This window comes from Prionailurus viverrinus, chromosome B4, assembly GCF_022837055.1.
Source record: "Prionailurus viverrinus isolate Anna chromosome B4, UM_Priviv_1.0, whole genome shotgun sequence".
In the NCBI taxonomy this organism is placed as follows: Eukaryota; Metazoa; Chordata; class Mammalia; order Carnivora; family Felidae; genus Prionailurus; species Prionailurus viverrinus.
In genome coordinates this window covers 16,908,779-16,980,398 of record NC_062567.1, presented here as the reverse complement: position 1 = coordinate 16,980,398, position 71,620 = coordinate 16,908,779, and the positions used below count along the sequence as shown (strand labels likewise).

The following is a 71,620-nucleotide window of genomic DNA, read 5'->3' as shown; positions in this document are numbered from 1 at the left end:
TTGGACACAGGAAATATATCAGTGAGCAAGTTATATTTGTCCTTTGTGTGAGATATATACCCGTACATGCATGCACACACACACATATATACGTATACACACATACATATATATACATATGACATTGACTGAATATGCTAATTCTCATATCTTAGAATGGATAAAACTTACCAATTGCCATTATCGTTAAAGTTCAAGTAAGTTTTTAAAAATACATGGTAATGGGGAAAAAAGTCCATGGGATTTATAAAATAACTTCGTAGAGAGGACAATTTCAATCTTAATATTACTCTTTATATCTGAGTCCTCATTCTCCAAATATCCTTTGGAAAAGTATATCTAGTACCTGTAGAATAAAACAAAAGCCTGTTGTCTCCAGTATTCTTCTTCACATAACAGCAGCTAACTCAGTACTGGCTCATCTATTTCTCTGAACTAATCATCTGAGGCAAACCACAAAAAACTCAAGTAAAGTATTTTATGATGTAACCTCTAACCCTACTATAATGGGAAACTGTATTTTTTTTTCTCTATGGGTAATATATCTTCTTATAATTTTCTTTATTCCTCAACCTAGGGACCAAATTTTTGGATTTCCTTTTCCATAATCATTTACGTAAGTGGATACTATGAAAGAAATAGTTAAAACCAAATTTGGTTCATGGGTTAGTGTTGCTTATATTCATCTCCTTTTTAAATTGAAGTTTTATTTCTCTTCTGTTTGTGCACATATTTAGTCTACTATATCCATTGTTGATGTATATCCCTATAATATATGGAAAATGACATATATTTCTATAATGTTAACAGTAGATGCATTTTTCTTAACTCAGATTCTTAACTTCCGTAAAGTGTTTAAAATTCTGTATTGGCTCTGATACGAAGGTTTTAAAACAAAAGCAATTGATACTATGGTTTTAAAACAAAAGCAATTATTAGATTTCATTCATCTACTTAACCTCATCAGAAACCATACCCTTATTTCTAAATAAAGTATTTGGAGAATGCAAAAAGGCAATTTCTTATGATCTGTACAAATTTTCAGATATGTCCTCTTTTACATAAAGGAATCCCTGAGTAACATTTTTCCTTGCTCATTTGTAAAAGGTTTCCTACCTTTTAAATTAAGAGTTTATTATGAACTGTATATTTACACTAATATGATAAACATATTGAGATACTTCTGAAACTAGTTTTATTTGTCTCACAATAAGTGAGTATTGTATCTTTATACTCCATACAAACACACACATGGCACCTATATTATGGAGTACCATTAGAAATTTCATTAAAAGGTATTCATTTCAATTCCATTTTCAATTGATATTCTGTTAATGGCTTTTGGGAAATTCCATTTAATGAAGCATGTTGATCTTACTAGGTGATTTTTTTTTTATTCACCATACCACCCAGCAAGTCTCTTGCACGTAGTAGGCCCACAATAAATATTCCTTTAATGTACAATGCTAGTGTTTAAAAGCGAATTGCAATCTGAACTTTATTCTTCAGAGTAAAGCAAGACTTTATTTTGTACGTACAACTGAACTAAAATTTCTAAGTAATGATTAACAGAAATGTTCAGATAAATTGGTCTCTTTAAGGATTTTTGATTGTTGAAATTCATATTGGTGAAGAGTTTTTATTTACCAGGTAGTTTAGAATTTGTATTTTATTTAAGTAGCACTCAAATGTTAACCACCTTTTCATGTAAGAGTCATCATTTTCTTACAAAACAGACTGCAACTTAGAATCAATCACAATTAATATCATTGTGAGATACACTTAACTGTGGAAAAGTTAGGTAGGTCATCCTGAAATTTAAATTGTATGTAATCTAAATTTTAAAATATTTTTAAGAATCAAGGCCTAATATTTACTGTAAAGGGTTTGGCTTGGTTAATCTTGTGTTTGGCTTCAGAACTACTCCTTCTGTTATAAAATTGATATATATTGGTTGGATTTACATTTTTGGATCAAACACCTTGTACTTACCAGTAGAAAAATCATATCTAAAAGATGACTTTAGATTTTCTAAGCATTGCATAAACCTCAGTAACATTTCAGAGTTGGACTATTTTTTTCCATGATGCAACGATATCTAAGGGTGTTAAGTGCCTGACTTTTCCGAGTATCATCAATATAATATATAAGAAGGGTGAGGTCCATATTCCCATTATTTTAGTGATACTGAAGAGATGCATTTCTGTTATAATTAAAGTGTGATTAAAGTGACCTATTTAGGTGTCTGTTTATAGGAGACGATAACATTATGTAGGTGAAAAGATTCTGGACATAGAAAAGAGGAAAATCAGTTTTTGCACTGGAAGAGACCTTGAAGGAAATGAAACAAATCTTGGACTTAAAAAAGAAGAAGAAAATAAACTGAGTGGCTAAATACTATTTGGGCCAAAGAAGAGAACTTTTTAAGATTTAAATGTTTTCCTCTCTGAAAGGAGCCACTGCTTAGCAAATCCAGAAACAAGCCCAAGAATATGTTAATTAACTGCATTGTGTCCCAGAGAGAATGAGGTTGACAAATTCATTTTTTTTTATTCCTTCAATTAATAAACTGTTTGCCTATTGCATCTTAGATTTTTAAAAATCTATAATATGTATATTTATCTCTTGAAATTATACAGTAACAGTGCCAAGGTCCAACATGGCCCCATAGGGTGAATCTTAGGAAGCTTAACATTCTTGGCGAATTAAACACACAAGCCTCCGATCACTTATTGTCAGTCTTACTTTACTGTGGCGCTTAAGAGCCAGAATGTAAGCAATTTTTATATGGTGGCCCTTTACTCCAACTTAAAAAGCAATGATCTTTGGTACAAGCACAAGTGGAAAATATAATGACATAATATTAATGAAAGGTATTATGAAGACTGACCAGGAATGCTACATATCCCTCTCCATCCCCACCCCCATTCATGCCCTTTTTTCCACCCATTTGTTGTTTTTCTCACAAGTATATCATGACTTGTAACACATTTTTTTAATTTGAAATGAAACAAAAAATGTCTCAAACACCAAAAGATGTAAAAAGATTCACCTTCTACAATCAACTACATAGCAGAAAACTTCTAAAGCTATTCTAAATATTCAAAGACTTATAAATAAAAAATGTAAATTGAATCCAAGTAGTTGGGGAGGGGGACCATGGGAGGATGAGTGTGTAAGGAATGAACAGATTGAGAATACCTCCTTTTCAACACCAATGTTTTTTTCTGCTCAAACCTTTCCATGATTACACCTCCAGTGATTTCTTCTATAAGAATTTCTCCGTATACCTCGAAATAACTGAATGATTTCCAAGAGGAAATGCAAGTTTAAGGAAGAAGATCCGTAAAATGAAAGTGTGCAAAAGCAAAACACTTTTATAGCATTTCAAATGCAAAATCACCACTACCTTTAACTGACTCTTAAGGGTTCTTTTCAAACAGATGCTATATATGAACATCATCTGTTAACTTCTTTCTTGTAATTCAAAACTCTTGTCAAATGATGTTTTCATGATGACGTGCAAATATAATATTCCATTAGAGATCAATTCTAATTGGTTTTTTAAAATCCACCTTGGGAAACAGTGCTGCATCATACACAGACCAGTAATGGGGATTTTAGAAGGAATTTCCGCAAAGTCTATTATAAATCTAAGTTTAAATTACCCTCTTGCCCTAGTAAGGTTTGGGCCAAAGGATTGAAATCATTTCTTCCTGAGTTTTCACGCACGATGACTTTGGTCTTGTCTTCGAGACTCGCGAGCACTTGTTGGAAATCTTCATTTTTTAGAACTGTGACGTTTGCCAGAAATATTTTTTCCACATGTCTCACAAAGGAAAACAGGCAGAGTTTCGTAGGTGGGTTGCAATTGTTTCCAAAACGTGCTTTAAAAGCAAATGACACGTTTTTCCCTTTTGAATTTCACTGCTATTTTGAAAACGCATTTCACGTTAAGAAATCAAGCCTGTTTTTGTTAAGAGCAGCTCAGCGCTTGCTTTTAAATTTTACTGTGTATACAACAAAGAGCTGAATAGGAACAAATAGAGACAGCGAAACATGCTTTTCCGAACTCCTTTGGACCCCGACATTCACTTTCGTATCCATACGTTAAAGATACTCAAAATGACACAATCTGCTCTAACTTTCCGGATCCTGGAAAAAAAAAAAAATGCCCACATTTGTCTCTACCTAGTTATCACTTTATAAACATATCTGGGCTGCTTTCCCTCTTCTTTTAATGTGTGAGTTGCAGGCTTGCCCAGCTTCCTCCAATTTAGCGGCACGTTGTAAAGCCTCCTTTCTACAGGCTCCTGAGTTGGGAACCCCTCGCTGGCCGAGTCTGATAATAAAACTTGCGGCGCCGACCCGGCCCGGCCCGAGCGCTGGAGTTCGGGGAGGCGGGAGTAGGGGGTCGAACTGGGCCGCAGGACCCCTCCCTCGCGAAGGACGCGCTCCGAGAACAGCGAACCGCAGCTAGAGGGACGAACAATGGGGGCGGCCGGGCGAGAGGAGCCCGGCTCCCGCTTCCTCGGCGGCGCCAGCCGCGCGCCCGGCCCCCGCCCACCGCGGCCCTCCCCGCCCGCGTTTTCGAGCTCGCACGGCCCGCCGCAGCCTTCCTCCCGAGGGCCGCAGCCCGCAGCCCGGCCGGGTACCCGCGCCCCGCGCCCCGCCGCCTCCGCGCGCCTCCTTTCCCTTCCCGGGCTGGCCCTCCTCCTCCTCCTCCTCCGTCTCCTCCTCCTCCTCCAGCCTGCGACACCGAGGCGCTCCCTTCGGCGACTTCAGCTTTCGCTGCGGCCGCCTTCCCGCTATTTCGTTAATATATTCTAAAAATTTCTCCTTTATTTTCAGAAGTGGTTGAAATGTCTCATTTCCACCTTGATTTTAATTTGCTATTTCCCTCCGGAAAATATTCCTCAGGAAATCCAAAATCTAGAAGGAAATACAGCAAATCCAATAAAACCCTGTAACTCTAAATACGTTTCGTATTTTGTTAAATTTGAACGCGTTTATGTCGTCTAAACTGGCAAAAGAACTCTCCCCTCTCTTTTTATTTCCTCCTCTAAATACTGATATTTTAAACTCTCCATCAAATGCGTTTTGACGAAGAAGGCAGAGAAATGTGTCCAGCAGCACGCAGCAAATCAGAGGTTTTATCTTACGCCTCCTGGGACGGAAAAAAAAGTGGAACGTGGACGAGGGAGCTTCTAGGGAAGAAAAGCAACCCAATTCGCTGGGGATGAAGCCGGGCCAGGCGGGGGGGAGGGGGGGAGGTCCGGCGGGGGCGTCCCGGGCCCTCGGGCTGTGAGCAGAGGAGCTGGCCAGGAGCAGAGAGGTTTTAAATAGCGGGGGCTGGGAGGGCGCTGGGCCCGCGCATGACGGTACTTTATGAGAAAGGTTGGGGCAGCGGATGAGATTACTTTGCTTTCTCATCCCCCAAGAAAAAAATAAAGTTAGAGGGAGGCGGAGAGAAGAGCCATCCTTGTTTCCTCCCCACGTTTCCGCGGAAGGGCCGGGGCTGCGGCGGACGGGGAGAGGGCGCGGGACGAGGTGGACCAATAGCAGTCAACAGGTCCAGGCCTCGGCTGGGCAGCGGGGCCGGGCCGCCGGCCGCCCCCCCACCCGCCCTCGGATCTCCTCCCCCCATCCTCCCCTTCCCTCCCCTCCCCCGCAGGCCCGGCCCGGCAGGGGAGGCCGGCTCTGCGCTCCCCGCCCCACGCGGCCTCCCTGCGGCCGGGCGGCCCGGGCTCTCGGGGTGGGGGTGGGGGTGGGGCGGGGGTTCCCAGCCGGAGAATCCTCCCCCGGGGCTGGCGGCGGGGGGGTGGGGGTGGGGGGAGGGGAGGGAAATCGGGGAATGGAGGATTAAGAAGGACTCGAGCTCGGCACGAGCGCGGCCCGCGCGAGGGATCCTGGGTAAAAAGTGGCCGCGCGGCACCGGGAGAGCGCGGAGAGGAGCCGGGGTCAGAGGTCAGGGCCCTGGAGCCCCGCGTGCAGAGCCCCCCACGTGAACGCTGCGAGCAGGAGGAACCTTTTTGTTTTCTACCGCGCCAGCATGCTCCCCTATTGACCGAGCTGCTTTTCCCGGGCCGCTGGAGAGAGTAGCTCCGTCCCGGATCTCCTAACCCCACCCCCCCCCCCGCTTCCACCACCAACACACTACCCAACTCTACCCTTCCTCTCAACTCACTTCCCAGCCCCCCGTACCGGGCTTGCAATAACGCAGTAAATTTGCTTTAACAACAAGTGGGGGTGGTTGCATTTACTCCTCCCTCTCCTCTCTCCTCCCCCTCCTCTTGCTGCGGCTCTTGACGCTACTACAAACCAGGACTATAAACATAAACATGTGTCACTGTAACTGGGCAGGTAATATACGGATTTGGGGTGGGGTGGAGGGGGGGCTTGGTCGCTGCTTGGGGGGCAGTAAAAAAATGTATGTTTCACGTGCTCGACCGCTTTGGGGGCTCCCCCCACACACCAATCCATTTATATAATGCCGTCGGCACTCGGTCACTTACTCATTCAGCCACAGAGACCCACAAAGGCGGACTTGCTGATAACCACCGTACCCCAAAGCAAATACATTTAAATACGAATCTCTCTCCTTTCCCGGCCACCGCTGCCACTCAATACTTGAATCCCGTTTCCTTTTTACAAAATTATTTTCCACATAGCAATAGCGAACAGTTTTTCGAGCAAAACAGTACACCACCCTCTTGCCATAGACAGTACTAAGGATTTTGTACGCAGAAATCCTTCCAGACAGCAAGAACGGCCATTTAAATGACTGAGTTCGAAATCTACACTGTAAAGGTTGTTTCCTGGGCTTTGCCTTCATAGATTTAGCAACTTCTCCTGTAAGTTGCTGCGACCGGCGCGGTGGAGATTCGCCACAGCACGCCTTTATTATTATTATTTAGTCTATATTTACACTGCCGCTCAACTTTTCCCCTCATTCTCAGTTCAACAAGGCTAGCAACAACTACCTAAGGTAGAGTAAAGCGAATCCCCTCGCCAGCTTTTTGGCTTGGAACGGAGGGAGACACAGAAAATATTCAGATGGAGAAGTGGTTCCCTTTGTTCTTTCATTGTTTCTCTACGAACTGGTGGATACAAGGACAAACACTTACCTTCTCTTCTTTTTGCTCCAAAAACCAGACGTTCCCATCAGCCTTAAAATACACAATCCACCTTGAAAGTAACTACGAATGTCGGGAGAGTTTGTATTCCATTCTTTTTCGCTCTCTGCCCTCTTTTAGCGTAGGATTAAGTTGCCGAGCACGTTGCTGCAAGCTGTAGCCCCCCGCCTTAGTGAATCGGTCACGTTTAGGACCCTCTAGGTCCATCCTAATTCTGCCAGTAGAATTGAGGGTATTGGAGCTCTAAACTTTCAAAAGGAAAGGGGCCTGCAACTACCCAGAAAACTTATGGATACCCTGAATTTTTTTTACCACTGTATTTTTGTACCACATCACCAAATAGAATTTGCCAAGAAACATTAGATATTTCTTCAAAGTTTTTTTTTTCAGTTTATACCTAGCAACGTGCTACTTAGACAGATGGTGTTAAAAGGCAGGTTTGTAAGGGCATGTAACTGAACCAGTGCGTTTTCCACAATGTTTGTTATGTCCTGTGTTTTTCCAAAACACAAACAAAACACCACTAGACCTGAAAAAGGAAAGAAATGGAAGTTTGAATCACAACGTTGTAGAATGACATAAAAAGAGGCGTGTATTTGAAATTTATTAGTGTAAAAATTGGCCTGAAAAGCTAAGAGTAAGCTTTTCGAAGTTCAAAGACTTAATTTTCATTCTGTGCTTCAAAACAACAACAATAACAACAACAACAACCACAACAACAAGGACAACGACAACTTTTCTGGTTAGTGGGTGATTCTTGTCAATGTTTAGTGCCCAGCCTGGTGGGTATTACTGCCCAAACCTTGTTTAAATCTGATGATGATGTGATTTGTTGGAGTCATGAATATGAAATGATCCTTGTGTATCTATAAATGCGAACTTGGGATTTTTTGATCTCCCGCTTTTTTTGTGTGCGCCCAGTAGCTGCAGCAGTGGAAGACAGTGATTGGCTCCAGTGCTCCTAGAAGGATTTGGGCTGAAGCCAGGGGAACAGAACCAGAGGATTCCCTTTCCAGAGACCATCAGGCCCCACATGTCTTATGTTTCCCTTCTCCCCTCTTGGGTGCTCAGAATTTCTCCATGGCTTCAGCAGCCTGTAGGTAGGCCTCAACACTCAGTGTCATCACTGCGGTTTCTACACATTTGACCCTTGTGCAAAATAAACACAAATTTGGGCAACACAAATAAATTGTAGGTTTTGATATTTGTGTATTATCTAATATATCAACACTGAACTCTACTTTCTCAGATTTTTTTTTTTTCAACATTCAGGATCAATTGTGAGAAGCCCTGGTGTCTCGTAGGAAAATATTGCAACAAAACAAGATAATTGGGGGGAAAGGCTGTTGCAGTAGGAAAAGTGGCTTTTCGTTGATAGCATTTAATTGGAATTAAAAGATTCTTTAGCTGTAAACATTCTTTATTTATTCAGCACACATAAGCAGGCATTGTTTTTATCACCATCATAATTATGGTGTCCTTTAAACTGGCTGATAGCAGGAAAGATAAGGGAATGTGCGAGTAGATTCAGATCGCTTTTTGCTCGCTCCTCTCTTTCTTTCCCTTCCGCCCTCCCTCCCCTCTCTCTATGCCCTTCCCCCCACCCCCATTCCTTCCTTGGTCACTAGGGTCCCCCACAGCCCTTGAGATGAGGAGAGCAGGAAGATTGTGGCCTAACCATTTCTTACATCATGAAAGAGATTTGTACCACACTCTAATTTAATGCAATGTATAACCTTCTTGTCTCCCATGTTTATAACTGCTTTTTAGCTTACAATATATGTTAACCGAAGAGTTGTCTATTGCTCACCTGTATAAAATCTTGTCCACTAGGTTTTGTTGCTTTACCTTTGTCTAATTTAGAAAGTACACTCTTAGGGCTTTTTCAGAACAAAGCCTCACAAAAACCCCTTTACCTCCAAGGATTTGCAAATTTATAAAGCCTGCATTGAATTCAAGATGGGTCAGGGGGCAAAAAAAGGGTAGAAGGTCACTGCATTTTGATTATGGGTCAGTAGACAACATGGCATACACTCTGTGTCCCAAACTTCTATTAAAAACAGGATTTCAAAATGCCTAAGAACAGAAGGATGGGCCCTTTTGGAGACTTGCCTTGATTTGTGTGGATGAGACAAAAAGAAAAAAATTAAGGAAAATATACTAAGTTATAATTTAAGCTACTCCTTCATTTAGCATTTCCTCCTCCATTCTCATTTTCCCCTCCCCAAAAGTAGAAAACATGTGAAATTAGATGAATTTTGATGAGGAACTGTTGAGTATCACAAGATTTTATTGTCCTATATCCTAAATTAATTCAGCCATGTGAGGCTTTGTATTATTATTATTTTAGAATGTGTTAGATGTATTATAATTACTTTTGGCTAACAGTACAAGGGGCTTCTTTTATTCTCCTAACCAGTATACTTACATTGTTGAGGCCTTTGTGATGTCCTTAGTCTTTTCTGTCTGAATTCACTTGGAACAAAATGTGCCCAGTAATCAGTAAAACAAATGTATATGGTGAAGAGTTAGGTGGTGGTGATGGTGATGTGGGGGGATGATCCTCATTTAAATTATATGTGTATGGGTGAAAGCTTGGAAGGAAAAGGATTATTTTAATGCTCTTCAATACTTTAATTATATGACAGTGGTAGTGTAGAAATGCAAAAGTACTCTTAGGTTTTCCTTCAGGTTTTCAAAAGAACTTTCCCCATTAGTAAACTACTCCTGCAAATTGCTACTGCATTTCCCAGCTAACCATTTAAAAGACTGTAAATGCCGTGTGCATTACTTCGCTCCAGAGGAAAGAGGTCAGACTGAATTGCAATGGTATTTAAACATAAAATACAGTGAAAATAAATCAAAATAGAACATCCGAAGGTAAATTTACCACATTCATACAGGGTAAGTAAAGACAAATATGTACATATCTTCATAACCCATCACTTTAAAAACTGAAAGTACTGTGTTTTTTTTTTTTACAACAAATGCAGAAGTAAGAGGACATTAAGAATATACTTCTATCTGTATTTGCCACAGAGGATTTTCCTTTAGCCAGCAGCTTTGTTTCCAAAGCTAAAATACTTTTTATGATAGTGAGTAGATTGTGCATTCCTCACTGAGAAAATAATTACATGTAATTAACAAACTCCATGCTTATCATATATATTCCTAAATTCTCAATAAGGTACTTCTCTGTACTCTTAGAGATGGATACACACATAAATGTTAATTTGGGCGTATCTGCCCACATATGTGTATGCATTTGAGAAACAGAAGTTGATATATCTTTTCTTAAAAAAGAATTTGAATACAGTCCATCATCTGAATTGGGTTCATCTTTGATTGTTGAGGCGGCTGACATGGTCAACAAATTTATCAAAGAAACCCCCTGGCTTTTGAAGAATAGTACTTTATACATCTGGATCTGCACATCCAGGCAAAGTAAGTAAATTATTGCATAACTTTAAGCATAATTGATAACAGACACCTTTAATTTTTCATCCCCATTCTTTTGGCCAGCTTTCACATTAATAATCTAAGCCATAAATGTTGGTAGCTATTGATCGAAATCCCCTGTGTGCATGCAAATCCATCTTAAAGTCCCCTGCCTTTCATGTGTGAGCGCTCAGGGGCCTCTGCTAGATCTTTTTATCGGGATCGACCCCCAATGTGCCTGGAGAAGACCCCGGATATGCAACGTGTGCTGATGGCCACAAGAAAGCTGTCTGTCACATTCTATGTATGTGTGTGTGTGTGTGTGTGTGTGCGTGCGCGTGCATGTGAATGCACGCACTCACGCCTTAACACACACACATACACACACACACACACAATAATGGGGAAGTTAAAGGAACAAAAGAATGTATTAGACAAGAAGAAAGATATGTAATAAGAGTATTAAAAATGTATAAGTGTAAAGGTGCCTGAGTGTACATACAAAGATACCTGCATAAATTGTATATATAGACACATCTCCCAAGTCATCTGGCCTTTATTTTTCTTTCTACTTGACCCAACAGATTGTACCTTTGGTTAAAAAAAAAAACAACCACAATATTCTACTAGTTTTAACAACCACCTATGTTGCCAGTGTTTTAAAGGTGGAAACAGAGGAAGGGAGAGAAAAAAAAAAAGGTAATTTTGAAAAGGTTACTAAATCATGTTGCCATGTGCAAGAGTAGGAGTGTGTGTGTGTGTGTGTGTGTGTGTGTGTGCGCGTGTGTAAATCTAAATAGGAATGGAGAACAACTAGAACTACCTGGCCAAAAAAAAATAAATAAATAAGGATAAGGATGTTCTAGCCAACCTTTTGTAATGTCTTCTCAAAGGCTTTTTCTGAGTTTACTATTTCTTGGCTGTTTGACTCTTCGGTCGAAATCTCAAAGCTGGAGGAGGGGAATTGGACGGGGGTGGGGTTGGAGGAAGAGAGCTGCCAGTATATAAGTGCATCAGGAGGAATTTTAAAACGACATTATTGTCGCTGGCAATGGAAAGACTCTGGTCATTAGACTTTAAAAAACAAACACCAGCATCTGCTTTTTCTGGAAACTTTGCTTTCTACTTAAACCTTTTGCATTTTGCCTCCTGTGAAAGTGAAAGAGAAAAACGCGGTGTGATAGATCCAGATGCAAAAGAAAGCCAACTCGGTGGATGGTATTAGCTGTGACGAGGCATTGTTCATTGCTGCCTCTCGGTTACGTTTAAAGCCTGAAATATCACGAGATCCATTCAATGATCCTTCTCTCATTCAAGGGACAAAAATGTAATTTGCTGTAGCTCTGATTTCTTGGATGGAAATGCTAGCCTTAGATTTCAAAGGCAAGAACTAGACATCGTGGTTTGTACACACATTGATTAAGTTGAAGAGCGGCGATTACATCTGTGCTGAGTGCAACAGTAGTCCAGGGCTGACTTTTCAAATCCCAACCTCTGAGTTACAGACTCTCTTAAATAGACTTCCTTAATTTCCGGATGCACTTCTTGAAATTCCCAATTCTCTTCAAAATTCCTGGGAAATTACTAGGGAGATGAGGGTGGGGGTGGGGAACTATGGCCGAGATTTCATGCAAACTACCTTTTTATATGTCTGATTCCTCTGTTTTTATCTTTTTTTCCCTTTTCTTTTGAGCCATACCTGCTTGTGCTAGCCAGACCAGAGCAGGGGAAACTGGAACTTTTGAATGGGAAGGAAGAAATTACTGTGCAATTCTTTTCTTGCAGGCTCAGAAATATCCGTTTATTCTTTTAACCACACGGATGTGTCTATTTTTGGAGGAACAAGGAAACATATAAATGCCTGGGTTGCATTTATGCTGTAGTTGCAAACACCGAACAGTTAAGAAGATTTTGCCGAATTTTGCAAAGGAGCCAACAAACCACCTTGGGATCCTGATAATGCAACTGGGAAGACCCTTGCTCTCATTTGGCAATATTTTGGATATCCTTGAAAAGACACCAAAATGTGCCTTAACTCGACTAAGAAGAGGTTAAACAGCATTGATATTCATCCAAAGTGATTATTTTTTTAAGCAGATGCTTGGCTTTCATGGAAAAAATGAGAGTTGTGGAAGATTCATTTAAACTCGCAACCGAAAGCATCACAGACCACTGGAATAGTCTGCATCGTACATCAGCACTTTCTTTTCATCGTTATTACGTAAAACCTCTGGAAGCACCTTGGGCGTTTTACATTTTCTATTCTTCGCTGCAGAAGCAGTCTGCTCCCTGGAATTCTGACCTGTGGTGAACAGGACCCTGGCAAAGGCTGTGCTGGGGACTCTAGGACGATCTGGCCTCTAATCCAGCCTGGTTAATCGTGAAAAGTGTACACATTTCTGGCTTATCTATGCTTTGTTATGGGTCTGACGTGCAGCTACCTCGTCCCCACCCCACCCCCCAGCAGAGAACCCAAATCCAGTTGAATTGTTACAGTGTTTCGGAGCTGGAGCCTTGAACTGCTTCCTTGGTCAAATAACTTTGTTTCTGGTTGTAAAAGGCATTTCAGAAAAAAAAAAAAAAAAAAAAAGGAAAATCGAGAGAAATTCAAAACGTAAGTCTGTACTGGGGTGGTTCACTGCGCGGGTTTAACTTTGGAGCTCCCAGCCGGTCTCCTCCACTCCCATAAGGGAAATACCAGGCTATTCTGCACATTTTCGCTTAAGCTCCATTTTCCCAAGGAAAAGGGGGTGGGGTATGTCTATTTAGGCTTGATAATGTTTTTAAAATGCTTTTCTTTGAAATGATAATAGCTGCAGCGGTAAAATGCAAATAAAGGAAAAAATAGGCAATATTCCTTTAAAGGCGAATATACAGGGATTTTTTTTTTTTTTTTTTTTTTTTTTTTTTTTTTTTTAAGCGTACACACACTGGTTCAGATGAAGTCTGTGAGTCAGGCTGTTTCTGAGCTCCGATAGTTTAATGGAAAGATTTATATACCGACTGTATTATTTACTTTGGGAGGGGAGGTGGCAGTATAAGGGTATGCTAATTAGTGGGAGATTTTGGGGGGAAGGGGTGGAATATCAATTTTTATTGCATCACCTGTCAGGAGTGTCCAATCAGCGCTGGCTTTAGGGGAATTAATTGATGAAGGTGTCTCCGGACGAGCTCACTTCACTCTGTCATTTTATTTGTAGCTAAAGCAGCGGCGGGAATAGCAGCTGCATTTCTTTTCTCTTTCTCCCTTCACATTCCATTATCATAGTGCTCCAATGGAGAAGGAAGGAATAGAGGGGCCCAGGTACTGATCTGCATCGGGGACTTAGACCAACACACTGGCAGATCAGAAACCGGATGGTTTTTTCCCTCTTTTTAAAAAAATACGAAAACCAAAAAAAAAAGCAAGAATCAAGTCAGTGTAATTTCATGTTTTGTTTTGTTTTGTTTTGTTTTTTTTCCAATAATTTTGCCTAGAGTTTGGCACTCCCTTCGCCGGGAATAACAGTCTTTGTTATTTTATTAGCAGGATGCCTTGAGACACACGCAGCATCTGGTGGAGGATTAACATACATACATGTGTATGTATGCGTCACGTATATATTTACTGCAAATGGTGGGGATCATTTAGTGCCCGAGATGGGAGACCTGAAGTCAGGTTTTGAAGAGGTGGATGGCGTGAGGCTCGGCTACCTCATCATTAAAGGAAAGCAAATGTTTGCCCTCTCCCAAGTCTTCACGGATCTGCTGAAGAACATCCCGAGGACGACCGTGCACAAGCGCATGGATCATTTGAAAGTGAAAAAGCACCACTGCGATCTGGAGGAGTTGCGGAAACTCAAGGCAATCAACAGCATCGCATTCCACGCCGCCAAATGCACTCTCATCTCCCGGGAAGACGTGGAAGCACTCTACACCTCCTGCAAAACCGAGCGTGTCCTCAAGACCAAGCGCAGGAGGGTCGGCCGGGCCCTGGCCACAAAGGCGCCGCCGCCAGAGCGCGCCGCCGCCGCCGCCAGCCCCCGCCCGGGTTTTTGGAAGGACAAGCACCAACTTTGGCGGGGCCTGAGCGGATCCGCGCGGCCCCTGCCAATCAGCGCGCAGTCCCCGCGCCCGGGCGCCGCCGCCGCGCGCCCCGCCGCCCATCTACCTCAGATTTTTAGCAAATACCCGGGCTCGCACTACCCGGAAATCGTGCGCTCGCCTTGCAAACCCCCTCTAAACTATGAAACTGCCCCGCTCCAGGGAAACTACGTTGCTTTTCACTCGGACCCTGCTTATTTTCGGAGCCTGCTGTGCAGCAAGCACCCGGCCGCCGCCGCCGCCGCCGCCGCCGCTGCCGCCGCCGCCGCCGCCGCCGCCGCCGCCTACTACCAGGCTTCGGCGGCCGGGCCCCAGCCCAAGGCGGCGGCGGCGGCGGCGGCGGCGGCGGGCGCGGGAGGCCCGGTGAGCCTGACCTACCGGTGCAAGCGCAAGCGCGGGGGCGCCAAGGACTGCCTGCTCGCGCCCCACGCCGGCGCCCGCCGCCTGCTGCTGCTGCCCAGGTCCTACAAAGCCAAGGCGGCGGCGGCGGCGGCGGCAGCGGCGGCGGCGGCGGCCGCCGGGGCCACTTGCCTGGAGAGGTTTCATCTGGTTAACAGCTTCTGCCCGCCTCCCCACCACCACCACCACCACCATCACCACCACCACCACCACCACCACCGGGCCCAACAGCCGCAGCAGAATCACCACCCCCCTCATCACCACCGGCCGCAGCCCCATCTCGGCAGCTTTCCCGAGAGTTGTAGCAGCGACTCGGAGTCCAGCTCCTACTCGGACCATGCAGCCAACGACTCCGATTTTGGCTCCAGTTTGTCCAGTTCCAGCAACTCCGTGTCCTCGGAGGAAGAGGAGGAGGAGGGAGAGGAGGAGGAGGAAGAGGAGGAGGAGGAGGAGGAGGAGGGGGGCAGTGGGGCCTCGGATTCCAGCGAAGTCAGCTCGGAGGAGGAGGACTCGTCCACGGAGTCGGACTCCAGCTCCGGCTCCAGCCAAGTGTCGGTGCAGAGCATCCGTTTCAGACGCACCAGCTTCGGCAAGCCTCCCAGCGTGCAGGCGCAGGCCAACTTCTTGTACCATCTGGCCTCCGCCGCCGCTGCAACCAAACCCGCTGCTTTCGAGGATGCCGGCAGACTTCCCGACCTCAAGAGTAGTGTCAAAGCCGAGTCGCCGGAGGAGTGGAATCTGCAGAGCTGGGCCCCCAAAGCGTCTCCGGTGTACTGCCCGGCCAGCCTGGGGAGTTGTTTCACAGAGATAAGGAACGATAGGGTATCTGAGATTACATTCCCACACTCTGAAATTTCCAGTACTGTAAAGAGAACTGACCTGACAATTAACTGCTCGGCGGAGGGGGCCTCTTCACCTAGCCCAAAGACAAACAATGCATTTCCACAACAAAGAATACTCCGAGAGGCTAGGAAATGCCTACAAGCAACTCCTACTACGCACTGTGCTGATAACAACACAATAGCTGCTAGGTTCTTCGATAATGATTCTTCAGGAGCAGCCGCAAATTCAGAGAAAGACTCCAAAATCCCTCATTGTGCTGAATTTGCTACGGATTTGTCCTCTTCCCAAGCCGCTTCTGAGGTGGATGGAGCAGCACCGGCAGCAGCCACGAAAGCTGAGAATCCGTGCACTAACGCGGGCGACAAGACCTTGCCATTTCTGCACAATATTAAAATCAAAGTAGAAGACAGTAGTGCTAATGAAGAATATGAACCTGACCTTATTACAAATAAGCTTAAGTGCGAGTGCAATGATACAGAGGGTGAGTTTTACAGTGTGACTGAAAGTAAAGAGGAGGACGCCTTGTTAACCACAGCCAAGGAAGAAGGTTTTGCATGCCCTGAAAAAGAAACGCTTTCCTTAAACCCACCGGCTCAGAGTCAGGGCCTCTCATGCACTTTAGGTTCTCCAAAACCCGAGGATGGGGAATATAAATTTGGTGCCAGGGTGAGAAAAAATTACCGGACACTAGTACTGGGAAAACGACCCGTACTTCAGACACCTCCAGTCAAACCAAATTTGAAATCAGCTAGAAGCCCTCGTCCTACAGGTAAAACCGAAACACATGAAGGAACACTGGATGATTTTACAGTTATAAACAGACGCAAAAAGGTAGCCAGCAATGTAGCATCAGCAGTGAAAAGGCCATTTAATTTCATGGCAAATTTTCCTTGTCCACCATCACTCATTATTGGGAAGGATGGGGATTTGTGGCCGGCGTATTCCTTAAACACCACTAAGGATTCCCAACCTCCTCACAAAGCCCATCCTATATGGAAATGGCAGCTGGGCGGTTCTGCAATACCTCTTCCACCGAGTCACAAATTCAGGAAATTTAATTCATAAAAGTGTTTTGGAAGATATTTTCTTGAACCATATTACCTTCCTTTTGTTGTATAACTGCACAGGATGGTTTGTACAAGTCCATTAATGTGTTACACCCCTTTTGGAGCCCTGGTTTATCGCATTTTGAAGACAGAAATCGGATTACTTTTTTTCCATTGCGGGTTTTTTTTTTTTTTTTTTTTTTTTTTTTCCTGGAGGAGGGTGGGGGCGGGGTGGGAGAAGGGTTGGTTTACATTCCACAGACTACTTCAGGCTAAAGACTCAAGTAAAACTCAGTTATTAAGGTAGAGCTGGAACACTTTACTGTTTCAATGCTAATAATGCACCCGGTACCTCAATTCAACTGCTACAAATAAATGTCAAAAGGTTGAATAATAAATATTACAATGAGCCATTAAGTTTATGCACTAGATTTCAGACCTGAAAGTGTAACTGTTAATTCAGTGAAAGTTTGTTAGGTTACGTGGTTACACAGTGAGGTAGAAAGAAGTTTCTGTGAGCCCAAAATGTTCTTTTCTGGAGCTCTTTTTTGTGGGGCATCTTTTTCTTTTGTTCCCCTCATTCCTTCTCCAAGAGTAGTTAGCACTTAATTTTCTTTCTTTCTTTCTTTCTTTCTTTCTTTCTTTCTTTCTTTCTTTCCCTCTATCTCTTTCTTTCTTTTTTTGAGTGGAAAGATTGGGGAGTCCTGCTTGAATGCTGGTAAAAGCTGCCTCATATATACTGAGTAAAAGGAATATGAGATTGCTTTTTTTTTTTTCTTGTAAAGGATGGGATTTTACTCCTTGCAATTGGAAAAAGTCCTTTTTGTGTTCTCACCCAAAGGTTATAAATAAGGTGACTCTTATTCACTATTGTCCTGCTTACCTTGTGGTCTGACTCCTCAAGTTTGACTCCTCAAACTTGCAAAACAATTAAATAGTTCCCTTAATAGCAGGATATTTTATGGTCTGACTCTTCATAATGACAGAGCAGTAAATACAACCGAGAAAAGTACAATGGGTCAGAGTTCTAAGCATATCCCCAATGAAAAATAACAGTTATTTTAGGGCTCTTTGGTATCAGAACTCAGGCACTTGGGTTTTATTACCTTTTACTTTTTCCGCATCTCTCGAAACTTCTGTTTTCAGACCATCCTGTGATAAAGCAGGAGAGTTTCTACTGCAAGTGACAATCAGAGGTGACTATCTATATTTGCACTTAAAATCAAAGTAGTTCAACATGCAAATGGCTAGGGTCTAGCCCTTGGTAAGGGCCATGCTGGTGTGCTATCTTGTGATGATGGAAGCAGCAAATCAAAATTATGGAAATTTGCACTGTTGAAAAGCATGCTTTAGCTTTATTTTCAATTAAAAACACTGTTTAAAATTCCTGGTTCCATACATTTCTACTTATTCCAGATTGAAGAACGGTTAACAGGAATGAATGGTTTTGTTGGCATTTTCATTTGTCATGTTTTTGCCTGAAAGAAATGCATTTGTTGGGTGTAGTGTTTTGTTGTAACACCATGTGATGAGGCCAGGCAGGTTCTGTGCAAAACACTGGATTTCTTTCTAAATAACAACAGAACTTTGCAAACTTGTTCCAAATCAAGCGCAAAAAGTTTCAGGTTTAAGACAGTGAAGCAGAGATCAAGTGCTATTTTAATGAATGTTAAATCTGGCAATTTTTGGTCCACCCCCCTTAGTCTGACAAATTAATTATGGATCTCAGATTTTTGCCATCATACTCCTAAGAAGTTGCATCTATAGGTCATCAATCGTAAAACAAAACAAAACATCAATGAGATGTTTACTGTGTGAATTTAAGTCACTATTTCTCATGGAAATGGACTCTTTTTTTTATTCCTTGCCCTTCACCTTCTAATTCCTACTCCCTTTGAAATTTGTCTTTTGTCTATAAATGTTTCAGTTAGATCTGGATGGTCTCAGCTCTAATTGCTGTATATGATCTGTGGTTTTACTCTTACTGTAAAGGACAGAGGCTGAGAATACCTGCATCCAAATACATTTGGATGGAGTAAACACATGCTTTGAACTGCCTCCCTTCCTTTCCTTCTTGAATGGTGCCAGATGTAGGTTCACTGGATCCTTTTTTTTTTATTGGGATGATAGATATGGTCAAAGCAAAATTTGGGGGATGTCCTCCTTGAATTCATGTTTGTGTATCATTCCAAAGACCAGTACAAGTTACAGTTAAAGCCCCTAGAAAGCTGAACAATCAGCTTCACAGCCTGAGTTCTTTCCTCTTTGGAAGGCCATACAGAATTTGGGTGCAGTGATTTGTCCTGCAAAATCAGTCTGTAAAAAGTGTGATATACACACACTGGAAGTCTGTAATTTCTATTCTTTAATTACTGCTAAGTCAAGGGAGTTCAAAGTATGATGACTTCTAAGACTAGTACTTTTCTTGTTGGCTATGGAATCATTGTTCCCATATTATAAATTGAGAATATATTTGAAGTCTACAGATCTTGGGGTGTGAGAGGACCGCTAGGTAGAATAAGCACAATTTAAAACAAATATACCCAATGGAATTTCTGACATAAAATATCGGCTTCCAGCTTTGACACTTGGTCTCCAGCCCTCAGAGAATCAATAGTTTCAGTTTATAGGAGCTGGAGAATGAGCAGCATGGAGGCCGAGGCATTCCAGAGTGATACCATCAAAAGGAAAGAAATTAAATAGTCAACACAGATTTCACCCCACAGTACTACAACAAGCCAGCCAACCACAGCAAAATCTGAGTTGGGGCTTCTGTTAGGAGAGTGTACCAAATAGTATTCAGTAACTTGCAAATACAAGGTATTCTTTAGTCCCTCAGCTGTTTTCCCATTCTGCTGTGGGAATTATTCTCGGTACAGTTTATTTCATTTTGGTTGTTTTATGATTAATGTTTTCTAAGATGCTATAAGTGTCCCAGTTGTTCAAAAAGTTAAGCCTTATTGAGAGAAAAACAAAGTTACCTCCATTGATAGATTGCATTTTTACCTTTCGATGTTTTCAGGTGATAGCATTTTTTTAAAGGCACTCTATGGTCCCAGGGTCACTTAGTCCTATGTCTAAAGCTCACCACCTACAAACATAAAGAAAATGAAGGAATCTATGACTGTTTGGGGAAACAAGCTTATTTTGGGTCTCCTGTAAAAATAGTTTCCTGATAAGATTCTGAAATGAAGACTTAATTATTTTTTTAAGAGATGTGTGCACTTTGTCTTCCAGTCAGGTTATCTGCTTTCTGAGAAAATGGAGCTTGCTCTTTTTCAACTATTTACTCTTTAAAGTGGGTGTTCTTTTCTACTGGCTTACTTGATTACAGTGCAGTAATCTCAATAATGGTTGTTTATTTTTAAATCAACAACAAGGAGCCACCACTAAACGGCAATAACACAAACTAGATGGGCTTGGTGTGTGGATTTTTACCTTACCCGTGTCTGGGTGACTTTCAATGGTCTACAAAATTTTCAAAGTTCTGGTCACAAGAATTGAAGTGTCTTCTTGATAGGAGAATGATAGTTTTGTTTGAATGCAGGAAAAGATAGAGACTCATGCCTCAAAAGCATTTTTTTTTTCTTTCAAAGAAAGCAAAAACAAAAATCCTACATGGTAAAAAAACAAAAACAGAACCCTCACATTAAAAAAATAATAATAATAAAGCTTTAGTATCTACAAAAGCTAGAAAATGTGAGTTTTGCTTCACCTTGAAAATAACTTCCTGCTGATAAAAGATGTGAAAAAGAGTTTCTTAGAGCCAAACTGGAGGGGGGGGTGGGTGGGAATTAAAGGCTCCCCATCAACTAACTTCAGGAAATTGACAAGGAGGAACAGGCCATCCACCTTAGGGAGTCCGCCCGGTCACCCAGGTCTTCCCCAGGATTTTCCCCTTCCTGGAAGGAAGAACTATTTTTAACGCTAGCTTTGGTTTTGGTTTGCTCCCTAGGCCAAAGGGCATTTGCAAACTAGCCTGGGGGGTAGGGAGGTAGGGAAGCTCAAGGAGGTGGGGGGAAGGGCTGCATTTTACCTGTTTGGCAGGCAGTCTTTTGCAAAAAAAAAAAAAAAAAAAAAAAGGAGGGGGGCCCAGCTATCATTCTTTGCCCATGCCCTAGGCCCCCGCTCTTCTCTCGCTCCTTTTCAAACTGTGGCGGCCTCACAAGCTCCTACTTTAAAAGGCCTGAGATGTTTTGCATGAAGCCCTCACAATAGGGGTTGAGGGAATTGACAGTTTCAAAAACAAGGCGTTCAGTCCTTTCCAGCTGCCGGGCCCGCTCTCTCGCACCAACTCCTCGTTCCTCTCTGCTGGTGGCGTCCTCGGGAGAGAGCTGCCATCCTCCACCCCGCCAGCCCGCATTCCGGCCGGCCCCACCCCGCCCCCGGGCTGTGTTTGTAAACAGGGGTCAGTGTCCAGGGGCTGCTGGCGCGGGGCTTGGGACTGGCGGGCTGGTAGGGAACGCAGGGGACGGCCTAGCCGGCGAAGGGCCGACCCGGGGGACGTAGCGGCTTCGGGGTCCCTTTCCCCCCTCGCTTTCCACCTAGGTGCCAAGCTCTGGCCACCGTGCTGACCCAGGGCAGCTCTTAGCTCTCTGGCCTGGGCCACCACACCGGAAAGATGTTTAAATGCCGCCATTTTGCACGGTGGCAAACAAATTTCTTTGTGACTCCCCCCGCTCCCCCGGCCAGATCCTGCTCTCCTCTGAATTTGTCACCTACTGGCTCCCCGGGGCGGAACAGCCCCGTACCCCTGAGCGCACGACCCCCAGCTCCTTTCCACGCAGCCTCCTGTCCCAGTGGCCTCAAGGCCAGGCCCACCGGGAGCAGAGGCGACAGGGCGCGCGGCCGGTCCTCAGGGACTGGACCGCCTCCTCTCACTTTGCGCTCCTTTTGTGTGTTCTGAAGTCATCTCCCACCCCGGCACACGCACACACTGCCTAGCCATTTCTCACCTTCTCGCCCAGGCCTCATCTCTCTGTCCCAGGCAAATGGGGCCCAGCTTTTTTGCTCTGGGCGGAGGGCTGGCCCAGGTCTCCAAAATGCGTGCGTGCGACGCAAGTGGCAAAGAGATGAGGCTTCACACTGGGCCAGCCAGCACGGCTGTGAACGCCTTCTGGGAAGTGGCCCAAGACCTGCGGGCCCGGAGTCTGGGGAGGGCACGGGTGCGCAGGCGAAGGCCCAGCAGAACTCCCAAAGAGGGGGGAAGTGTGATGGGGCAAGGCTTGCTTTTCTTTGGCGCCGTGGTTCCTGTCCTTGGAACCTCTCTGAGCCTCTGCAAGTGGAATGATGACCTGGAAACGGGAAACGGGCGACAGTGACCTGGAAAACCACCCTTGGCTGGGGAGGTGGGAGTGCAGCAATGCAAACAAAGCTGCTCCCGGAGGAAGAGGGGAAACAGAGGTGCACCGCAGATAGGTCACAGGAAAGTGCAACAAGCTTGCTTTTCCCGGGTGTTTAAAATGCAGCCCCAGTTGTAAAGTGTGTGAAATTACGCACTGGTCTCTTAAAGAGTGCCTAATTTATAGTAAATAGCAAGGTCTTTGTAAATGGCTTTATTATGTTGTTTCTTGTTAATTGTTGAGAAAATCCCCATTGTTGAGTGTGAAAGGCTTTATGAGCTAACCTGGTCCTCGGCGCAATCAGAGGGCAGTAAATGGCCGCTCGGCCTCGGAGGCCCAGCGCGGAAGCGGACGCCGGGCCGAGCGCGCCCGGGCGACCTCTGGAGACGGCGACTCGGCCTGGGAAGCAAGTGGAGAGGGTTTCCAGGCTTTCATTAAGGAGAAGGCGTGTTTTGAACTCGCGGGCCCCCGAGAGCGGCTCGCTAAGTGGGCCGCGGAGAACCGGGGGCGCCGGGGCGACCCGGGCGGCTTGGGCCGCGGGGAGGCGGAGCGGGGCCCGGCGCCCCTCTCCGCTCCCAGAGCCTCGGACACAGGCCGGCCGGGCCGGGCGCCGGCTCCAGCCGCGCCGGGGTGGAACTGGTTCTCGGGCATTGTCTCCACTTCTCCAGCCGCGTGGAGCGCAGGCTCAGGCGGTTTTGGCCAGGCCTGCGGAACGCCCGAAAATGCCGGGCCGAGAGGCTGGAGGGGCTCCGGGCGGAGCAGCCCCCCGAAGGGGAGCTCCAGACCCCTGCCTGCGCCTCCTTGTCTTTTGTTTAAAAGCTGTCTCTCTCCCTCTCTCTCCCCCACTCTTTCTTCCTTTCTCTCTCACGCGCGATCTCTCTCTCTCCCTCTCTCTCTCGCAGAAACCTGAAATGGACTCCGAAGAAATGAGAGGAAAGGTTTTTGTGTGGGTGTGTGGGTGTGAGACAAGGAAAAGAATTTCTTCTTTGGTCTAGGATAAGATAGTCTTATCTCCTTTCCCCATCTTCTCCAGCTGTCCTTCCAGTGAGTTGGGACCCAGGAAGTGTATGGGCAAAACCAGGCAGGCGCTGGGGTCATTTGATGAACTTTGAGGCGAGGACCCCGCGGGGTCCTGCAGGCCTGGAGAGGGCGGACGGAGAGCGCCTCCCTGGGCTCGGCCCGCGGCCTTCCCGGGACTTGAGACCCGGTGCATCGAGGGGAAAAGCAGCAGCAGCTTCTGAGCTCTGGCAGTGGCCCAGGGAAGAGAATTTCTTCGTGAGCCTACTTGGGGGAGGGGGGGGGCGGTGGAGAGACTGGGTTAGGTGGACTGTACGTCAGGGTTTGGACATTAGCAAATGCAAATCACAAGGAAATGTTAATTCCAGTCAGAAAAACCTATATCTTCCCTATCTTCCTGGCCTTCTAAGATGGCCCTCTGCTTGCGCACACTCGCTCTCTCACCAAATTAGCTATTACGTGAAATCCCCCTGGGTTTAAAGCACTTGTTTCGCGGATTCGTGTACAACCCATATTAACTATGCACTTTCTGCTATTCCTCTTGTGACTGTCCCTGTCTCTTTCCTTCTTTGAGGAGCGTATGATGCATTTTATTTTAGCCCAATCGATGCGTGCAAATACTGGGATAACACAGCCCACACTTCTGCGAGGGAGGCTGTTTTCAAAATTGAGTTTAGGGATCAATACGAAGTCGAAAAGCTCCAAATTGCACGAATGCACCAAATTCAAGCCTTGGGGCTCCCAAGCCCCTTTCCTGAGTGATTAACGCACTGGTGGGCAGTCACCGGCGCTCCACCGGTCCTGCTTTCTCAAAACAGGATGTTTTCATCATGTGTATTTGGCTTTCCCTGAAGATCACTCCAGTTTGCTTGGAAAAACACGACCCCAAAAAGTGTGGAGTTAAACCCCAAGTCAGTGGCTTCATGCGGGGCTCCTCTCATGCTGGCACTGCTGACCTCCGTTCCTCTTTTTTTCTCTTCCTAGGACCTAACAGCAGCACCTAAAATTGCCATAGTGGGTGCCCGGAAAACGTTTGCCCAGTTGAATAAATGTTTTGCTGGCTGGAGCAGCCCTCTCCTGGACCACTATCTGACTCCCACGACTTCTTCGCCCAGAGCCAAGCTGTATGGTGCAGCAAGAGCTCTCTATTCTTCTGCGGCTGCCGCCATGGCTGCGGGGCTGACTGGTGTCTAACTGGGGGAAGGGCAGTGGTTGTCCCTTGCAAGGGACGTTAAAGCCAGAGAGGTGAAGGGACAGAGATTTTGGAAAAAGAATTAGGAGAGCGTGCTGCCCGCAGATGTGTGTGTGTGTGTGTGTGTGTGTGTGTCCCAGTAGTGTGAAGAGAACATCTACAGGAGAAATAGACCAAGTACCTAGGATGCTAGGGTATCCCTATTCCTTAGCTCCTGCTCTTGGGATCTTCCTTTCCTTGAGAGACTGGAGCAAGACAGAAGGAGGTGGAGAGAGAGTGGCAGGCAGCCTAGAGGCTCTCCAGTAAGATCCAGTCATTCATCTAATCAGTGCCATCAATATGTTTGTGTTTGACCCTTTTGGATGGAAGAGGCTTAGAATCAATAGATTTAGACCCTAAAATATTGCCAGTCCAGCAGAGAGCAACTGCTCACAGGTCTGCAAGGGCCCACCCTGGCCAGGGTGCTCCGAAGGAAACAGAGGGAAACAGGAGGGAAACTGAGTGGCTGCCTACCTTCATCTCCAAGCCATCAAAACAAACAGACAGACAGACAGACAAACTCCAGTCTCCTGGAGGCTGGGCTATTGGACAAGCACATGCTGGGCACCAAAAGGTTGGAATATAATTTCCATTGTTAGTGCTTGTCGTCTTTTAAATCAGTTTAGGTTAGCTCCAGGAACCACACAATACTTGTGATAAGTGCCCGGCAAAAGGGAGGAAAAACAGTGTAGAAGAGAGACTGCACTAAGGTTAGACAGCAGCCTTCCCTCTTTCCTGGGGAAGTTAGAAACGGACACAAACATGTAAGAGATCTTGAGGCTACAACTCGGTCAGTAGGTACGAGTTTCTGTCTCTGAAATGACTGCAAAGGACCTAGATTCTTGGATCTCCCAGGAATAAAGGCACATTTTTACATTCATTTTTCCTCATGTCTCTCTCACCCTCTCTCTTTTTCCCTCCTGTTCAAATGAATGAATACCCTGATTGTCGGTGGGGCAAATGTGGAAGATTAGTTTTTGGCCTCTGCGTTGGACCCAAATATGCAGACCAGTGGACGCTAAGCTTTCAAATGCCTGGATATTATAGCCATTCAAAGTAAAACCTGCATGACGCAGTAGAAATTGCCAGGACCAGGTTTATTCACCTTTTCCCTTTATCTTCTTCTTCTCCTCTCCCACCTTCTCAGCTTTTCCTTTTCTCCCCCTCCTCCTACCTAACCTTTGTGCCCAATAGGCAGCAATACTTTCTCCAGAGGTGGAAGGAGGGTAAGATCTGGGCGGGCTTAAACCAGTGCTGATGGAGGCAGTGTGGGAACCTGCAGTGACCCTGAGCTTCCTTGCTGGGGTGAGAGGCCAGGGCTTCCCAGCCTCTTGCCCTGCATGTGCTAAGCTATTCCTGTTAGGCTGTAAAAAATAGAGTGCATCTCAAGACCAGGAGAGTCGACTCCATAAACACATGGCTGTGGTTCTAACATGGAGTGCATTGCCCAATGCAAATGCAGAGATGCTTTTAATTTGGTTCCAAGTGTGTTAGACGTCATGTGGCAAATTGGTCTTCAGAAAGCCAATTTTGATATTTTCTGTTAATAATAAAGGCTTTTCAAACGAACAACCTTAAACATATACGATTGAGAATGAATCACACTCCTACCAGGGTGTTTCTTATCTGAATTTACAAAAGAGAGGTCGTACTTTTTACGCCCTTCTAAATAAGAAACATTTTAAAGTAGAAGAGGTTGGTTAACATTTGGATTGTTCAGTTGTTTTGTGGCTCATATGATTTTAAGAAAATAGAGTATTTAAACCTTTGTGTTTTTTTTAAACCCTTTTACATCTTTACGTATTGTAAATTTTAAAAGTAAATTAGGAAATTAGTTACACACGCCTGCCATCTTCTATAGAAAAATGACCTCAGAAACATGTTTTACCTAAAATGTCAAAATTTCATATTATCTTACACAATTTCAGCCGGCTGCTTGTAATTTAATGCTACTATCAAATTGGAGGGAAATAGAACTTGCTTTGTATTAATTAAATGGGAGGAAAATATAACTAATTTGTAGATTTAGGGAGGTTGCCAGCTCTTCTAAAACCTTGTGCTTTGTATCAATCTCTAGCTGGTTTATCTGAATCCGATCCGATCCTATGTAACATGTGGACTGCCTATCATATTCTGACACAATGCAAGATTTCTAGATGAACTGAAGGCTCCTGACTGTGAATTTCCCATCTCTTACTGTTTTGAACCAATAGTTTAGTGTATACTCCAAAGTTGGTTTTAAGTGTGATCTCCTTCAAGAAGAAAGTGCAAAAATAATTACCAAAAAAAAAAAAACAACCCACAGGAAATCTTTTACAACTAGTGTTGGGGCCATTGATCGCCCGTTACCTGCTATAATGTGAATGGAATCATTATGGCTGTTCCATTGACACACTTTCTTCATTCAGGATTCTGGCCAAAGGAATAGCATGTCAACGTGTAAAATTCTAGCCAAAGATAAGCCATTACAATGGAAATCGCGATGTGCAAAGTCTCATTGAAGCCAATGAAATTGAGTGCAATATCCATACTGCATTCTCATCGGCTTGCCCCAGGATTTAGTATGCGGCTCCGCATTGAAATGAGATTATGCATATAAAATGCCAATATAGAATACAATGCCCAATAAAACATTAGAAAAGCAACTTACAGCCCATACACATGGGCTTTACTTAAATTCGAACTTCATGTGCAAAATAAGCACACCACCGTCGGAACACTAAATCTACAAAATGTCCTCACTCTGGTTTTTCATGCTTCTTTCTGCATGATTCCCCCCCCCACACACACACACCCCCTCTTATCCAAACACAATTCTTTTAAGGGCACTCTTCAAATCAGCTAACAATTCCCAAAGGGTATTCCAGGAGTCTTTTAAAGTGTCTTTCTAAATTAAAAGGCCCCAAACAATTTAAGTGCATTTTTGAACCAAAAATATCAGAAAGCATTTGGATTTTGGCAAACCTAAGGGTTTTTGCGAGAAGAAAGGGACCGAAGAGAAAACGCCCCCACAGTGGATTACAAGGTTAGGGGACAGGTCACTAGGAAAGGGAAATAAAACTGAATGTTAGGTTGGGCTTGTAAATTATGCACCTTTCAGGGAAAGCGGTTTTAAGGTCTCTTCACTCAAGGGTTTTTTTTTTCCCCCCATCCATTTTGCTATTAATTCTTAACTCTTGGTAGGCAGCTCTTTAATGAGGCTGTTTGTGGCAGGTTAATTTTCTCCAATCTACTGAGCTCTTCGTTTTCCCTTTTAAGTGCACTGCTGCCTAGAGCTTTCTGCAGTGTCCCTACCAGAAAACAAAATACACGTGAAGTTGCCGGGCCGGGCTGAGAAATAAAGGCGTTACGAGGACAGAAAACCAGAGGGCCTGAACAGATTGGACTAGGAGGGTAGTAACCCGGCTGAGTTGAGGGCGTGAGGGAGAGGGAATTCGGTCTTAGGAGAGCAACGACCCTGGGAGTGTAATATATTAAATATTGCAGCGATCGATTTCAATACCCCCAAGTGGACACGGGAATAAAAATTCACCAACAAGCTGAAGTGATTAGGAATGCTTTGTTGCGAAGGAGGGGGAAAAAATGTGATTTTCTTCAGATCCTTTTTGTTCGGGTTAGGAGAGGCCTAGACAATCCAAGTCTAAGCCTGGACACTCAGTTTGGGATATAACTCTGAAGGTTAGTCATATCTCAGTGGTGCTTCTGCATAGTGAAAAGATGGGCCTTTGTACTAAGGAGGATTAAGCATCAACCACAATTATGGCTGGTCACTCTAGGAGCCTTCCTCCCAAGTCGGAGAGGAGTACATCTTGGAAGGGCTGCCCCTTTGCTGTGTATTAGTCTTTGTTTCAGCTCTGGGACAAAGCAGTTGCTTTTGCACAGTTCTTCTTTCATTAAAATCCAGGGGAAAATGCACAATATGGTTTACAGAAGGTTGATTCACAATAGCGGGACGTAAAACAGCCTTTGGTGCTATTGGGGGGGGGGGGAGAAACATTTTTGAAATGTCATTCCTTGGCCGAAAGTAGGCAACTGTCCTGTATATTTGCACAAATACCCACTACCACACGTGATTTTTCGTTGGCGATTTCAGCATCGGGTGGGATTTTCTGTTCTTTTTTTCTACCAAATCTAGCTCTTTGACAGTCATGCTATGAACCGTGTGTCTCTCAGTCCAGGAATCTGCTTAGGGATTTGGGGTAGCCACTGCGGAGCCTGCTTGGAGGTGGGGGGGTTGTTTTCAGTCACAGCCCTAATGGGCAAGGCCTGGGCTCTTCACACTGGGGATACCGAGTCTGCTGCTGGGGACACACTGCTGGATGCCTGCATGTAGCCGCAGCAGCCACAGCCACTGCCTGCCGCCCTCTTCCTTCGGTGTGGTCGCCACAAATCTGGGAAAGAAATGCAGCATCATACAAAGGATTTCTTTAATGAGGATGAGTTCCTCAGAGTGACTGGGGGCTGTGCCTGCTGCTCAGGCCTCTCTTTCCCTCTGCCAGATCTATCCCTCCCCATCATATCCTTCCTTATATACTAGCCTGGGGTTGGAAAGGGCATCCCCCCACCCCACGCCCACCCCCACCTCCTCTGATAAACCCAGAGGCTGATTTCTACTCTACTCTGGTGGCTGAGTGAGGATGGACTGGAAGGTCTGAGGGGGAATCTCCGAGTCTTGCAAAAGTAAACATATGTGTATATATCTCTAGTGCCCCCTCCGTTCTCTGCCATCAGTCTTGTCTTCTATCCTAGTTATCACTTATCACTTATCCAAGCTGCCACTTGGAGCACGGTCCTAGGGACTAGCTATATTTCTGCATGAAGATCCTACCAGGGGAATGTTCAAGGCAGAAGGAACCCTAAGCCTCCCCATCTCCTTTGAATCTAATTTGGGCTGACCAGGGTATAGTTAAGGCCCAGGCTGGTTGTGAAACAGAGCCCTTAGGCTCCTGCAGCTTGAAACTCCCAGGCTCTCTGTGGAATGGTGACTGGTTACAGGGAGGCCATTTCTGCCCTAGAAAGCTGTTCGTCTCCCCTAAACCTACATGGCTCCTTGCTTTCTTCAGGGTGGGGAGAGAGGTAGGTCCAGGAGCAAAAGATCACTCAAAAAAGTTACTTGGCGTTAGAGCCACTGAAACCAGTTCTCTCTCTTCTTGAGTGTGGGAAAGACTGGGTTGGGGGTTGGGATCTGGACAATAAAGGTATTGCTCTGTTTTGCTCTGGCCCCCCCTTTGGCTTTTTATTCTGCATTCTGCGTCTCTCCCTGACTTTTGTCTTCTTCTGATGCTTCTCCTTGTCTTTTCCCTCAAGTCAGGTCAGGAAGAGCAAGCAGGTTGGAAGCATCAATGGACTTATGCTGCGAGGGCCAAGCCAAAATGCAGCCTGGCCATGTCTGGGCAGGTGGTTCAGAGCTCAGAGATTCTTGTGTGACTGAGGAGTAATTTGGAGAAAAGGAATCTCCTGGGGGTGGGGGCGGGGAGGTGCAGGTGGGGGCACTCTGTCTCAGGTCACTGAGAAGCAGGTTCTGCGCCCAGAGCCCAAGCTCTGGGATCCCAGAGAGCCTGCCTTGCTGTGGAGTACCTGTTGCCTGAAGCTGCTTGGGGGAGCTTTTGGGCCTCTGCCCTATTGTGAGTCTTGGGGGTTAGGTCTGGCTTCCCCTGGGGCCGCTGGATTCACCTGTCACTACGCTCACTGCCCAGGGACCCTGACAAACCTCCACAATGTGGGCCTGAAAAAGGGCGCTTAAGGTTCACTGATCTGTGTGTAGAACTTTGCAAAACTGCAAATAAGCGAGAAAATTTGTCTATTCTTGTGGAGGGAAATACAAGTTTGCGCTTAACATGGAAGCCTGAGAAAAAGAGGGGGGGAAAACACTTCTCCTGGCCAACAGCCCCACTGTAATCTCCAGAACAATTTCATTTCCTCTGCAGCACCCTGGCTACCCTAGCCGAGGCCTCGGAAAGGTCAGGGAAGAGATGGAGCTGAAAAGCGGGGGTGGGGGTGGAAAGCGGGGGCTAGGCCCTGGGCAGGGTCGCAGGTGAGGGCCAGGCGGGGTGGCGAGGAGGAGACTGACAGGTTGCAAGGCCACAGGACGGGAGGACGGGGCAGAGCCGCGTCTTTTGGAAGGTTTGCGTGTTTCCGAGAGGGTTTTTTTTCGGAGGAATTCGCACCGCCCGCCTCCGGGGCAGCTTGCTGGCGCTCTCCCCCGCCCCTTCTTGCAGAGCAGGTCGCAGGGAGCTCGGGTTTCGGCGAGGCCCCGCGCCGCCAGGCCGCCCGCGCTCCGCCAGCCCCGGCGCGCAGGCCTTTCCCGCTTGCTGAGAAAGGGAAAAGCGCACGCCCGGGGCCCTGCGGGCGGGGAGCCTGTCGGTGCGGCGGGAGAGCCGCTCCTCCGCGGGAGCCGAGCCGCTGCGGCCCGCCAGCTCGGTCAACCCGGCCGGGCCGCGCAGGCGGCAGGGGCCGTGCCCGGGAAGGGTCTCCTGCGAAGGGCGGCCGAGCTACCCCCCGTCGTCGCGCGGCTGCTGGGAAGCCGCGCGGGCTGCAGCGAGCAGCAGGCCCCGCGAAGCTGGTCTGCTCCCCTGCAAAGGGGAGGTTGGAACTTTTGAACCCTTTGCTTAAAAGTGATTGATCGTGTCCCGCCAGAGAGCGGCCCCACCCCCTGTCCCCACCTCCGCCGCCTTCCCTGGTCACCTCGGCTCTAAGCGTGCGAGAGGAGACCGCGCGGGGCGCAAGGGCTGGTGCCTTTGGAGACGTGTGCAGCAAACGCGAGCACATCGAGCCCACAGAGCCAGAGCGGCTGTTGCGATTCTGGATGAATCCCTTGTGGGAACTCCTAACGGGAGGGTGGGTTCCTGCCTCCTTCCCCACAGCCCTCTAAGTGAAAGACGCAAACGACAGCTTTTCCCCCCTGAAACCGTCCCTGCACGCCGGCCTCTCCCTACGAGGAAGTCCTCGCAGGAGCCGGGCTCGGCTCTGGGAACCTTCAGGGAACTCTGCATGAAGGCTCGAGGCCTCCACGAGTTAAGTTGATTATTAATTTGGGCTGTTCAGGGCGAGTAACACACTTAACGCCTTTGGCTTTGGGGATTGTCCCGGAGCTGGGACCCAAGCATAGATGACCCAGGGTTGCGGATGGGAAATGCGAGTTGCCGAGACTCCCGGACGTGTCTGAGTGGTCTGGGTAGAGCTCCCGGGGCAAAGGTTGGCTCTTCCTCGCCCCCAAGTAAATTCCTGGTTAACTAGTGCAGACTAAATACCTTAGTATCACTAAATGGGGCAAAACAGACGGGGTTGAAAGTGAGGGCATGCCAACTGGACCCAGACCTGGTCATACTTCTCCACCGGTGATAAGTCAGGGTGCTTCAAACACGAAAATAGACATGTAACATTCAACTGGACGAATTAATTTTTGACGGATTTACGGTATGATTTTCTTTCGAGCGGTATTCATTGGTTCCTTCGAGCTGTAGTGCGGTCCGAAGACAGAAATATAAACAAGCACTTTCTGCTTTGCGGAAACCCCTTAACAGTATCTCCCAAAGAAAGATCAAGACACTTTGTGAATTTTCCCCAGATAATGCCTCATATTCCGAATGACTGATCAGAGAACTCCGGTATTGTTAAATAAAATGAGAGGAAGGGGAGTGACGTGGGAGTCGAACAATGGCATTTCTGAATCAGTTTGCTTGATTGACATTGGGGGCTTCATGACCCCAGGGAATAGGACTCATTACGGTGAATACACCAAAACATCAACCAAGATTAGAACTCTAGATCCTGTTTTAATCCCATTTCAGTCTAAATTATAGTGGGAAAATATAAAATCCAAGAGGAGAGAATTACTCCATCATATATTGACCTAAAGTCTTAATTGTTCAAAGGGGGAAAGAAAAGTGGGAAACCGATATACTTCTCATCACTTTAGAAGTGGCACTGACATTTAAGTCAAGTGTAAAGGTTTGGTAGGGTGGATACTAAGAATATTTCTGTGCTATAACATATACTTATTTGGGGGAGACGTACTGAAGAAACACACAGGGAGCTTTTTGCATGTATGAGAAAAGCAGAATCCTCTGCCACTGGGTGAAAAAGAGGGATCATCAGCAAATTGAGGCTGAGAAATAATTAGATACCTTAAAGGTGGAGTCTCAATTTCCACTATTATTTGGAAGACTTCTCTATTTCTTCGGAGATTTCTATTTTTAAATGACAAAAGTTGTGTAAATTTAACCCTGTAAGTTGTTGAGAGCAGATCTTCAATTCAGGTTGGAGAAACAGCATGTGTGTGAGCAAAGTCTATTTTTAACCACAGAAGAGTGTGAGATACTGTGGGCTGTGTTAGATGGGAGTATAATCTATGGCAACTTCACTACAAAATTTTTTCATTCTTCATTGGAACTTATTCTCAATTCTCAGGAACTTGAAAGACTGGCGATCTTAAGTAATATACATTAAACTGAACCCCTACCATACAGAAGGACAAAGCTGTGGCAAAAGACATTGTAGTTATATTCTATTTTTTTTAGTAGGTAAATCACAGCAAAGGGGGAACGTAACAGGAAGATATAAAAAATAGAGCATATATATGTTATAAGTAATGAAATAGAAAGGGTTGCTCCACAATACAGCTTCACATATTTTGAGGGGTGGATTTTAATGAGAAGCCTCTGTGTTGCATGGGAACTGGGAATCATAGAAATTATTTATGCAGCAAGAAGGAACGAAAATTAATTATTAGGAGCTCAGTAATCACCAAATAAACTCTGAGCTTTGAGGTTAAAAATAGACGACTATCTTCATGTTCAATTATACAGTATCACTTACTAATACAACTGATGTTTCAGCCTCTCGGTGAGACCAGATACTATCTTCTATGGAGATATCTTGGTATTAATTAATGACTGCTTTATTCTCATTATTCACAAGGAAAAATAGGGGTCGTGTCACATTAAAATTAAGATTATCTTAGTTTATCTGGGCTCTTAAACAAAGATCATTCAAAGTAATTATATTTTGAATTAACAGAGGTAGGCAATTTATCTCGTTATTTTTTTTGTTCAAAGACAGAAAATAAAGATCAGAAATAAGCAAAGTTTCATTTTGAAGATAGAAAGAACCAAACAAACATGCCTTGACTTTTGCAATATTTCCCTTGCTAAAGGGGGAATGAGGGAACTGTAAAAGACGTGACTTTGCAAAGTCAAGTCCTTTTTAAAAGACTCGGATCGAAATTCTTGCTATGCAACAAGGATTCAGGTTTGATTAATTTTCTGCAAGCGACGTGACAGCGGTGTTTTAAAAGATTAATTAAAATTGAAGTGATACGGAGCAGGAATTCAACCTGCAGAGGCGTCCCTGGCGCCTTGGGGGGCTTTGCAAGCGAGTCCCAAGTCCAAACTGCGGGCTTTCCCGAGCCTGGGACGCAACTCCCCGTCTCCTGGAGAGGAACGCGGAATTTGGCAGGGCGCCCGCCTGGCCGCCTGGCATCCCGAGCTGGCCGCCAGCTCTCGGGGGTGGGGACGGGGTGTGTCCCGGGGAACCCGCTGCCCAGAGAACTGCTGGCGCGGCGCGCGAAGAGCCAGTGAGGTCCAGGGTCACACCAGAGGCCGGAGGGGATTCCAGGAAGCCCCGAGCTGACTGCCCCAGGCCGCGTCCACTTCTCCCGGGGGGGCGGGGGGGGGGAGGGGGGGAAGCCTACTTCGCGCCCCGGCTCCTCCGGAGCCCCCTCCACGGTCGCGAGCGCGCGGAGGGCGTAGATGGCACGCTGAGAAGGCTCATTCAGAGCTGAGGGCGTGGAGGGCTCGGCTGCTGGGCTGCGGCTGCCCGGGCCGGGGCGTGGGCCTGCCCGGGTAGTCCTGCCTCAACTGCCTCGGGACTCGGGACTCCGGGAGGCCGTCCACGCCCGGGCCGCCCAGTCACGTCCTCCTACCTCTCCGTTCAGTCTCCTGCCCCAGCTTCTGTCCCCCTGCATCCCTGTCCCTTGGCTTCACTTAGCGACGCCTTCGCCTAAGTAAGAAATGAAGCTGAGCGCAATTGTAACTGTACTCAAGAAGATACAATCGCGGGAGCCCTCGGGGTCGCGCGCGGCGGCGAAGCTACGCGGGTGGCGCCCCAGAGGGTGGGTAGGGGAAGAAGGGGGCGTCCGTTTGCAATTCGCCTTCCCAGGGCACGAACTACGGTGTCCCCTTTTCTCCAACTGGGGAGAAACGGCGTCCCCTTCTCTCCAAGCGTGGGGCTCGGGTGCCGACGGGGAGGCCGCGCACGGCGGGGCCCTCACCCCAAGGCTCGGGCGGGGTTGTGCGCCCTTGGGCTCCCGGCGACGCGGAGGGGGCGTCCTCCCAGCTGGGGCTGTCCCTTCGCCCTGCGGCGGCGCCGGGAAACCCCTTCCTCTGCGGCGGGTCCCAGGGGTCGGGGCCTAAAAGGCTCCCTGGGGATTCTCCGAGCCGCGGAGGCGACGTGGTTCCTCCTCCCCCTCACGTCTGCCTCTCCCACCCTCTTCCCAGAGACCTTGGAGGTGGCCAAGTGGGAAGGGAGGCGGGCAAACAGACGGTGGAGGCCTGGGAGCGGGAGGCTCGGGAGCTGGGGGGGGGGGGGGGGAGTCCGGGGCAGGAAAGAAGCATTAGGACGCGAAGGAAAAGGGCGGTGGGGCGAGGAGGACTTAGCTGCGAAGGGCTGAGGGTGGGGGGTGAGGCGAGAATCCCTTTCTTTCCGAATGGCGCAGGGGGACCTCTTCCCCGGGGAGCCCCCACCCAGCAGCTCCCAACCTCGAGAACAAAGGGTCTGGGAAGCACGGTCGGGGTCGGGGAGCGGAGGTGGAGGGAAGCAGGAAGGCAGGCGGTGGGGGCAGGGGAGGGCGCTTCCCCACATTTCCTCTCGCGGCAGAATGACGGAAAGCTCCCTCCAGCAAACGCCTCACTGAGGCCGCTTCAAAATCCGGGAGGGCTCGGGTTCCTTACCTAACGGATGCACTCGCTCCCTTCCTCCCCCAGCGTCCCCACCCCCTCCGGGGACCGAGGCCCGCGAGCAGCGAGGCTGGCGGCGCGCCGCGACGCGGGCGGAACCGCGGGGCAGCAGCGCCTCCTGCAGGTGCCTGGCGCCTCCGCAGCCGCCGTGCCGCGCGGTCTCTTAAGGTGGAACCAGCCTGGTTCCCCCACCCGCGCTTTCGGCTCTTCCGCAACCGTGATTCCACCCGCCGCAAGTCTCCTTCGCGAAGCGGGCCTGACTGTCCAGAACGGTCGGAGTCTGTTGGTCCCTGCTGCTATTTCCTTGATGCCTTGACTCCATTACCTGCAGCACCTCGTCCGAGGAAGCCCCGGTATCGATTTGGAAAATCACAATTGATACTTCCCTGCAGGTATAAAAGGCTGCGTAAGTCACGCTTCAGGGCGGAAAGACCAAAACGGCGTTTCTTTAATCTCAAAGCAAACTTTTATTTTGGTTTATTAAAACCAGAAGCCTAGCACGAAAGGATCGCCGAGAGTAGACCTGCCCAGGGGTCTTCTGGATCTAAGAATTTAGGATAAGGTTGGCCGGTCAGAGGGTCGCATGCAGCGCCCACACCCCGCAAACTCGTGGGCAGCTGCGGGCGCAAATAGGCCCGGGAGGAGCGGCAGGACTGCGGGGAACCCCTCCTTGCGCGTCTCCCGCCACCTCCGTTTTCAGCCCACTCTTTGTTTAGTGAAAAGCGGGAACGTGGGGAGGATAGAAGAGCAGTTTTTGTTTCTTTCCTCTTTTAAACTAAATGTGCGTGTGCCTGTGAATTCATCGTCCTTGAACTAAGTGTCCTCAGCGAACTCGACATTCTTGGGGGAAACCCTGCGAGCTCTGAGCAGGACACGAACAAGCCAACTTTGGTTCCGGTGCCATGTGCAGTAAATTCTTCTCCTTTGCTCTTCCCTCTCTCCGCGTCACGGAGAGGGGGCCCCCTGGGGGCTGCCTCCGTACTCCCGCACCCCCAGGACCTGGAGCCGCGGAGAGCTCAGGTCCCAGGGCAGGGGCGCCAGGAGGTATCGGGGGAGGGGAGACTAGCGGTCCGCCTGGGGTGTGAGCCTTACCTGCACCTTGGGAACCTCCTTTCCCCTGGACGCCCGGCCTTGGCTCCGCCCTGTCCGGCCCCGCCCCAGGGAAGCTGGGCCGCGGGTGGGGCCGCCGCGGGGACAGCTCCCAGGGGCAGGTGCCGCAGGGTCACACCCGCCCCGGGGGTTGCAGACCGCAAGCGAAAGTCGAGAGGGGCTGGAGCTTTTCCTCTAATCCGTTTTACACTGTGAAAACCGCAAAGCTGTCGCCTAGGCGGCCACTTTTTAATTGGGAGGCAAACAGACGAAAAACCAAAACAAACGCGCGAGCTGACTTTTCTTTCCCTCTGTTTTCTCAACAAAAAGCTCGCTTTCTGGCGAAGAGGGAAACCAACGACCCGCGCTGACGCTTGCTCGCTTCGGGGCCTGGAGCGGGGCGCGCAGGGGGCAGCTTGCGCCGTGCCGCTGTCCCCACGCTCTGCCCGCGTGGATCTCCAGCCGCGTCCCGCCTCTCCACGGGCCACGCCTGCCGACCCCGTCGCGCGCTTTCTCGTTCGTGTGGAAGGGCAGATGTGGGGGGACCTGGGTGTTGGAGGCTCGGAGGTCGTAAAATTGGCCCCAGGTCCGGGCTCTTCCGAAGCCCGGGGCCGGAAGAGCTGGGGCTTGGGCCGCCAGTCCGGGGAGACCTCCAAGCGGAACAGAAGGAGCACCTGCAGACGCTCGAAGCTTCCCCTGGGGAAAAGCATACGTCGGTAGACACGCTGCGCGGCGCCAGAGCTAACTCTCAGTTTACCGCGCGTCCTGCCTTGGGGGGTGCTGAGGCCCTTGGGGGGAACCCTTGAGAAAAGCAGAGGACGCGGGAGACCTCTGACGCGGGGTCAGGTGGGCCGAGACCCACGAAGGTGGATGTCTGCTTCCCTACGTCCTGCGTAGAAAATGATTTTTAAAAATTTTATTTTTGAAAATGATTTTTAGTCACACTTGTCGTGGAGGTAGGAAAAGGGAGGGAAGTCAAAAGAAAGGAGGAGGCCGACCTTTATTTTACAAGAAAAACCCAGGAAAAATGGATTGGTCGAATTGTGGAGTAGGAGGGAGGGAAGGAAGGATGAAGACTTTCCTTCTTTGTTCTTAAAAGCCCGAGCACTTTGGTTTGTTTGTTTGTTTCCCCAAATCAAAATACAGAGAGGCAGTCCTTGTAGGGGCATGCTTATGCAATCGAGAGATGCTGCTCATTAATTAGTTCACTTTTAAAACATTTGCTGGGCTGAGCAAAGTTTTTAGAAGGTTCTTTCTCAGAACCCAGCCCCGATGTGAAGCTCAACTCGATTTAAGGCAGACCTAGGATCAAAATTTCAGACGAGGTCATGCGTGTATACATCTGTACAAAAATACACATGCCACAGAGTTTGTATTCCTTCCAGGCTAAGACAAGAGATTCTATAGTAAATTATACGTGATGGCTGAGTTTTTTTCTGGTAACCTCTTGTCACCAGAGAGGAGTACTGAGTTATCTTTCTCTCCATTCCCAATTAATAAATCTACTGAGAGAGAGAGAACTCTCCTTATGAGAATGTGGCTTTCCCCCCCACTCTTTCTGGTTTAAACGTTCTTTCCTACACGTGAACACACACAGAATATACATGATAAGCAGAGTTTTCCCTAATCAGCCTGTAATGTATGATCTACATAAATCCATGCCCACTGTTGAGGACTAACTTTGTTCTTCACCATGTGGGCATTTCATCAGGAATCTTTGGTAGACCAATAAAACGATCATCTTTGCTGTGAATTTCTTTGTGATTAAACGGAAAATAGCATTAATGAACAACTCGAACAGTACTTTTTAATATCAAATGTCAACCAGTAAAAAAAAGCCCCATACTTGTTCCAAATCTTCAGAATGATGGCTTCTCATTTGCAGTCATATTTTGGCAAAACTACTTCATATTAATGGAAAATTACTAAAAACAGTGCACGCATTCCAGATAGAGAGGCGTATTCACTGAGCTTTACCTCTAGCAACTTAAGCTATCTGGTTCGAATTACTTAAGTAGTTTCAACTGAAGGAAGGGCTGGAAAATTAGGAACTGTGGAATAATTTGTGTTTTGGTCTTTTCACGAAGCTTTAATCAAATCTGATTTTTGTGAAAACGAAAACAATACGATAATCCCTTCAGTGATCTTGTAGAATAGTGTGTAATTGTTATTAAAAAAGAAAAGCGTGCCCAAAGGATATTTTAATGAGATGAGATGAATACAAATACAACTATTGCTAAGTTGTTTTTCCAGTTATTTTTCTCTCACATGTAAGACATGTAGGACTCCAGAATATGCACTTTAATGTGTTGTGATAATAAGAAAACTATTGCTGGTTTTCTTAGAGGAGCACTGTTATCTAGGGGGCAATGCCAAAATCATTAGATAAGCATCATCTTTCCTGTCACATCATTGTCTACATGAAATTCCATCTTAGGAAATATGCGGGAATATTATGTTTGTTTCAAAAGCTTGAAAATACAATAGAATTTGAAATATTGAAAACATGATTCTTACTTGACAGTATCTTTGAAGTTGCAGAGGTATCTCTTTTTGAGATGACTTTAATAATGACTGACTTTAATAATGCTGGAACGTAAGGAAAGATTTCAACAGCAGGCAAGATGTGATGAACGGACACAGGAACAATGAAGCTATTGACAAAACATGCCAACTTTTAGAATTCTATTTAAATTATTATTTTTCCTTCTAGTGCAGAGGAAGACGCCCAAGTGCATCAATGTTCATCAGATGCAGGGTAATAAAAACGTGAGCGACGGGCAATGGACCGTGACTGTAATATGATTGTTAGTGTAGGTGGGCGAGTGCCTGTTTAAAGAAGGTTTGCAGTCCTCAATGGAGGTAGGGGAAGCTTGTAGAAAATTGAGATCGTGAAGAAGAGGGAAAGAAGGTTAATCAAAGAATAAAGCAAATTCAGTAATTAAAAAACTATTTTCTATTTTTGATTTGACTTTCGTCAATTGTTCCTGCCAGCTATTTAGATGAAATAAATGGAACATCATTTAATAAGCGGATCCTCTGATACATTTTCCTCTTAAAGTGTCTGATTCCTGGCCTCCGAAGGAAACTGGAATACAAGTTAGTATTAGAACTTGAATTTGTTCTGCCAGAGTGAAAATTGGTTCCATTAGGCATCAGTCACAGAACTCTTACAGACCTGGCTAGGGCCGTAGATATGATATATCCAACTAGCTGAAATAATAAAGTCTTAAGTGATGCTAGATGTGCTTTGGGAAACCATCCAGAGGGTTTTAATTTTTTTTAATGAAAGTTTCCCAATTTTACAGTCCTCATAAATCTGGAACAAGCCTAATTTAGGTCATCAGGGTGAGTGAAACCTAAATGCCTGACCCTTTGGAAATAACGTCATAAAAATAAGTTAAAACGTGAAATATTCAGTTGCGCACCATCTTTACCAAGGATTCATTCCTGGACATTTTTCTTACTCACTTGCCCATACTTCCTTCTCATTATAGATTTATAGTGCTCTGCAGAAACCCTTGGAAGAAGTGATATATCAGAGAGATACACTTTCCGGAAGCTTAAAAGTTAGTCTGGCTATATAAATAAAAATCTAAACAACAACAGCCGTACACACACACACACACACACACACACACACACACAAATCAACTGTATCTTAGATGAACAATTATATCTAATATATTGAGAAGGAAGGGGAAAACGTGCCTGTTAGCCAAAAGTTCATAGTTTGTTAAATATAGGAGGGTTTCAAATAAGTTCAATTCATAATACACATGTGGATTTATATATATAAACATAATGATCTTTCATAACTAAAATTGATTGAAACCCCTGGCATATTCCTTATATGAAAATATTTTATTGCTATCATTAGATAATTAATTATACATTATAAGAATTTAAAAGTTACTAACGAGAAATAGAATAGACAGTAGAAAATAGAATAGACAATAGAAAAATTAAAATAAATTTAAATTCTTTTATTTTTTTTTTATTTTTATTTTTATTTTTTTTTTTTTTTTAAATTTTTTTTTTCAAAGTTTATTTATTTTTGGGACAGAGAGAGACAGAGCATGAACGGGGGAGGGGCAGAGAGAGAGGGAGACACAGAATCGGAAACAGGCTCCAGGCTCTGAGCCATCAGCCCAGAGCCTGACGCGGGGCTCGAACTCCCGGACTGCGAGATCGTGACCTGGCTGAAGTCGGACGCTTAACCGACTGCGCCACCCAGGCGCCCCAAATTTAAATTCTTTTAAATGCATCACAGAAACCTGTTTTCTACTACTTTTTATTTTGGGCAGAAAATGTGTCAACTTATTATTTGGCATCAATTTCTCCTTCTATGTATTTTGCCTTATTTACTTGTGAACAGATGTTATTAGCTAAGTTAACAGTACCAAATTCAGTAATCATAAAATCTCAGAAGTAATGTTTTGACATGAATAGTAATTCAAATTTAGAAGTATTTATGGACAGCCTAGAAACCTTACTTAAGTTAATTATTTTCTTATTCTTCTCTTGCCACCGGATTAACTTCTTTTGTCTACAAATGGCAGATACCAATTTTTTTAAGACATGTGGAAACAAATGTTATCTCCAACTATTTTGGCAATTTGGGACTTGAACTGAGCTTGTCCAAGTTCTTTAACAAATGGTTAAAGTAGACGAAGTAGTTTGCATTTCTTTTGCAGATTAAGAAAAACATTGAGGAATATTCCTCCGCATAAATGTAAGTATTTTTTAGTTCTTGCAAAATATCTGTTGGCTCCGAAACCATTAAGCAACAACAAAAAAGTCCCCATTAAAAGTTAATGAGTGAGGCGCCTCTGCGGCTCAGTTGGTTAAACCTCTGACTCTTGGTTTCGGCTCAGGTAAGGATCTCACAGTTTCGTGGGTTTGAGCCCCATGTCGTGCTCTGCGCTGGGAACATGGAGTGTGCTTGGGATTCTTTTTCTCTCCCTCTCTCTCTGACCATACCCACTTGGGGATGTCTCTGTCTCAAAATAAATAAACTTAAAAAAAAAAAAGTTAATGGCCACCTGGCTGTTTAAAAGTAGTTCTGTAGACTTGGCTAGAAGCTGCATGTCGGAGCCTAGCTCTTCCTGGTTTTTCTCTCCTTCCACATTCAGAGATTGCTTTGCCCATGGCTCTTCCCAATAGTGTGGAAAAAAAAAATGCAATAGGCAGTTTCAGGAGTGTTGCCTTTAACAGCGTGTCTCAGGGGACTTAATATTGGAGGTGGCAATTGGCCAAAATAAGTAGGAAACTTGGGGGAGCTGCCAAGCTATACTGCTGATGAAAGTCCTGCCATAACTAAGGAGAATTCGGAAGGAAAGTTTTTCCATGAAAAAGAGCTAGACGCTGAATGACTAGTGGGGAGGGAGAACTGCTCCTGGTGTGTGTGTGTGTGCAGGGGGAAGGATAAACATTTGTGGATCTTTAGAATCATCTTATAAAAAAGCTATTTGGGGGGCGCCTGGGTGGCTCAGTCAGTTGGGCGACCAACTTCACTCGGGTCATGATCTCATAGATCATGGGTTCGAGCCCCACGTTGGGCTCTGTGCTGACAGCTCAGAGCCTGGAGCCTGTTTCAGATTCTGTGTCTCCCTCTTTCTCTGACTCCTCCCCTGTTCATCCTCTGTCTCTCCCTGTCTCAAAAATAAATAAACATTTAAAAAAAAGCTATTTGGGAGTAGATTTTACTTTTTTAAAAAAATGCTTATTTATTTTTGAGACAGAGAGAGAAAGAGGAGGGGAGAGAAGGGGAGGGGCAGAGGGAGAGGGAGAGAGACGATCTGAACGGGCTCTGTGCTGATAGCAGTGAACCTGATGCGGGGCTTGAGCTCACAAACCCGTGAGATGATGACCTGAGCTGAAGTCAGACACTCACCCGACTGAGCCACCCAGGCACTCCAGGAGTAGATTTTATTAAAAAAACCTTATAACAAAGCTATTGAATATTGCTTTTCTTCATGCTTTAGAAAACAGAATTTTACCATTAACAGTACTTAATAACATTGGTCAGAGCTATGAAAATAATACAATGTGGAATTACAACATTTATTTATTTATTTATTTTTACTGTTTATTTATTCCTGAGAGAGAGAGAGAGAGAGAGAGAGAGAGAGAGAGAGAGAGAGATCCAGAACATGAGCAGGGAGGGTCAGAGTGAGAGAGGGACACAGAATCTGAAGCAGGCTCCAGGCTCTGAGCTGTCAGTACAGAGCCTGATGTGGGGCTCGAACTCACGAGCTGTGAGATCATGACCTGAGCTGAAGTCAGCGCTTAACCAAGTGAGCCACCCAGGTGCCCCACAACAATTATTTTTTTAATGTTTATTTATTTTGAGAGAGAAGAGAGAGAGGGAGAGAGAGAGAATCCCAAGCAGGCTCCACTGTCAGCACAGAGCCCCAGGGTGGGGCTCAAACTCATAAACTGGGAGGCCATGACCTGAGTTGCTTGACTGTCTGAGCCACCCAGGCACCCCACAACAATTGTTTTAATGGCCACAAGTTTGGCCCATTCCAGAATGCACAGCCCTTTGTAATGTGACTTTGCTGCTCCCATCCAGAAGCAGAATCCATTTTCCAGCCCCTGTAACATAAGCTGGCCTCTGTGACTTACTTTGACAAATGTGATAGGGTGGAAGTGATGTTGTGCAAGTTCTAGAATTGAGGCCTTGTAAAGCTTTCGCAGCTTCCTCCTTTGTCGTCTTGGAACCTCATGCCCCCAAGAAGCCTGGGATTTTCATTGTGAGCAACTCCCACTGAGCCCAGCCCCCAGCACTCCGACTAGCTGGATGCAGCTATGTGAATGAGCCCAGGGAAATTCAGCAGAACCACACAGCCAACAGAATCATGAAAGACAATAAATCATTGTTGGCTTAAGCCACCAGGCTTTGAGGCGGTTCCTTACACGGCAATAGATAACCATACTTGTCTTGTTATCTGCAAAGATCACAATCATACAAAGTTGAGAGAGAATTTGTTGATATAGCAAGTATTTAAATCAAGAGCTGTTTCTTTCTTTCTTTCTTTCTTTCTCTCTTTCTTTCTCTCTTTCTTTCTTTCTTTCTTTCTTTCTTTTTAAGAGCCTGAGTTAGCATATGTGAAGCCATCACAGACCTGAGGTTCCTATCTATGTATGATTATTATGGGGACATTTGATTTTCATCCCTGAGGTTGGTGAGATTTCAGAAAGTCACATTATTATATCATCCACAGAGCCACCCAGTGAAGCAGACAATGTGTTTGCTACCTACATGTTAAGGTTGAATAAACGGGCACAGGAACACAACAGAAATCTGGAGACCAGCGTGTGGCTCGAGAAGGGGTATCCCCGAGGCGATGTCAATGAACCTCTTTTTTTCTACTTGGAAGTGAAAGAGATTGTCTTAGAGGATTTCTGAAGTTCCTTTCATCGTGGCAGAAGTCTCAGACTCGGCCACATGAATCAGAGCGAGTGGAGAGGAGGACAGAGCTGACCCCAACAGGAGCAGAAGCGGAGAGAAACCAGCTTGCGTGAGGCCGGGGCATCTGGATTTAACAGAAAGCTGTTCGTTCACTCCATTCATTGAACAAGAATTTGCGGACCGGTTTTTATCTGCCCAGCACTGTTCTAGGCACTGGAGATGCAGTGGAGGCTAAATCCCATAAAGCCTCGGCTTCTATGGGAGTTCTTCTTTTAACATTTATTTATTTTTGAGAGAGAGAGAGAGTGTGTGAGCCGAGAAGGGGCAGAGAGAGAGAGGGAGACACAGAATCTGAAGCAGACTCCAGGCTCTGAGCTGTCAGCACAGAGCCTGATGCGGGGCTCGAACTCACGAACCGTGAGATCATGACCTGAGCCTAAGTCCAGCACTTAACCGACTGAGCCACCCAGGCACCCCAGGAATGTTCCTTTTTTAAAATTTCATTTTATTTTATTTTATTTGAAGACACTTTTTAAAAGTTATTTATTTTGAGAGAGAGTGATGAGGGGAGGGGCAGAGAGAGAGAGAGAGAGAGAGAGAGAGAGAGAGTCCCAAGCGGGCTCTGCACTGTCAGTGCAGAGTCTGATGTGGGGCTTGAACTCACAAACTGTGAGATCATGATCTGAGCCAAAACCAAGAGTCAGACACTTAATCGGATGAGCCACCCAGGCGCCCTGGAATGTTCCTTAATTAAGGCCTGCACTGCAGAGTACTTGCTAATTCCCTGTTCTTTGAGGCTTTTAGTTCCACTTAGGGATCTTGGCTCTACTTTCTGAGATATCCTACTTTCCATAAAAATGGCTTGTGTTTGTAGCTGAGCAGTTTCCTCAGCCCTCTTCCTTCCCATGGAGACCTGGGGACTTAGAGGGCGACTTGCAATCTGGACAAAGCTAGCCTCTTTCAGTCCTAGCTGATACAAGTTCCTTAAAAGGTGTTGTAGGCTTTCTATGTGTGAGATTTATAGGCTACTCCATAAGAGAAAAGCCACACCCACAATTCTTTTTGATGCAGGCCTACCCCTTAGACTTCTTCATAGCTATTTTGAAATTAGGCCTCTTTGGGACCAAGATTCCTGGTAAGATTCCTGGAAGCCCTTTTGTCTATTAGGTACCGCCTTTAATGTTTCTGAAGTTTTAGCAAAGGGTCTGATCGTCCAACCCTCAAGTTCCTCTTTACCCTGAGGCTATTTCTTACTCTGAGCATCTTTTGCTGCCCGGATCAGCTAGAGATGTGAAACAGTTTTGTTTTCCAACATAAGCAAGTCCTGGACTTCCTGTGAATTCTTCTAAATTCTACTTGCAGACTCTAGTTGCTTCTTTCGCCCCCCCTCTCTCTGGAAGGACTTTTATCCTGTGCCGCCAGGATTAGTCAGCTGGGACTCCCAACATTCCACTTGGAAGTCAGTGTAGCTAGATTCAAAAGTTTATTAGCTGCCTTTTCTGTCTTCCAAGTCACCACAGGTGACGGCATTGCCAACTGTTTTTACTGCTACATAACACAGATCACCCTTCCACTTTTTCACTGCTTTTCCAATCTCTACTGATGATCCTCTCACTATTTTTCCAGGCTTTGCTAACAGTTTCCTTCTGCTTTTCCAGCCCCTACCCATTGCCTGTCCCCAAACCAAGTCTTCGTACTTTCAGGTTTGTCCTGGCCGCACTTCACTCACGGAACCAATAATTGCATCAGTGAGAGTTCAGTCAGGGAAGCAGAGGCGTCAAGAGCATCGGAAGAGAAGGCGTTAGGAATTTGAGACATGACACAAATGGAAGACGAACGAGGGAGGTAAGCGGAAGTCTGGTAGGGGAGTTGAAGGATCAGAAGAAGAGTCATTATCCAGACTGCCTGCAGTCGGGCAAGTTGGAGTTGCAGAGAAATCTGAGAGGCCAACCACCGTTCAGGCTCTGAAATGGGACCACAAAGGGAGAGCTCACAGACAGGTCTTTAGAAGCTGTTGCCTCTGTGAGTCTGTGACTGCACATCTGGTGGTTTATCTGGGGCTGCTGTTAGTCTCCGGGCCAACAGTTGGGGAGATGATCCGTGTGCAGGGGGAAGGAGAATGATGACAAGCTGGGGCCTGCCCAACCGCCCCCTCCGCCGCCCCCCGCCCCAGTCTGTCTTTTACCTTGTCTGGCTGGACAACCTCCTGAAGATAATGGCTGTGTTTTCACTCCTGCCTTTCCACTCAAGTTCCTCTTCTGACCCGTTCTAACTTGGAACCCACAGGAAAGGGGATTCTGGGAACTATAGTTAACAAGTGGGTAATAGCCCAGTCCAGTGCACCCCGCATGCATTTTTCCATGCCTCTTGGGGGAATGGTACCACTTTACTGAGGTCTATTGTGAGAGGCAGAGAAGTCCAGACATCCGGGCATTTATGTGTGTGTGGGTAAGTGGAACAAAGAGAGTGACGGATAGTGCCATCATGATTTTGAGTGACTGGCCTGACTCTATTTTCTGTTGGGAAACAGAATCCAGCCTGTTCTTAGTGTCTAAGAATTATCTACAGCTGTGGTTTCCAACACTTGATTCACGTTAACCTCTAGGCCCACTGTCATCTGTCTCCATTAAAACCGATCTTATAGAGAATACTAATGACCTCCTTGATGCTAAACCCAATGGATGCTTTTCGGTTTTTATCATATTTCATTTTGGGGGGGAGAGTATGAGCTGTCAGCCATTCCCTCCTTGGTGTTCTTTCTTTCTTGGTTCTTAGGATGGCTTATTCTTTTGGGATTTCTTTTGTTCTGTCCATCCCTTGAATTCTTTCTTGTGTGAAGGTTCCATGCAGGGCTCTCTTCTACTCAGGGCTGAGCCGGAGCTGGCCTGCAGCAGCTTTCAAAAACCGATCGGGTGCATCTCGTCCCAGTTCCGTGTTCAGTGATGACAAGTTGGTAGTTTGAAAGTGACCACAGTGGGAGTATTTACACCACAGACATCAGCAAATGCTGCAATCAGGGCTCCTTTTGCTGGAGAGCGGATCGTGACACACTTAAGCAGCACATCGATGCTTCTATTCTGGCTCTTCACACGCGCTCCCTGGATAATCCACCGTTTTAGTTTCAAGGACCATCTCTGAATTGATGGCTATCACATCTTTCATCTCCAGTTGAGATCTGTCTTGAGGCCCAGCTTTTCAAATGCCTTCCGGCTTCCCCCGGCTGTCCCACAAGCATATCATATTTCCCCTTAAAATAGCTCTCTCTCTCTCTCTCTCTTTTTTTTTTTAATTATCTGTTTCAGTGAATGGCACCATCCGTGCCCTTTTCTCCCCCCCTCATCTCCCTTCTCCTTATTCAAACAATCATCAAATATTCATCAAATATGCTCAATCACTACTCTGATTCTTCCTGGAATCCAGCCGTTCTTCCTCATACCCATTGCAACAGCCCTGATTCAGTGTTTCTGTCCCAGATTACCGCAACAACTTCCAAACTGACTTTCCTTGTGGTCTTACCTCCTCCCAGTGTGTTCTCTGTGCTGCAGCCAGAATGATCTTTCAGGAGCACAAATATGATCATGCGACTGCCTTGTTTAAACCCCTTCAGCGGCTTCCTGCTGCTGTCAGCCTAGAAGTCGACTTTAGTTTACATGGTGCACAAATTCTTTTTTTTTTCTTTAATGTTTATTTATTTTTGAGAGAGTACAAGCGGGGGAGGGGCAGAAAGCGAGAGGGACAGAGGATCTGAAGCGAGCTCTGTGCTGACGGGCAGAGAGCCCCATGGGGGGCTCGACCTCACAAACCATGAGATCACGACCTGAGCCCAAGTCCGCCTCTCACCCGACTGAGCCGCCCAGGCGCCCCTTGGTGCACAAATTCTTTGTAATGAGACCTTGCTTACCTTTTCAACCTCATAGCTTATTACAACTTCCCCAGACAGTTTTCATTTCTGGGTTTTTGTTGTTGTTGTTCTTTCTTTTAAGTGTTTATTTATCGAGAGAGAGAGAGAGAGAGAGAGAGAGGGAGAAGGAAAGAGAATCCCAGGCAGGCTCCATGCTTAGCACGGAGGCCCACGTGGGGCTCAATCTCACGACCATGAGATCACGATCTGGGGCAAAATCAAGAGTCAGATGCCCAATCGACTGAGCCCCCCAGGCACCCCACCTCTGGGGTTTTTAACACGCAGTGCTCTCTACCTGAACCACACCGCCTCTCTGCTCTCAGTTTTTCCGTTCACTCCCCTCATCCTTTAACTCAGAAAGCGCCTCTTCTGTGTGGCAGAGACAATGCTGTGGGCTCACCGAGGCATTTCATTTTCTTTCTTGGGCCCAGGAAACCTGCGTGATCCGTATCTCTTGCATCGAGGTGGGGCCATGCGGCTGGTCCTGGTTAATGGAATGTAAGTGAAAACTATGTGTGCTTTCCAGATGCAAGTTGTTAAGTATCTGATGTGCCTTTCCACCACCATCCCCATCCCACCTCACCCCTGCCCTATGCTGGACGACTCAGGGGCAGCCTTGAAGTTCTAAGTTTGTGTGGTCCCAACATGGAAGCTGCCTGGGGCCCCCGAGACACTTTTGGAGGAGACCGCCAAGGAATCTGCCCAGGCTGAACAAAAAATATTTATTGTATTAAAATCACTGATATTTGGGGGTTGTTTTACCAGGTAGCGAGCAAGTGTCCTGATTAATGCAGTTTGGGAATCTGTTCCTACAAGCCCTTTGAGGTTTGGTCGAGTACTCGCCTACGTATTCCTGTACCTCTGTGTCCTTATCCCTCACAGAGACCTTCTCTCTATGTCCCATAAATGCCTGTGCTGTGGTTTCTCTCTGGCAGCTGTAAGCTCTTGGAGGCCAGGGATTGTGTCTTGCTCATGATTGCCTAGCCCAGCACCCAGCAACTGATTTGCCATCTGCAACTGGTTTCCCATCTGCTACGCTAGTCCTTTCCTACCCTCTTCATTAACCAGTTGAGGCCTCCCATTTATATAAGTGCAGCATCTCTTGAAGCCGTCCCCTCCCTCACCCAGTCATCCAACAATACTAGGGGCTTATTCAGTCCAGAGGGATGAGTGCTGCTCTCAAACATCAGGCAGAGAAAGAGCTGGAGAGTTGAGTCAGTTCACCTCTGGGCTCCCGGTTAGGACTGCTATTCCTTAGATCATTGCTCTGTGATATCACTCTAGTCAAGGCCTGGCCCCCACTGCTATTCCTCCTCTGTGGCCTTCTAGGCCTGGATATGGGACCTGGATCACCTGTGCAGAATTCTCCTTCATGGTGAGTTCCCCTTTGAAGCCTCCCATGTGCTTTGTTCCTACCCCGTCTCAAGCCTTTGGAGCGGTTGCCAGGACATTGAATCTCACAGGGAAGGGGTCAGGGTTTCATCACTTTCCTCCCAGGATGCTTCTTGGTCCCCATGCAAATTTACAGGGACCGCCTCCGTATACCAAGCTTTGATCAAGAGGCAACTTTTTCAGGCCACAAAAGGTCCTCTTATCCTTTCTCCCAGAGCAGCAAGTGCCTGTTCAGCACGTATTTACATAACTACTAAAGGCCACTCATGGGTTCTGGCCCCCTCCGCTCACCAATAGAGAGCAGATACATTCTAAATGACGTCCTCTGTTCAGCTCAACCAGCAGTTGTCAAACGTTTTTGTCTCAGGACCCATTTTTCCTCTTAACAGTGTTTATTTAGTAACAGTTCTGTTTATCTATAGTTACAATATTAGAAATTAAAATAGAGAAACGTTAAAAAATATGTTCATTAATTCATTTAAAAATAACAATAATAGGGGTGCCTGGGTGACTTAGTTAAGCATCTGACCCTTGGTTTCGGCTCAGGTCAAGGTCTCATGGCTCTTGAGTTCGGGCCCCACATCGGGCTGTGCTGTCATCCAAGAGCCTGCTTTGTATCCCTCTCTCTCTGTCCCTCCTGCCCCCCATAGCTCTCTCTCTCAAAAACAAAATAAACATTAAGAAAGTAACAATAATAAACCCTATGTTAATGCAAATAAAATGCATTTTATGAAAATAGCTATCTTTTCCAAAATAAAAAGCTTTAGTGGGAAGAAAAGAATTCACATTTTTGTAAATATCTTTCCTATCTGGCATAACAGAAAACGCTGGATCCTCGTATTTATTTCTGGATTCAATCTGCTGCAATATGTAGTTTTGGTTGAAGTACTTGGGAAAAAGAGGAATATTTTAGTAGCCTTTTTAGAAAATCATATATTATTCTTTGATACCACACCAAAACTCGATAAATTTTAATTTGTTAAAATTTAGTTTGTGATGTTGAATCTGAAATCATATCAAATCTGTTGACCTATTTTGCAGTTTGTCTTTCTTATTAATGTTACTTATTTATTTACTTATGTAAGTTTATTTATTTATTAAAAAAATTTTTTTTTTCAACGTTTATTTATTTTGGGACAGAGAGAGACAGAGCATGAACGGGGGAGGGGCAGAGAGAGAGGGAGACACAGAATCAGAAACAGGCTCCAGGCTCCGAGCCATCAGCCCAGAGCCCGACGCGGGGCTCGAACTCACGGACCGCGAGATTGTGACCTGGCTGAAGTCGGACGCTTAACCAACTGCGCCACCCAGGCGCCCTGTAAGTTTATTTATTTATTTATTTGTTGAGAGCGCGAGAGAGAGGCAGAGAGAGTGACAGCGATGGAGAGAATCCCATGCAGGCTCCACGCTGTCAGTGCAGAGACCCACATGGGGCTTGATCTCACAAACTGTAAACCTGAACTGAAACCGAGAGCTGGACCTTTAACTGACTGAGCCACCCAGACGCCCCAGTCTATTTTGCAGTTTGAATGGAGTTTTTGGGTGCAGAGAGAGAGAGGGAGAGAGCGGAGAATGCGGAGCTCGGAGTGGGGCTCGAGCTCACCTGATGTGGGGCTCAAAATCACGAACTGTGAGATCATGACCTGAGCTGAAGTTGAAGGCCTAACCGACTGAGCCATCCAGGTGCCTGGATATTTTACCCATACAAAACTTTGTTACATCGTGTGCTGGGCACGTGGGAAATACTAGTCCCCTGAATTATGTAGATCTTTTGAATGTTGACACAAGTCACTAAACAATATTTATTTATTTATTTATTTATTTATTAAAAAATTTTTTTTGATATCCTGAATTTTTTTTTAATTTTATTAAAAAAAAACTTTTTTAACGTTTATTTATTTTTGAGACAGAGAGAGACAGAGCATGAACGGGGGAGGGGCAGAGAGAGAGGGAGACACAGAATCGGAAGCAGGCTCCAGGCTCTGAGCCATCAGCCCAGAGCCTGATGCGGGGCTCGAACTCATGGACCGCGAGATCGTGACCTGAGCTGAAGTTGGACGCTTAACCGACTGAGCCACCCAGGCACCCCTTAAATTTTATTTTTTAAAATTTACATCCAAATTAGTTAGCATATAGGAAACAATGATTTCAGGAGTAGATTCCTTAATGCCCCTTACCCATTTAGCCCGCCCCCCCTCCCACAACCCCTCCAGTAACCCTCAGTTTGTTCTCCATATTTACGAGTCTCTTCTGTTTTGTCGCTCTCCCTATTTTTATATTATTTTTGTTTCCCTTCCCTTATGTTCATCTGTTTTGTCTCTTAAAGTCCTCATACGAGTGAAGTCAATGATTTTTGTCTTTCTCTGACTGAGTAATTTCACTTAGCATAATACCTTCCAGTTACATCCACGTAGTTGCAAATAGCAAGATTTCATTCTTTTTGATTGCTGAGTAATACTCCATTGTATGTATATACCACATCTTCTTTATCCATTCATCCATCGATGAACAGTTGGGCTCTTTCCAAACTTTGGCTATTGTTGATGGTGCTGCTATAAATATGGGGGTGCATGTATCCCTTCGAAACAGCACACCTGTATCCCATGGATGAATGCCTAGTAGTGCAATTGCTGGGTCGTAGGGTAGTTCTATTTTTAGTTTTTTGAGGAAACTCCATACTGTTTTCCAGAGTGGCTGCACCAGCTTGTATTCCCATAATTTTTTTTAACATTTATTTATCTTTGAGAGACAGAGCATGAGTGGGGGAGGGGCAGAGAGAGAGAGGGAAACACAGAATCCAAAACAGGCTGCAGGCCCTTAGCCGTCAGCACAGAGCCTGATGTGGGGCTTGAACCCACAAACTGCGAGATCATGACCTGAGCTGAAGTCAGACCCTTAGCCGACTGAGCCACCCAGGCACCCCACTAAACAGTATTTAAAGAATCACATTTGTTGTCTTCATCATTTATCTCATCTGAATACCTTTAAGGATTGGGAAGCTGTTAAACTCATAGTGGCAGATACAAGTTTTCCAAAATCCTAATTTTCCCTTAAAAGCTCACATTTTATCTCTGGCAACCAACACTGTCAGTTGTTTTCTTTGAAGTGACAGGCTCACTTCATTTATGTTTGAGAAAATGTGCCAAATACCCAAGTCAAAATAATCATAGTACGTCTGTCAGTTCTTTTAAGTAAAAATGGTGTTCCATGAAAAAGCTGCTGGTTCAGCTTAGAACTCAAGCAATCACACAAGTGCTTTTCCCTGGGGCAACCAGGCTACTTTGGTATGCAGCAGAAATGTTTTATTTCCATTTTGTCACATAGAATATTAAAAAGATGCATAATTAGAGTTAGGATTTAACACAATTAATAATTTTAAGTAAAAGTGGCTTTATTTTTTATCTATCTATCATCATTTTTTTTTTAATTTTTTTTTTCAACGTTTATTTATTTTTGGGACAGAGAGAGACAGAGCATGAACGGGGGAGGGGCAGAGAGAGAGGGAGACACAGAATCAGAAACAGGCTCCAGGCTCTGAGCCATCAGCCCAGAGCCCGACGCGGGGCTCGAACTCACGGACTGCGAGATCGTGACCTGGCTGAAGTCGATCGCTTAACCGACTGCGCCACCCAGGCGCCCCTGTTTTTGTTTGTTTTATTGTGAATGTATGAAAATAGTTTGGTGCCACTGCCTTGATTTGTGCTAAGTGGCTAGCATTTTTGCACACATTTGCTTTTGTACCATCAGTGCAAATGTAAGTAGTGGAAAAGGCAAATTGACATCTTAAGGCGTATTATTAAAATACTTTGATCTTACAGATTCCCTGAAAGGATCTTGGGTCCTCCAAGATTTTCAGACCACATTCTAAGAACTGTTGAGTTAGACAGTTCTCCTTCTTTCTTCTCCTAATTAAAACAAACAAACAAACAAACAAATAAATAAAAAACAAAAACCCCACAAAAAACATATTGAGGTATAATTGATATACAGTAAGCTGCGGATATGCTTCTTTACCTAAGAAAAATTCTTGAATTCTACCTTTTCAGGCACCCAGCATGTGGAAACACTTATCCCAGCCTTACCATGTATTTCCTGACCCTGACTTGGAATTGGCTATTTCTTCAAGGAGCCTTGCTTCCATTTAGTGAGAGATAGTATTTAGAACACAGAATCTGGGGCACCTGGGTGGCTCAGTCGGTTGGGCGTCTGACTTTGGCTCAGGTCATGATCTCAAGGTTTGTGGGTTCAAGCCCCACATCAGGCTCTGTGCTGACAGCTGAGAGCCTTGAGCCTGCTTCAGATTCTGTGTCTCCCTCTCTCTCTGCCCCACCTCCTCTTGTGCTCTGTCTCTATCTCAAAAATAAATTAAAAAAATTAAAAAAAAAAGAACACAGAATCTGGGTACTAGGCATGCTTACTGCCACTTGTTTAAGACTGTTCCTAGGTACTTTGAGTGGTTAGAGCTAGGAAATAGAACTATATATATCTTTCTCTATCTCTCTATATAGATGGATAATGGAGATACAACTATATAAATCTCCATATATCTCTCTATATAGATAGATAATGTGGAGGAGAAAAGATAATTTTCACTCTACCCTCTGAATTCTTGGCTGAGACTCCTGTAATAAAAGATTAACAAGAGAAGAACAAAGAGAAGTTTACTAACATGTATACTTCATGTATATATGGGAGATGCCTAGGGAAAAATGAATAACTCTCAGAGGTGGCTTAGAACTCCAGCTTAAATATCATCTTCAGCTAAAGACAAAAGAAAGGTGTGGAGGAGACCACTTATGTGGAACTTACCAGAAAAGGTGTGGTAAACAAGAGTATGATTTGTTATGCAGGTTTAAGTCAGTGCCTTCTTCATTGGCAAGTTGTCTCCTGGATTAACTTTTCTCTTTCTTGGTAGAAAGGAGAGAAGGGGCACCTTTGTACATGAATGTCTTGCTTTAGAGAGAGAGTAGAGAGTTTTCTTGCTTCTGCTTGTTTTTAATTGCTTTCAGCTCAAAATAATGCTGTGACAAAGTGCAATATTTTGGGGTGGCATATTTTGCAACCCTTCAGTAGATAGATTTAAAAATCAAGCTTATATTAATATTTCCAATTCAAATTTAATAAGTTCAGTGTATTTATTTGCTTCTTTTATTTTATGCTTCCAACTCTTTTATGCTGAAATTCTTGGTGCCAAACAACAGTAATGTAATTATTTATTTTCTTGACCTATATGTTTATAAAATAGTTTGTGAATTTTAAAAATAATTTTTTAATTTAAGCTCACCTATTTATTTATTTTAAAGTTTATTTATTTATTGAGAGAGAGAGAGAGAGAGAGAGAGAGAGAGAGAGAGAGATTGAGAATCCCAAGCAGTCTCTGCACTGTCAGCACAGAGCCCGACATGGGGGCTCAAACCCATGAACGATGAGATCATGACCTGAACTGAAGTTGGTTGGTTAACCACCAGGTTAACCACCTGAGCCACTCAGGTACCCCTAAAGTTCATCTATTTATTTGGGGAGGCAGGGGAGGGGCAGAGATAGAGAATTCCAAGCAGGCTCTATACTGTCAGCACAGAGCCCAACATCGGGCCCCGTCCCATGACCTTGGGATCATGACTTGGCCAAAATCAAGAGTTGGATGCTTAACTGACTGAGCCACCAAGGACCCCCAGTTTGTGAACATTTTTATATGATTGCATCCATGTTCTCAATGAAGCATGAGGTAAGGTTATCAGCTGAGAGTGAAGGGAGCAAGGGTGTTGGAGGTATGAGCACAGAGAAGCTCTAAAGTAGTCCTTTTCAAGAATGGGTAAGGGAATTTTCTAGGGAATGCAGTAGAATTGTCTGGCAGCTTTAATTCCTCTATTTGGGGCTTGTGATAATACATTTAATGTCACAACAATCAGCAGGGTTGTGTGACTTTCTGCAGTTGTGGACCCTGCTCACATGTGGTCATGGGATTGTATGTAGGGGTCTAGTCTAGTCAGGACTGGGATTTTCTAGGCAAATGCAAAGAAAAAAGAGAGGAGCCAGAGGTTAAGAGTGTTTTCCTAGAAGTAGTGCTGGGTCACAGAATCTAAGAGTAATTGTAAGAAGAAAGTCAGAGCATGAGGGCAGTGAAGAAATGATTAGGCCAATGGATTAAAGATCCCTGTAAGATAAAAATTAGCGCACAGGATCAAGAGTAAGTAAATTGGAAGGATAAAAATAAGAAGGAATGACCAAAGGGTGGGATGCTTTGACAGCATGATTTTGAGGAGGAAAAAGCTGCACAGGATAACGTGTGACAGGGACAGAGAATTCAGTAGAAGCAGGATGTTGGAACAAGGGATAAGGAGATATGTGTTTCTTAAGAATTCTCAGAGATATGGGAGGTGAAATCCTAGGTGTTCTACCATACATGGAATGTTATTGGAGTCATTTGGATTTAAATATCATGATATGGAGAAAACCCTGCAGTCTGGAGGATGGGCAGACATCCAGATGACTGACTTCTGGGTTACACTTTGGGATCTTGTGTAGAGCAGTTTGAACTCTGGTGCAGATCCAGCTGCCTATTGGATGCCATCACTCCAGAATTGAGACAGGAGTACATCTTTGCTAGGACAACCTCACCTACCCAACTTTCGCTAATAAGTTAACCTGCACAGGATATTTTGGTTCTTGAACAAGACTTCAAAGTCAGAGAATTTATTGAAACTACTTGAGATGGTCCTTGAAGCTATAATTCAAGAAGGGAGGTTTTAGGCAGAGGGAGCATTGGGTATGCAACACTGTGTGAGCTTCCTAGAGTGTCCAAGACCAAGAAATTCCAGAAATAACATGTGAGAGGGAATCCTGGAAGTCAGCGTGCAGATCTATGGCCAAAGAGTTCCTGAAAGAGGAAAGGAGGTCCTAGGTAGGTGTGCTTTGATTGATCCAATGTTCTTATCTTGCTGCAGTTGCTGGGAGAGGGTCCCCTACAGAATGGGCTTATTCTGTAGGGCAGGCAGATAGAAAATCAGTGGAGCCCCTGGAGGAGGCCATATGCTGCCAGAAACTGCTGTATAGAGTTTTGCAAAGAGTTCTAAGACCCAGACAGGAGAGATTTGAAGGAAAAAAAAAAACAAAACAAAACCAGGCTGAATTAGAGTCGGTGATTGTCTCTACTGTTCATAATGGTATGTCGCATGTATAGGAGATAAAACTCAGAGTTAAGCCCACGAGTCCAGTAAAATCAAGATACAGGCATATATCAGAGATATTGTGGGGTTCAGCTCCAGCGAAAATCCCTTCAAATGAATTTTTTGGTTTCCCAGTGCATATTAAAATCATGTTTACTTTACACATTATTCCATGAAGTGTGCAATGGCATTTTATCTAAACAAACAATGTACATACCTTGATTTAAAAAAAGCTTTATTGGGGCGCCTGGGTGGCGCAGTCGGTTAGGCGTCCGACCTCAGCCAGGTCATGATCTCGCGGTCCGTGAGTTCGAGCCCCGCGTCGGGCTCTGGGCTGATGGCTCAGAGCCTGGAGCCTGTTTCTGATTCTGTGTCTCCCTCTCTCTCTGCCCCTCCCCCGTTCATGCTCTGTCTCTCTCTGTCCCAAAAATAAATAAACGTTGAAATAAAAAAAATTTTTTTAAAAAAAGCTTTATTGCTGAAAAATGCTAACCATCATCTGAGCTTTCAACAAGTCATAATCTTTCATTCTGGTGGAGGGTCTTGCTTTGATTCTGATGGCTGCTGACTGATCTTGGGTGGTGGTTGCAGCAGGCTGGGGTGGCTGTGGCAATTTCTCAAAATAAGACAACAGTGAAGTTTGCTGCATTGACTTCATTTCATGAGTGATTTCTCTGTCACATGCGATGCTGTTTGATACCATTTTGCCCACAGTAGAACTCCTTTCCTCCTCCCCCCCACCCTTTTAAAAAACATTTTAAGTGATCTCTATACCCAATGTGGGGTTTGAACTCACAGCCCTGAGATCGAGAGCAGCATGCCCCACTGACTGAGCCAGCCAGGCACCCCAGGAGAACTTCTTTCAAAATTGGAGTCAGTCCTCTCAAACCCTGTCACTGCCTTATTAATTAAGTTTATATAATATTCTAAATCCTTTGTCATCATTTCAATCATCTTCACAGCCTCTTAACCAGGAGTAGATTCCATCTCAAGAAACCATGTTCTTTGCTCATCCATAAAAGGCAGTGCCTCATCCAGTCAGGTTTTATCATGAGAGGGCAGCAATTCAGTACCCTCTTCAGACTCTTCTTCCAATTCTAGTTCTCTTGCTATTTCCACAACATCTGCAGTTACTTCTCCCACTGAAGCTTTGAATCCCTCAAATTTATCTATAAGGGTTGGGATCAATTTCTTCCAAATTCCTATCAGCGTTGATCTTTTGACTTCTCATGAATCACAGATGTTCTTAATGGCATCTAGAATGGTGAATCTTTTCCAGAAGGTTTTCAATTTTTTTTGCTCAGTAAAGAATGCCCAGAGGAATCACTATCTATGGCAGCTATAGCCTTATGAAATGCATTTTTTTTTTAAATTTTAGAGAGAGAGAGAGAGAGAGAGAGAGAGAATCTTAAGCAGGCTCCACACCCAGTGATTCAGGGCTTGATCCCATGACCCTTGGGATCATGACCTGAGCTGAAATCAAGAGTCAGATGCTCAACAAGCTGAGCCACCCCCAAATGGCCCCATTAAATGCATTTCTTGAATAATAAGACTTGAAAGTCAAAATTACATTTCGATCCACGGGTTACAGAATGAATGTTGTGTTAGCAGGCATGAAAACAACATTAATTTCATCGTGCGTGTCCCTCAGAGCTCCTGGGTGACCTGGTGCATTGTCAATGAGCAATCATATTTTGAAAGGAATGTTTTTTTTCAGAGCAGCAGATCTCAATGGTGAGCTTAAAACATTCATCAGCCATATTGTACACAGATGTGCTGTCATCCAGGCTTTGCAGTTCTATTTGTACAGCACAGGCAGAGTAGGTTGAGCATAATTGTTAAGGGCCCTGGGATTTTGAGAATAAGTGAACTTTGGCTTCACCTTCAAGTCATCAGCTACATTAGCCCCTGACAAGAGAGTCAGCCTGTCCTTTGAAACTTTGAAGCTTTGAAGCCAGGCATTGACTTCTCCTCTCCAGCTATGAAAGTCCTGGATGGCATCTTCTTCCAGGATAGGGCTGTTTTCCTTACATTGAAAATCTGTCGTTTAGCATGGCCACCATCATTAATTATCTTAGCTAGTACTTCTGGATAACCTACTGCAGCTTCTACATCAGCACTTGCTGCTTTTGTCTTATTGATATGACTTCTTTTCTTAAACCTCATGAATCAACCTCTGCTATCTTCTAACTTCTGTTCTGTGGCTTCCTCACCTCTCTCAGCCTCCAGAGAATTGAAGGGAGTTAGGACCCTGGTCTGGATTAGGCTTTGGCTGAAGGTTGTGGCTGGTTTGATCTTCTCTCCAGACCACTCAAACTTTCTCCACATCAGTAATAAAGCTGCTTCACCTTCTTACCATTTGTGTGTTCACTAAAATAGCACTTTTAATGTCCTTCAAGAAATTTTCCTTTGCATTCATGACTTGGCTGTTTGGCTCAAGAAACCTAGCTTTTGGCCTATCTCAGCATTTGACGTCTTCCTCACTAAGCTTAATCATTTCTAACTTTTTTTTTTTAATTTTTTTTAACGTTTATTTATTTTTGAGACAGAGAGAGACAGAGCATGAACGGGGGAGGGTCAGAGAGAGGGAGACACAGAATCTGAAACAGGCTCCAGGCTCTGAGCTGTCAGCACAGAGCCCGACGTGGGGCTCGAACTCACGGACTGTGAGATCATGACCTGAGCTGAAGTCGGCCGCTTAACTGACTGAGCCACCCAGGTGCCCCAATCATTTCTAACTTTCAATTTAGGGGTGCCTGGGTAGCTCAGTCGGTTCAGCATCCAACTTTGGCTCAGGTCATGATCTCATGGCTTGTGAGGAGCCCTGATTCAGGCTCTGTGCTGACAACTCAGAGCCTGGAGCCTGCTTCAGATTCTGTGTCTCCCTTTCTCTCTGCCCCTCCCATCACTCATGCTCTGTCTGTCTCTCTCAAAATAAATAAATAAATAAACATTAAAAAATTAATTTCTGATTTAAAGTGAGAGAAATGTGACTCTTCCTTTCACTTGAACACTTAGAGGCCATTGTGGGGTTATTAACTGGCCTAATTTCAATATTTTGTGTCTCAGGGAATGGGGAGGCCTAGGGAGAGGGAGGGAGAGAAAGAGAGAGAGAAAGAGAGAGTGAGAGAGAGAGAGAGAGAGAGAGATGGGGGAATGCCTGGTTGGTGAAACAGAACACACATGTTTATCAGTTAAGTTCATCATCTTATATGGGCGTGGTTTGTGGCACTCCCCAAACAATTACCGTGGTGACATCGAATGTCACCCATCATAGATCACCGTAACAAATATAATAACAAAAAAGTTTGAAATATTGTGAGAATTGCCAAAATGTGATAGGCACAAAGGGAGCAGGTGCTGTTGGAAAAATGGCACCAATAGACTTGCTTGACGCAAGGTTGCCATGAACCTTCAGTTCGTAAAAAATGCAGTACTGTGAAGTGCAACGGAAGGAGGTGTGCCTGTACTAGAACAGGAGGCGACTGGGAGAGATGTTAAGCCTTGCTTTCCCACAAGAATCCCTGGAGTTTTGGGGACAGACACTAGATTTCCCCCTGAATATAGGATAGGACAGTGAGCCTTTTTTTTTTTTTTTTTTTTTAGGTACAATCCTATATCACATTATATTAGTTTTAGATTTACAACATAATGATTCAATGTTTATATACATTGCGAAACCGTCACCACAAGGAGTGTAGTTACCATTCATCACCACACCTACGTATGGAATTTTTTTTCTTTGTGATGAGAACTTAAAAACATTTTTTAAAATTCCAGTATAATTAACAGTGTTCTATTAGTTTCAGGTGTACAATATAGTGTTTTTAACAATTCTATATATTATTCAGTGCTCATCATGATGCATGTACTGTTGACCCCCTTTGCCTCTTTTATCTGTTCCCCCTTCACCTCCCACCACCTCCCCTCTGGCAACCACCAGTTTGCTCTCTATAAGAACTTTTTTTTTAATGTTTATTTTTTAGTTTTTTTTTTGAGAGAGAGAGAGAGAGAGCGAGCACACGTGTGTGCATGCACGTGAGCGAGGGAGGGGTAGAGAGAGAGGGGGACAGAGAATCCGAAGTAGGCTTTGTGCTGCCAGCAGAGAAATCCATGTGGGGCTTGAACTCTTGAACTTTGAGATCATGACCTGAGCTGAAGTCGGATGCTTAACCAACTGACTGAATCACCCAGATGCCCCATCTATGGGAACTTTTAAGATTTACTCTCTTAGCAACATTTCAAATGTAGCTATTGTCAAATTACCCTCTAGATAGGTTGTGCCAGTTTTCACTTCCAAAGGCTAATTCTAAATTATTTTTTAACATTTATTTATTTTTGAGAGGGGTGGGGGTAGGGGCAGAGAGAGAAGGGAGGCTCAGAATCCAAATCAGGCTCCAGTCTCTGAGCTGTCAGCACAGAGCCCGACGTGGGGCTTGAAACCACGAACTGGGAGATCATAACCTGAGCCGAAGTCCGATGTTCAACCACTGAGCCACCCAGGTTCCCTTCATAGGCTAATTCTAATCATGAACTGCCTGTTGACCCTAGATGACCAAAGGACTTGTGGACAGGCAGGCAACTGAATTTTGGGTTACATCCAAATGACCTGTTTGGCATAGCTTTAGAAACTTTCACTCCTGTGGCTACCCTTGTGGGTCATACCAGGTGGGCTTTGGTTACCTTGTCATGCCCTTCATTAGTTTCTTTTGTTGGTTTCGTATCCTCTGTCCACCCTTTAAGCTTCTTTCTTGCTTGCTTTGTATATTTGTCTGAGTGATTTGATTCTTTCTATGGCTTTGAGCTTTCCAAGTTGATGCCTTCCAGATCTATACTTTCAGAGTTAAACCCATGTATTCTTTGTTGCCATTTGTTTTTGTTTTTAAAGTTTATTTATTTTTGAGAGAGACAGAGACAGCACCCAGTGGAGGAAAGGCAGAAAGAAAGGGCGAGAAAGAGAATCCCAAGCAGGCTCCGCACTGTCAGCGCAGAGCCCTACACGGGGCTCAAACTCATGAAACCATGAGATGTGACCCAAGAGTTGGTCACTTAACAAATTGAGCCACCCTCTTTGTTGCCTCAGAATAAATAAATAAACTTAAAAAAAAAAAAAAAAGGTAGCAACTTGGCCACTGCCATAGCTCTGTGACAGTCCTCCCAGGTTCCAGTTTCTTCTTTTATAATCTAACCTCCAGCTCACTGTGAGAATTCTCTTTTTAAAGCTGTGTTTCTCTTTCTTTCTTTTTTCTTTTTTTTTTTTTTTTTTTTTTTTTTTGAGAGAGACAGAGACAGCGCAAGCAGGGTAGGGGCAGAGAGATAGGGAGACAGAGAATCCCAAGCTGTCACTGAGCTGTCAGCACAGAGCCCCATGCAGGGCTCAAACTAACGAAGGGAGCGATCATGACCTGAGCCAAAACCAAGAGTCCTACGCTTGACCGGCTGAGCCACCCAGACGCCGGAGAATTATCTTTTTAAATCCAAGTCCAATCCTCAGTTTGAATGTCTTACCTTTGTGACTTCCAGAATAAATCTGAGTGATTTAGCACAAGGTCATTAGCCATCTGGAATCCTGTCTGCCTGCGAGCTTCATGGTTTTCCATTCCTTCCTCCCACGCACTCCCAGCTGCCCTTATCCTTGAGTGCGGCGGCCACACTGAACTGGACTCTTTAACACCTCCTTTTCCTTCCCGGCTTACTTATTGAATAGGGATCTGGTTAAAAGGTAACCTCTTTTACAAATGCTTTTCCACCCTTTCTCATAAAGAATGGCTGTGACAGAGATAATCACTGTCTGCACTGCTATGAAAGCGAGGGCATACCAGCATTATTGTACTCACCACACCGGACTAGGACATCTGACTACCTTGCTTGACGGGCACTCCCAAGGGGGGCGGGGTCCAAGCATCCTGGTCATTTTCATAGTCCTGACTATTCACAATGGCTGGCCCGTGGTAGGCACTAAATACACATTTGTTGACTCGGTGAATGAGAACGAGGGTCTTGAGTAGCATATATGAGCTGGGGAAAATCCTTTATTCTCATCTGGGATCAGTGTTCTTTATTTGTAAAACGGTCCCTTCCTTTCTCAAAATTTAAAAAAAAAATTTTTTTTAATGTTTACTTATTTTTGAGAGAGGGAGACAGAGTATGAGCAGGGGAGGAGCAGAGAGAGGGAGACACAGAATCCAAAGCAGGCTCCAGGCCCCGAGCTGTCAGCCCAGAGCCCAACACGGAGCTGGAACCGACAGACTGCGAGGTCATGACCTGAGCTGAAGTTGGATGCTCAACCAACTGAGCCCCCCAGGTGCCCCTTTCCTTTCTTAAAGGTTTATAGTCCTGAGAGGATAGATATGTCTCAACTCTTGAAATTGAGGATTAGGAAGTATTACTTTTGCTCTTTAAGTGACTATAATCCTACTTCATTAATATGAGATCTGCCCAGCAGCCTGATTTCTTTTCTGCACGGCCTGGCCATTTCGGGTTTGCAATGTTGCTCAGCAACATTCTAGATTCACCACATCATAATCAAAGAGCTCAGTACAAGTGCATTATTTATTTATTCAGAACTCCTTCAATGTATGTCAATGTTTGTCTCATATTTTCCTGGTATTTTCGCCCTTGAATATTTTTCCTGCTTTATTAAAATATGATTGGCAAGCAAAAATTATATGTGTTTAGGTTGTATAAACATAATTTGGGGGGAAATTTTTTATTGTGGTAAAATATGCATAACATAAAATTGACCATTTCAACCATTTTTAAGTGTTCCTCCTTAAATTTTATTGGCAAATAATTCAAGGATATCATTCCAATCCCCCCCAATGTTCAATAATATATTGAATATCTATCTATATCAATATATAGATTTCTCCTATACCAGTGGAAATCTGCATATCATCTGAGAGGTTCAACACTTAGAATGAGCAAGTACAGGGGTGCCTGGCTGGCTCAGTCAGAAGAGCATGTGACTCTTTTCTTTTTTTAATTTTTTATAAGTTTATTTATATATATATTTTTGAGAGAGAGAGTACAAACGGAGGAGGGCCAGAGAAAGAGAGAGAAGGAGAGAGAGAGAGAGAGAGAGAGAGAGAGAGAGAGAGAATGAATCCCAGGCAGGGAGCCCTATGTGGGGCTCAAACTCACAAACTGTGAGATCAAGGCCTGAGCCGAAACCAACAGTCGGGCGCTTAACCAACTGAGCCACTCAGGCGCCCCAAAGAGCATGTGACTCTTGGTCTCAGGGTTGTGAGTTCGAGTCCCAGATTGGGTGTAGAGATTACTTAAATAAATAGGACTTAAAAAAAATAATGAGCAGGCATATCATTTTTCAGACCATTTTGTTTATGAGAATTCAATGACAATGCATAGCCAGCTTGTTATAAAGGCTTGAGCACCTTAGAACGAGGTCACTGCTCAAAGCCAAACTGAATATTTTGGTGAGGAATGAAAGATTAATTTTAACATGAGCGAGAATACTTTGAACCTTAATTGGATTTTAGAAATAGTCTTTCAGCTTCTTTCTCTACATTTCACTCCGAGTTTCTATATATACATATAGACTGGTAGGAAAAGTGAATGCACTAATTAAGTCATGATGTTTTGAATTTCTGTTTTCTCTCTTACTTGGTATAATCCAAATTTCAGGAAAAAAAATTATTTTCTTAATTGGTTTTATTTATCACGAGAAGTCACATTCTTTAGAGTGAAAACAGCTTTCATAGGTAACAGCCAATGATCAAATCTGAGAATGCATTCCAATGTAAAAATATTCTTGCTCTCTTTCTAAAGTGATGCCATGCTGTTCAGGTTTAAGCAAGGAAGGTTTCTTTCCATTTCAGAGCTGGGGGGGGGGGGTGTTAGAGTAGACCAGTTCAGCTGTTTTTGTACAAAATGATTTTCAAAAATCCTGGTGACCTTTTCCTGCCCTCAAATAACTTTAAGAACGGTTGGACATAAAAACTTCAAACTCTACATATTCATAGCTCTCTGAGGAATATAATCATTGTTAGTTTGAGAAAAAGCTTACTATTTTTTTCAGCTGGAAAGCTCTAACATTACATGTTTGCACATGCTTGGTACGTAACTCCTAGTCTGCCGACGAAAAGTGATGGGAGACTTTTATAGCATATGTGTAGATGCAGATTTTTTTACTTTATTTACCATGTCATAGAACGTATAAAGGCATATGGAATTTATGCTGTAACCCTTCTATCAAAGTTAAAACTTTACATCTGTTCAGCCATATAAAAACAGAGATCCTGCTACGACATAGCAGAAGTCATGTAGAAAACCTTAGGGTGGCTAGTCTGAAGAACTCTCAGCTCCGTTCATGTCCTCATCAAAGGAAGCCCGAGTCTTCCGGCACTCTATAGGAAAGGGTTGGTTTTTGTTTTGTTTTTTTGAGGATCCGTAAAAGACTGTCACACACACGTTCTGGTTAGAGCCCTAAGCAAAGATTGTTGATTGCTGGTGAGGTCAGGCTTCTGACACCTGGGGTTTAAAAATAACTTACATCAGAGTTCTTTTTTAGAACACTGAAGGTAGTTAATTCCTCAGTGCCTCATGCAGGACCCCCTGAATGTTTGGCTATCATCCAAATGCAAGCCCTTTGTATCATCCTCTCCTCTGGTTTAAATTCCACATTGTTCTACATTTCCTTTTCCCCATTTGTCTTCTAACTGCTGTACTCTGATCTCTGGAAGCTCTTCCATCAAAAGCAAACCCCCTGTACTCTAAGCGTCTTTCCAGAACTCTTCCTCTCCCTACTCGAAGAGATCTACTCACTCATACTATATCCCTGACTGTTGCCAGCAGGGTTACTTTCCTTGTAGTCTCCATTCCTGTGAAGAACTTTTCTTTCTTCTTTTAAGTAAACTCTACCCACAACGTGGGGCTCGAACTCACCACCACAAGATCGAGAGTCGTATGCCCCACCTACTGAGCCAACCGGGTGTCCCTAGAAGGCTTCTTAAAAGAAAATGAAAATAAAAACTCTCCCTGACCCCCAACCAGGAGATAAACATTGTTATGTTTTTTAGTATATCTTTCAAAACACAGGTAGTGAATTATACTGTATGTATTCCCCTCCCCCCCATGACATATACTATACATTTCTTTAAAAATCTTCTACTGTAAGCAAGCCTGGGTGGCTCGGTCGACTGGTTGAGCATCCGCCTCTCGATCTCGGCTTGGGTCATGATTCCAGGGTCATGGGATCGAGCCCCACGTTGGGCTCCCTGTGAGTGTGGGGCCTGCTTGAGATTCTCTCTCTCTCTCTCTCTCTCTCTCTCTCTCCCTCTTACCCCTTTCCCCCATTCACACACACTCTGTCTCTAAAATAAAAAATAAATAAATAAAATAAAATTTTTTATTGTCAATTATGTCAAAAATATAGAGAAAAATAGAAATATGAGGATCTCTTGCACACCCACTAACTGGTTTTATGAATTTGAATAGGCCATCTATTGGATATCTTCCGGTTATCACTCCAGGTTCATCCTTTACCCTTCTGTACCCTGCAGACTGCCCCAAGAGGCTGGCTATTATGAACTGATCTACTGCCTCGCTCTTTAGCTTCCACTTGGTCCATGGGAGCACTTATGGGAGGAGCCAACAGGAGGAGAAGAAGGGTAGGAGGTGAGTGAGGTCAGGATATTTATTCCTTCCACTCTCCAGCTCCATTCCTGCTGGGTTGCCGCTTGTTGGCTGAGTCCTTTCACTGAAAGCCCTGGTTCCTATATGAGAGCTGTCTCTCTCTGGGCTCTGAGAAGCTCTTCATGCCTAGAGTTGAAACAGCTCTCTGGTGTGATTAGCCCCAGGATACTGTACTATCTATCTCTTGTTGGTTTCCTCAGATGCTGTCTACGGCTGTCATGGGTTCCGTTCAATTATATCCCCTCCCTCTCCCCGCCATTTATAGAATCTTTACAGAGGGAATCAAATTCAAGTGAGGTCAACAGGGTGGGACCTAATTCAATATGATTGTTGTTCTTCTTGAAAAGAGAAATTTGGACACAGACATGGAGGGAAGGGAATGTGAAGGCACAGCAAGAAGAGTGGCACGGGCAATCCAAGGAGAGAGGTCCTTCCCTCACAGCCTTCAGAAGAAATCCACCCTGCCAATACCTTGATTTTGGACTTCAGCCCCCAGAACTGTGAGACAATAAAATTCCAGTTGCTTAAGCCACCTAGTCTGTGGTATTTTGTAATGGCAGCCTTTTATAAATACTCTTTTCATTTAATAATAGTTGAGTATCTAGTTTGTGTTATCTGTTTCCTGTAGGAACAGATTGATCTAGGTCTATAATCTATAAGCCTGTCTATGCCTTATTTACTTTATTATTTATTTATTTATTTTTAAAAATTATTATTTTTAAACATTTACTTATTTTTGAGAGACAGAGAGAGACAGAGCGCCAGCAGGGGAGGGTCAGAGAGAGAGAGGGAGACAAAAAATCCAAAGCAGGTTCCAGGCTCTGAGCTGTCAGCACAGAGCCTGACGCGGGGCTTGAACATACGAGCCATGAGATCATGACCTGAGCCAAAGTCGGCCTCTTAACTGACTGAGCCACCCAGGCGCCCCTATCTTATTTACTTTAGACTGTGTTTCTTTCTGTTAAGAAATTGAACACTATAGATTCGTGAAGTGCTTTCACGTCAATACACATGTTTGCACAACACTCTGAACATACTGAGGAAGTGTGACCTAGAGTACTCCCCTAATATCAGCTCATATCTAGACTTTTCCACACACAAGGAGATAGGACTCCTCTGGAGCTGTTTGTCCCTCCAAGATGCTGTTACTCATTGGTCACTTTGACCAAAATCATCCTTGGAATCACTCAGTAACGGTGCTATTTCTGTGCATATAAATGTTTTAATCACCCTCCAAAGTAGACCTGTAAGCAATTGTTGGCTTCTGACAACTCGCACATCTGTTTTGTGGAAATCTCTTTTATTGTAAAGAGGCAATACAGTTGTCTGAATATTTCACTTCAAGCCTTTTTATTTCGAAATTGTTATTTCTTTGTTTCCAGTAATTCATTAGCTCTATTTTTTTTTTTTTAAAGAACACCACTAAAGAACAGAAAACTTTTAGTGCTCTGATTTTTAAAAGGGGAACAAGGGGTGCCTGGCTGGCTCAGTGGTAGAGCATGTGATTCTTCATCTTGGGGTTGTGAGTTCCAGCCCCGCGTTGGGGGTAGAGTTCACTTTAAAAAAAGATTTTAAAAAAATAAAAAGGGAACAAAAATGCCAAGAGCTTTTCACTGGAAATACCCTACTTAAAAAAAAAAATACAAACAAACACGCAAACAAAACCACAAAACCTCTCTCTGCCAAATTAAGTTTTAATGATGTCAAAGGTGGTGAAGTCAAGCATTATGTTTTCTTTCCTGTCTTGGATAGGATTATCTTGGATAATTAGCAAAGCAGGTCTTTCAAACAGAATTAGCCAAAGAAGAATGAACAGTTTAGGAAAAAAGAAATGTAGCAGTCTTGGGGAAAATATAACTAGAAATTGCAAATTCAATCTGTGTTACATTTTGTGCTACTGAATGTGATTTGACTGTATGGGAGAGTGGCCTGGTAAATCCCTCCAACCACTGTCCATCTTAAAACATGGCAATGCTTGTCACTTAGGTTAGTATTTCACTGTGGCTTTCAAGATAATATGCTGTCCATTTTTTAATAACATTTAAAATGTTCATCTCCTTTTGACTGGGCACTTATAGCAAAATTATTAGTGCTTACGGCTTACTGCAGACAGTATTTATGCTGCTTTCCAGAAGCCACTTTTATCTGTTGGGAAAAAAAAAATCTCACTGTAGGATTTCCAACCTTTTAGGCTAACGTCTGACTCTATTAGCTCCTAAAGAGAAGAACCATAAATAATCTCCCCATTTTATATTCTATGCTTTTAGCCAAAGCATTAATCACAGAGGTTTTTTTTCTTTGCCTCATGAGAAAAGCCAGCCTTATGGTTTGAAATTTTGGTTTACAAAATATGGTTTTTAGGGTAGGCAGGCATGGGGGTAGGATGTAGAAAGAAGAAGGGGTCTTTGCTGGGCTTTATGAGTAGAAAACTTTGGGAACAAATGAGTTCTTTTCTTTCCAGGGCCAGATAATATCTCAGGGGTCTCTCATTTTTGTGGGGAGGGGAATCTTATTAACTCTTTCAGGTCAGAAGGGTGCCATTTATTCATCACAGTGACAATGCACTTGAACCATCTTGAGCAGTTGACGCGGCTCCCAAAGGGCTTAGTGTTTAAACCTACTGGGGCGGTAACCTTAGAACAAGATTAAGGCTGATTAACTACGCTTCTTTTTTCCTGGGCTTTCTCTGAGATTCGCATGCATACAATTTAATTATTATTGTCATGATCTTTCTTGTCATTGAAATGATAGGTATTCTTAGATGTACTTCATTCAGTAAATAGGCATTTTCTTTTTCTTACAAGATGATCATAGGAAAGCAGTTTTTAACACAATTCTCTCTCTTTCTCTCTCTCTTTTTTCCCCCTTTTTTTCAAAAGGCACCCCATCATCAGTAGGAGTTAGCGTGGCAAGGCTTGATGGTTCAACCATGAATTCCTTACGTCATTTGCTTCTTGAACTAGGTTTCTGCCAGGTCAGTAACTCATTTCTGAGCCTTGAGAATTGCTTGTTTGATTTGATTTTACTTGGTGACAAAATTTGCCTTTTAATTTTGTTAATGCCTTTGTACTATCTCTGACTTCAGTTAGCTCCGACTTTCAAGGAACAATTTCAGTTGATTTGGATTAACAGCGGTAATAATTTACTAAATGGCAGTGTTATTCATCCTTAAATATATATCTGGTCTTGAAGTTTCCAATTTCTGTAATAGCTATAAATGGGAATAAAATGACCAAACTACCACATACAAATTTTTCCTACACTCCTCAAAATCGCTTTAAAGAAACAAATACACCAGATTTTCTTTTTATTTTTCATGAATCTCAAAGAACTTTATCACACTGTTGTTGTAACTTCAGTATCTCTGTTACCTCATTCTGTTCTCCATTAAGCTGTTATTCTCCAATCATTTAAATATTACTGTTTCCAAGAGACTCAACTTAATTGGTAAATAAGATTCCCATTAAGGAATCGTGTATTTTTTCTTTTCTGAGACACCCAAGTTTCCTCCTCCCATTGGCTGTTTGGGTGCTAAGAACAAAATGTTCTCCATTCTTAGAAATATTTTCTTTCTTTCTTTCTTTCTTTTTTTAAGTGTATTTATTTTGAGAGAGAAAGAGAGAGAGCGAGCTTGTGAGCGGCGAAAGGGGCCCAGAGAGAGGAGATATAGAATCCACGCTGACAGTGCAGAGCCTGATGCAGGGCTCAGTATCACAAACCGTGAGATCAAGACCTGAGCCGGAATCAAGAGTTGGCCGCTTAACCGAATGAGCTTCTTTTTTCTTGAAGCTTACTTCCTTTTGTTATGTTTTAAAACTTCGTTACAGGTATCTTTGTTATTCAAATAATGTATTCTTTGACATGCTTTAGTTTGTACTTTATTATGTATGTAGGTATTCGTTCATGTTGTATTGAGGTATAGGAGACACGCGATGTTACATTAGTTTCAGGTGTACAACATAGTGATTTGATAACTCAAATGTTATGCTATGCTCCCCCCAAGTGTAGCTACTGTCTGTCACCATGCAACGTTGTTAACAATAGCATTGACTATAGTCCCTATGCTATGCCTTTCATCCCCATGACTGACTCCTGGAAGCCTGTACCTCCCACTTCCCTTCACCCATTTCCTCCATCCCCCACCCTCTCCCCTCTGGCAACCACTAGTTCTGTGTATTTATGGGTCTGTTTCAGCTTTTTTCGTTTTTTCGTTCATTTGTTTTGTTTTTTAGATTCCACGTACGAGTGAAATCACATGGTATTGGTCTTTCTCTGTCTGACTTATTTCACTTGGTATAATACTCTCTAGGCCCATCCATGTTGTTGTAAATGGCAAGATCTCATATCTTTTTGTATGATTTTTAAAAAATGATTTATTGGGAGCCTGATATGAGGCTCGAACCCATGAACTGTGAGATCATGACCTGAGCTAAAACCAAGATTCAGATGCTAATTGAGCCACCCAGGCCCCCAAACGTGAGATTTTAAAAACTGTATTTGGTACTCTGAGAAGTAAATCACTTCTCCAATGCCAAGTTCCCTGGCATCTTGGCACAACAGGGAAGGGGATGGGAAATTCTAATAGGTTAATATTACCTGTCAGATTAGTGGAATGAGGAGTCATAATGAAAATTAAGTTAAGGTGTAGAAAATAAAGAAAGTTATATTTCTTTTTTAAAACTTATTTATTAATTTTTTTAATGTTTTTATTTTTGAGAGAGAAAGAGAGGCACCAATACACTCAATGAATGGTACTTATTATTATTTGGATAAATACTTCATAAAAGGTGAGTGTCAATATTGAGCAAGGTTAAAAATGTCATGTACTTGGGGGCATCTGGGTGGCTCAACCAGTTGAGCGGCCATCTTTGGTTCAGGCGGTGACCCATGGTTCATGGGTTCCAGCCCCCTGTCGGGCTCTCTGCTGTCAGCACAGAGCCCACTTCAGATCCTCTGCCCCCCTCTCGTTTCTGCACCTCCCCCTCTTGCCCTCTATCTCTCTCAAAAATAAATAAACATTAAAAAAAAAAAAGGTCGTGTCCTCCAAGAAACCATCTTTGAACCTCAGTCTAAATCACATTCTCTCAAGCTGTGTGTTTTCCCTTTATAGCCTTTGCTGCCATTGGTAACCATGCATTGATTATTTCTGTTACTGTTCAACAGAGTAGTTGCAAACTTAGTGCTGAGCTGGGGAGATCACGTGTGGACTGAGAAGAGCTCCATGTCTCTAACCAAGGCAGTTCCCACTAGGGTGTGTCAGTTGTTCTTTTGAGGGAGTGAGGGGCTCAGTGCTCCTGGATTTTCCAGTTGTTCATATAACCCGGAACCTTGGCTTTTTATAGGAAATGACTTGGTCTGAAAAGGTGGGGAAAGAATTCAATCAAAAAAAGACATGGTGGGGCACCTGGCTGGCTCAGTCAGAAGAGCATGCGAACTCCTGATTTTGAGATTGTGAGTTTGAGCCCCACTTTGGGTGTGGAGATTACATAAAATAAATAAATAAACAACAAC

At 44.6% G+C, this 71,620-nt stretch overlaps 1 protein-coding gene and 1 long non-coding RNA gene across 3 annotated transcripts; both read left to right on the top strand.

Moving 5' to 3' along the window:
* Nucleotides 1–13,785: 13,785 nt before the first annotated feature.
* SKIDA1 (SKI/DACH domain containing 1) lies at nucleotides 13,786–17,119 on the top strand. Of its 2 annotated transcripts, none has more exons than XM_047868670.1 (2): nucleotides 13,786–13,989; nucleotides 14,104–17,119. In XM_047868670.1, exons 1-2 carry the CDS (start codon nucleotides 13,932–13,934, stop codon nucleotides 16,962–16,964), a joined length of 2,919 nt encoding a protein of 972 aa, XP_047724626.1. In that variant the 5' UTR covers nucleotides 13,786–13,931; the 3' UTR covers nucleotides 16,965–17,119. The 2 variants fall into 2 exon arrangements, with proteins under 2 accessions (XP_047724626.1, XP_047724625.1); XM_047868669.1 differs by having other exon boundaries at nucleotides 14,101–17,119.
* An 18,651-nt stretch (nucleotides 17,120–35,770) lies between these two features.
* On the top strand, nucleotides 35,771–39,541 carry LOC125169519 (uncharacterized). Its single transcript, XR_007153713.1, has 2 exons — nucleotides 35,771–35,882; nucleotides 36,910–39,541. It is a non-coding gene; the product is annotated as an uncharacterized LOC125169519 (long non-coding RNA).
* Nucleotides 39,542–71,620: the final 32,079 nt, after the last annotated feature.

Excerpts from the sequence above, each read along its gene's own strand:
- SKIDA1 (XM_047868669.1), top strand. The coding sequence starts at position 13,932 with ATGGTTTTTTCCCTCTTTTTAAAAAAATACGAAAACCAAAAAAAAAAG. Across the intron at positions 13,990-14,100 it reads AAAAAAAAAGCAAGAATCAA|CAGGATGCCTTGAGACACAC; the intron begins GTCAGTGTAATT and ends TTATTTTATTAG.